This window comes from Pan paniscus, chromosome 9, assembly GCF_029289425.2.
Source record: "Pan paniscus chromosome 9, NHGRI_mPanPan1-v2.0_pri, whole genome shotgun sequence".
Lineage (NCBI taxonomy): Eukaryota > Metazoa > Chordata > Mammalia > Primates > Hominidae > Pan > Pan paniscus.
Window position 1 is genome coordinate 8,457,501 of NC_073258.2, and position 72,089 is coordinate 8,529,589.

The window sequence follows — 72,089 nt, forward strand, 5'->3', positions numbered from 1 at the left end:
ACTTTTCCAGGAATAAGCATAGGTTTAAGGAAAGTCTCTCAACCTCTTTCTTAAATAGGACACAGTCTTAATTCTATTATAAGCATCCTGGTAAATGTAAGAGCTCTAGTGACTTTTTCAGAAAATGTATCAAGGTTTATTTTTTCCAAGAGTATTGACTCAGGTAGCTCTCCTCCCCCACCACATACTAACAACAGCATCTCTTGACAGACCACAAGAATTCTGCATAAACTCAAAAGCTAAGCAGAAAATACATTGTTTCCAATCAAATACCAGGATCTTAACATAATCATAGCAGAATGTCGAGGCAGATTTCAAGTATATGTTTGAACGGTCCTAAACTAGGAACTGAATTTCTTTGGCTATTCAGGCTCTTTTTTGGTTTCATATGAATTTTAAAATAGTTTTTTCTAGTTCTGTAAAGAATGTCATTGGTAGTTTGACTGGAATAGCATTGAATCTGTAAATTGCTTTGGGCAGTATAGTGATTTTAATGATACTGATTCTTCCTATCCATGAGCACGGGATGTCTGTCCATTAGTTTGTATCTCCTCTGATTTCTTTGAGCAGTGTTTGGTAATTCTCACTGTAGAGATCTTTCACCTCCCTGAGTAGCTGTATTCCTTGGTATTTTTTTTGTGTGTGTGTGGCAGCTGTGAATGGGATTGCCTTTCTAATTTGAATCTCAGTTTGGCTGTTGTTGTTATGTAGGAATGCTAGTGATTTTTGTACATTAATTTTGTATCCTGCAACTTTACTAACATTTATCAGCTGGAGGAGGTTTTGGGCCTAGACTGTGGGGTTTTCTATATATAGAATCATGTCATCTGCAAACAGAGACAGTTTGACTTCATGTCTTCTTATTTGGATGGCCTTTATTTCTTTCTCTTGCCTGATTGCTCTGGCTAGGACTTCTAATACTATGTTGAACAGAAGTGGTGAGAGAAGGCATCCTTGCCTTGTGCCAGTTTTATAGGGGAATGCTTCCATCTTTTGCCCATTTTGGAGGTCAAAAGTTAAGAGAAATTTTTAGAATTTCTTTGAGTAAAGAAGACTCACAGAAATCCAGCCTGAGAAAAAGTTAGATGATGTGTATAGCAGTCCTTCTCAAGTCTGACAGCCTTAAAATAAACATCATTAAGTAGAAAAAGAGTGGCATGGAGAAAGGGAGAAGACAATAAAGAAAAGAAAAGTAATGGAAATTATGCCTAAGAAAATCCTTTGAGTGTGATCACTAGCACATTGAACTGACCTGATACAGATAGATCAAAAACCTATTAGGCCTTTGAGGGGGTTTATTGCCAAAGAAACATGAACTTGACTTTCAAAGAAAGTTTTTGCTTTAGAATTTAAAAAATGTATTGATCCTACACAAATTACAATTAGAAAGGAGAAACAAGTACTAGTGTTTTACAGAACTAAAGGATGATAATAGTCAACAATAATATATTGTATATTTTCAAATAGCTAGAAGAAAGAATATTGAATATACCCAACACAAAGTAATGATAAATGTTTGAGATGATGGATATGCTAATTACCCTGATCTGCTCACTACACGTTGTATGTAACTTCATAAATATGTATAATTATTATGTATCAATTTTAAAATGAATAATTAAATAAAAAATTATTTAAAGTACTGATACTAATATTTTATAAGTAGAAAGTAGGTTCAAATGCAGTGTCACTCCAAAAGAAGTCACATTGTTCGATGCCTGCTTCATTTAGGATAATGGGAACATTAATAAAGGCACAAACCCCCAAAGGCAGATGGCATTAAAAAAAACAATAAAAAGCAATGATCAGGACATTGAAAACAATGATCAGGAGAGTTCCTCCTAGAGAACGCAAACAATGTCTAGTCAAGAAACTTGTCCCCCTCTCAGTAAGTAAAAATATTGCAATATCTGCTCCTAAAGCATTCTCGCATTACTATTAAGTTACTGCTAACTGAATTCTACACTTCATTTCCAGTTGGAAATCATCTGCTCCGCCATTAATAGAGAGACAGAATATCACTGGTGAAAGAGAAATCACAATGGGATCTGATGGAGAAGGCCACACACATCTGTAGGTCTTGGATTTTTTGCTGCATAGAGTAATCAGATGAGAGCTTGGGTCGTCTCCCTTGGTAAGGAGGTAAGCATATTGTCTATGTAGGAAAAAGAGAAATGAAAATTTATGATCAAGGCTCTTTTGCAAGCAGCTGGATCTATGTGAGGAGTCTGGCCGATGAAATGATAGAGAAAGTGATGTGTCTCCTAGTTTGGGGCCCTAAAGCTTACAAGATCCTGCATATTCTTTCTCTTTCTGGCTTGCCACCCAGATTCAGAAGCACCAGTGAAGGTCTCTAAGAGCCCAGAACATGGAGGATCCACATAATAAAAAAAGCATGGGTCCCTAAATGTTGATGTGGAGCAAAGCCCTCATGCACTGGAATGAGATGTGGATGAGAAGTAAACTTTTATTGTGTTAGGCCACTGTGCTATCATTGTTACAGTAGCTAACTTTAATTGCATTGACAAATTCAATGCGTATGGGTTTTTAGTGTACTCTGCCTTTGATATCTATAATCTGGAGTATGAAAAACTTAGGAAACTACAAATCTATCCAGTGAAAGATTAAAAATATACCTCAATACCTAGACTCTGAAGAAGCAAAAATGGGTTTATGTAGCAAAATGCCTTACTTCTCAATTTTAACTCTGGTCCCTGTTGATTAAATGACTATGTATAATTTATCATTTTGCTCAGTTGCCTCATCTGCAAAAATGGGAATTATAATTCATGGGCTATTTTGACCATAATCTCTCTAAAACTTAGTTTTCCTGTATGTTCAGAGTGCTAATCACACATAAAGAACTCAATAACTAATTTTTGGTTGAATAGGTGCAGAAATGTTGTTATTATATACAGTACTCAGCCAAATGCTGATAATGTAATATGTTATGAAACACTAAGGATATTCACTATTCTTATGAATACCTGACTCATGTCAGTGATTTGGTATTGACTTTTAAATGTTGCTGAAGAAAAGAAAATCATGGTATAAATTGGTATGTCTCTTTTATTTGTTAAATTAATCACTCAAGTCCCTATGTGCCTTATGAGCAGGAAGTACAGGAGTTTTCTAAACAGACTTGTCACGTTCTCTTTCAAACACCTGAGATTGAGAACTGGCATTCAATACAGTACCGTTATTCCCACAAATAGCCACAAAGGGGCAATGTTGACTTGCCAACTGTGAAGAGTTTGCTTAACTTCAGACGTTGCTGTTTTAAGTTCTACAGTTGCAGTCTTGATGCCCTAAACTTGGTCTCTGATGTCTCAGAACTCTCCTGCCTAGAATATACACCAAAGCATAATAAAGTATCAGGATGGCTAGGCACTAAAAAGCTTTCTGTGATAAATGGAAAGTGTAGTATTGTTCCCTCAACAATACTTAGGTGTTTGTTTTGAGCTTTGGCTACCAACATAGGGTCCCTTCTTCTTCCACCTTAATTCCAGAGGACTTGCTATTCTTTCTTTCCACTGGCCTTGATTTAAGTCAGCTATGGTATTGAATAGCAATGTGCAATGATATCAGATCTTCCTGCTCAAGAGGCTGTGTTCCTCGCACAAATATGACTAACCTGCAAACCAGGGAGTGAGGGGAGTGACCTTTGGAAAGCTACTCCTGTCTCTCTTCTCATGTTCTGAATGCACCCTCTTCCAATGCAGTTGGAACATATTCAGGTTGTATCAGCAAAGCAAATCTTCATAGACTTTCTCAGTTTTAAAAAACTGACAAAACATTGGTACCCCATCCATTTAAAATGCCTTCAATTTATACTACTTCATTATATCCACTCAAGACAGTGCTTGAAAACCTTTACAGAGAGGACATGTTTTAACATTTTGCTATGAGAACTTCACAGCAGAGTTGGGTCTGCCCTTCAAGGTCTGATTCTTTGGTTATCTTGCTCCTTTATCATCTGTATGAGGATTTACTTCAAAGCCTATCTAGGACCCTTGAGACCAGTTATTTTACCACTTGCAGTGAGCTTGACAATTTTGTGAGAAATCTGTGGTCCTCTAAACCTCTATACTTAGAACCAGAGCAGACAGCCAACTTTTCAAGTATGTGGTTTATCCATTTGTTATGTTTAGGACTCTACTACTGGGGAACTAGAGATTAAAGATAGACATGATTTTTCAACTCTTCTTTTAGCCAATTCAATATCATAAGTAAGGAAATGTTTACTGAGCCCCTCAATATGCGAGAGCTGTGCTAGTTACTGTGAGGGGTGATCACTGTTGTCCCACTGCTGTCTTGGTCCCTCCATCCTTTACAAATCCCTACAACAAAGTTGGTAGTTTCTATCCCTATGTACAGCCAGTTTGAGTCAAGCATCTCATAATTGTGTTGGCCATTTGCATTGATCTACAGAAGCCTGGTTCGGGAATTAAGATCTGAGTTTTGGCCAAATAACATAGACTCCTCTTTGAGTTCATTCTGGGCTTGCTTCCGGGTGAAATCATGGCAGATGCAGGGAAAACACTCCTGGAAAGACCAATGGAGTTGACCAAATGCTTGAAAATATCACCTGATTACAGATGTATTATATTCCTATGAATTATATCCTATTAGATTCCTTTTTAAAAACTCACTTTTATAATCATGTATAGAAGGCTCTTATGAAAATTAAATATTATTATTCATAGACATTGGTATATTGCAAGTGCTCAAAACATATGAACTTTGATTTTCATTATAAGTATTATTTTAGAAAATCAGTGGTGAAGTTGGCCTTTATATCATCTAAGGGACAATAGGAAAACAGTGAGAGATAAAACTCTCTTAGCAACTGTGAAATGGAGAGAAGTTCTATTAGAGAATTCTGTGCTTAAAATATGACAAATACTGAGTTGAACCTGTGGCTCTGGCTTGAGACAATGAGAGCCAAGCCTGAAGGTACTAACAGCCCCTTCCTGTAAGCCAATGGGTATAATTTTTCTTTCCTACTGTTGTTGAGTGACTGGAAGAAACTCTCCTCCTAGAGCCCACACCAGCATTGGGTTGCAGTTACTTTATCTAATCCCCACAATGTGGGGCAGTTGATCTTACTCCTCTTACCAGCTTCATGTCAATTCCTTCATAGCTATGAATGCTGCCTCTAAACATGATGTCATGTTTCTCCACCCACCTGCACTAGGGGACTTGATTCTGACTCTAATTCCCTGGTAGGAACAATGCACTGCAGGGTGATGTTATAGGTGCTCCTCAGTAGTCACAAGCTTTCAGACCCACATAAGATTGGAGCTGCGCCAGTTACTAACACTTATCTCTCAGTCCCAAGCCTGCCGTCCATTCTGTACTCTGTCATGCTGGCACTGGGAGTCAAACCCTTCTTTGCCAGCTGTCTCTCTCTGAGTTTCTACCTACAGAGAGCAACAGAAACATTAGAAGGTTGAAACATGGAGAGGGACACTTGCTCTTTCTGTCTGTTCCTGTCTTGTCAGTATTCCTTAGCAGCAACTCTTTATCTTGGAAGTGGAATTGATTCTAGTCTCCAGATTGGTTGGTTGGTTGATTGGTTTTTGTTTTTGTTTAACTCCCAGCCTTATTGAACTCTCTCAAAAATACCAGCACCATCAAGGTAGTGTCCCATCCTGAAGGTTTTAGTCCCAGCTCTGAGGGCCACATCCTCTGAGGTCCTATGGCATAAGTACCAATTAGGGACAGCATCCTTCCTCAGATATCTGAGATCCAGTTCTATGGGCCACTTCCTAGCCTTTTAGGTTCTAATGACCCAACCTCTTTCCAAGTGGAGGTTTCTTCCCATAGATACTATTTATCTGTTACTTGAACCTCCTTTTTTTCGTCATTGTCTCCAATACCCACTTAAACAATTGTTTACATTAAATTATCTGTAAATAACCAGTGTAAGGTTTTTTTTCACCTAACTGGAACCATTATTATCCAGAAACCTGACACTATGACATATCTTTCCACATTCAACTACAGCACTTGGGCAGTCAACAGATCAAGTAAGACTTGATATTCAGTTCACTGAATGTGTAGCTTAAACATATAGGGAAAGTGGCCAACACAATGTCCAAGTCAGCTTTCCTGTTTCCTACTCTCTTAGGGTCCCCTCTACCTGTCTGCATCCATCCTCACTTTCAAGACTCTCTCTAAGGTGATGAGGCTGTATAGGATAGAATAGAAAGCTGACATTGCTTTATATTGTTATAAAGTTCTTTTCTTCTTGCCCAGCAGAAGTTTTGTCAAGCAAGACTCTGCCTTCTCTGAGAAGTCCCTTTGGTCTCAAAGAAGTAAGAATAGGCAGAAAATACCTGTCGACATCCAGAAAGACAAAATACAGGTCAAAGGAAAGCAAAGGCTGGTCTTGAGCTTCAATTGCAATTGATGAGGCATTTCAACTATGTAGAAAGAGCCTAGGTTTTATTCTTTTTGCTTCCCACATATGTGATCTTTGGTCATTTCCCTTCCTAAAAGCATCTCTTTTTCTACTATGTGAAATGAAAGTAACAATGCCTGCAGAGATGTGTTGAAGATTAAATTACTTAAATGTAACTGCCAAGGTTCAAAGCAGCCACTCAATAAATACGAGTTTCTTCCCCTTGCCTACCTCCACCTGAACTAGGCAAGGAAAGTAAAGGAAGGAATCTGGTTCAGTAATGAAGGGAGCCTCAGTGCATGCAATAAACACCCACTAACTGACATTTCTCTACTTCACTGCCTAGGTAAAATCACTGAAGAGGAAGAACAGGAGGTATTAGAAATGTTTTACATATTCACCTCCCTCTCTGCAGTAACTTCTGAATTCCCTGTTTTATCTCTTTGGTCCGAACCCCATACACAATAGGGTTCAATGCAGGAGGAATAAGGTGATGAAGGACGTTCAGCAGGATCAGGATGTCCATGGGGACCTTCTTTCTGGCCACATTTGTCAACACCACAACCAGCAGTATGGTGCTGAAGAAAAGAATGAGGATGAAGTGGGAGCCACATGTGCTCAGGGCCTTCACTGCCGCCCCCTCTGCTTTGAATCTAAGCACAGCTCTTAGAATGAAGGTGTAAGAGAGGAAGATGAGGAATAAATCTGAGCCCAGCAAGGTCCAACCAGCCACAAATTGGTAGATTCTGTTAAGGGTGAAATTATCACAGGAGAGCCTGGACACAGACAAGTTGGCACAGATGCAGTTCTCAATGACATTTTTCCCACAGTAATGGAGCAGGGAAGTGAGGATAGGAATGGGTGCAGTAAGAAGCGCATTCCGTACCACAATGAAGACACTAGCTTTGGCCACAAATTGATTAGTGATGATGGATGGGTACCGCAGTGGGTGGCAGATGGCCACATAACGGTCATAGGCCATGACCATAAACGTGCAGGACTCCATGGGAAGGAAACTGTTCATGATGAACATCTGGAGGAAGCAGGCAGGGAAGCTGATCGACCTAAGATCAAACCAGAAGATGGCCAGGACCTTGGGGATGACGGTGAGGCAGAGCACGATGTCCAGCAGGGAGAGGAGTCTGAGCAGGTAGTACAGGGGCTGGTGCAGAGAGGCCTCCAGCTGGATGGTGATCAGGAGGGTGGTGTTAGCTCCCATGGCCAGGAGGAAGAGAAGGCTGAGGGGCAGGGAGAGCCAGTGCTGCCAACTCTGGAAGTTGGGGAAGCAGATGAGGAGGAATTCAGAGACTGGGACAGTGGAGCTGTTGCTGGGTGACGCCATAGGCTGAATCATGAGCTGAGTAGGCTTCTCATGACTATGTGTATGAGCAGATACAAGAGGTTATTTTTATAAATTGCCTTGAAAAGTATCCCTTTCACTTACTCTTTAGGAAGCCAATGATAGGTAGCTCACTTTTGCCAAGTAAGGCAAATTTCAGCCAATATTCTAAAGGTAGAATTGTGATACTTGATAAATAATGGTGTGGTCTATGAAGAAAAATGAATGAATGAAAAACCTATGAAGTTTAAAAAAAAAGGGTAGTGACAGGCAGTAACCTCACTATATGTTAAAACATATTACAAACACGCAACAAATTAGGCCAGTATGTTACCAGTGTAAGAAAAGCAATGGTAGATGATAAGTTTTTTAATAAATCATTTTGGAGAAAAATAGCTTTAATTAGGTCTTTGCTTTCTACTATATACCAATATAATTTGAGATGGATATTTTTGTTACATCTCTTACCCAAACTCATGGTATACTAGAAGAAAATAGAATATAAATTTGATTAAGTCATCCCTTTGCTAAAACTTCAATCTATATGAATATAACTATTCATTTCCCACAACCTGAGCCTGAACATCCTAGTGCTCCTGGAATAAAACTAAAAAAAAAAAAAAAAGGAAAGAAGAGGCTGGTTTTACTATAAATTTGTGATCATTAACCTTAAATGTGCCTTCAATAAATATTGCACCCTACAAATCTTCCCTAATCAACTTTCTCCTCTAGAAAAAAATTATTTCCCAAATGTCTTCATTTTTTTCAAACCTGAAACTCTACTTCTTTCAGAAGGTGACATGAACTTCTACGTCATGGAGAAAGTAGAAAGTAATCAGTAAAATTTTCCTCAACTTTTCAAAATAAAATCTACAAATCTAAAATCATAGTGAGATACATATTACCCTAGTCAGAATGGCTATTATCAAAAATACAAAAAATAACAGATATTTGCAAGGATGCCAACATGTATAAGGGAACTTTTATATGCAATTGGTGGGAATGTAAATTAGTACAGCCTCAATGGAAAACAGTATGGAAATTCCTGAAAGAGATAAAAATAGAACTACCCTTAGATCCAAAAGTCCTACTACTAGGTATCTACCTAAAAGAAAAGAAAACGATATATCAAAAAGATAATTGTACTGGTATGTTTATCACAGCACTATACACAATAGCAAAGATATGGAATCAACCCAAGAGTTCAACAACAGATGATAGGATAAAGAAAATATGGCATACACACAATGGAATACTACTCAGCTATTAAGAAGAATGAAATCATGTCTTTTGCAGCGACGTAGATAGAACTGGAGGCCATTATCTTAAATGAAACAAGCCAGACACAAAAAGACAAATATTGCATGTTCTCACTCATAAGTATGTGTTCAAAATGTGTACATATAGATGTAGAGAGTGAAATGATTGACAATGGAGACTCAGAAGGGTGAGGCAGGTGAGAGGGGGTGGATAATGAGAAATTACTTAATGAGAATAATGTACATCACTCAGGTGATGGATACCCTAAAAGCCCTGACTTAACTACTATACAATCTATGCATGGAACAAAATTGCACTTTGATCCTATAAATTTATATAAAATTTTGTAAGACTTATAAATAATGTGTATATACGCTCATCCTTTTCTTGTTTCCTTTCATTAAAATAAATAATCTGTCCATCTTCAAGAATGGATCCCATCTCTCCCAGCTTTGAATTCTGGCTCTTTCTCTAACTCTCCCCTTCCCTTCATGCACAAACCTCTCACAAGCATTTACACTCACTGTCTCCATTCCCTCACCTTACATCCATTCCACAACTCACTTCAATTTGGCTTCCATCTCCATTAGTTCCACAAAATAGCTCTCAGAAATCACCTACAGCTTCCCTATTGTTAAATCTTGTTGAAACAGTTGATCAAATCCTCTTCCTTGAAACACTCTCTTTGGCCTAATTCATATATCACAGACTTCTAGTTTACCTTGTACCTCCTGGTCACTCCCTCTCATTTTCTCGAACACATCCATCATCCACTACCTTGATGTCAATTTAAAGCTTCAGACCTACATTTTCTTCGCTTTTCTTCTTTCCTCTCTGATATTCTTTTTCCCTTCCTCCACTTCTTTTATCTTGTCTATGTCATTGACAATTACCATCTCTATTACTAAATTACTGAATTATGTTTCTTATTTAGACCTCTCCAGAAGCCTACTTTATGTATCAACCTGGGTTTCCCAAAGATATTCAAAGCTCACCAAGTCCAAAATTTAAAAACCTGGTCTTTTGCCAGCATCTCAGTGACTGGTGTAAATATCTGTCAGTTTTAGAAGCCAGCGCCCAGAAAATGTCTTGAACATTTATTCTACCCATTGAAAATGATACAAAGTACATGATGAAACCACTAAGACATGTCGTTTTCCCTTTTAATTAGCCCTGGAATCCATCCACTTCTCCATATCCACTCTCACCATCCAAGTACTATTACCTCGAGTAAAAAGTAAATATTGCCTCCTAATGCAGTCTAGGTTTCTTTATAAACCATTCTCTACATTGAAATCAAAGAAATGTTTTTAAATATAAATATTACCAGTCATCTGATTAAAATATTTCAGTGGCTTCTCATTGCTAATATTATAAAAAGGAAATTTTTTACTTGAAATTCATGAGACCATAAGTTCATGAGGGAAGAAACCATGTGTGGTTTTTCTTTTATCATCACTATATATACAGGGTATAGATAGATTGCTAGGTACACATAGTTAACTGACTACATTATGGAAGGAAGGAAGGAAGGAAGGAAAAGGAAGGAGGAAGGGAGGGAGGGGAGGAAGGAAAGCAGGCAATGCCATATATTATCTACCTCCTTCCTCATTTTCCAGTTCCATCTAACACCCCATCTCCCTTGCTCCCTGAGCTTCAGCCACACCGTCCTTTCAGATCTTCGAACGTTACATGAGCTTTCTGATCCCACTTCTCTTGGAAGGCTGTGCATCTTATGCTTCTACACAACACTTACTTTCTCCTCATCCTTTACATCTCAATTCAAATACTCTCTTCTCTGAGAGGTTTGTTCTAACCCCCTTTACACAAGATCAAGTCCTCCTATTTTATGTTTCTGTAGTACTTTGAACCATCCTCATCATCTGTAGTTATACATTTGTATGATAAGTTGCTTACATACTCCTTCTTCCAGTGCCCAATTAGACATTTCATGCCATGAAAATAACATCAATTAGCACAGTGCTTGACATGAAATGGCTAAAAATATTTGTAGAGTGAGTTAATTAGGCATATGAGCAGAATAATAGGAAGGCACAAAGGAAAATTTCTGAACTAAACCCTAGAGGAAAAGAGAAGCTTTCCTAAAGCTGCTAACAACTTAGCTGAGTTTTATTTCAATAGATGTGGAGGATTTACATGCATTAAATCTGTGTAGTGTATTGAAGATATAAAAAATGGATTATGTGAAAGCATGGAGATGAGTCTGAGAATAACTTTGGAAGGAAATTCTATGCAATATTTAATCTGACTGGAGCCAAAAGGATGAGGAGTTGAAAGAAAGAGCCAAAAATGGAGTTGATAAAAGAAAAAGCCAGATCTTAAGTACGTTTTCTATGCTGAAGATTTTAGAACTAGTCATATGGATGAAAAGAAATGGAAAAAAATATTTCCATTAGAAGAGAGACATGACCAGATTTAGGGTACGTACAGAAAGATCATTCTGGACACATTATCATGCATGAACTTGGGTAAGGCAAGAGAGCAGAGATAGAAAGAATGGCGGCCGCAATAGCCAAGGTGAGAAGTGATGTGCAACTGAACAAAGGCTGAGGCACTGAGGATGGGAAGAAGGAGAATCTTCCAGAAGTCATATAGACAGAACTTATTGACAGATTTGTTTTAAAGGAGAAAATAGGTGAGAAGCCCAGAGTGACCCCCGGTTTACTAGCTTGAGTAAATAAGTTGCATCACCAAGATGTAAAATACAGCTAAATGAGTAAGATTAGCGTGTACTGGGATATGTCAAGAACGAGGTGTTTATAATCGCCACACATAGATTTGTTTTCGGCTGTTTCACACTGAAGAGTTTGAGAAAATTAGAAGGATCGTAGTTTAGGACATAAATTCAGAAAGCATTAGAACATAGCCTGTAGAGTTGGAATAGCACAAGGCTAAGATTGGAACCCTAGAAAATAGTAACATTGAAGGGGTGGAAAAAGAAAAGGGAGACATAAATGGAAGGGCTAGAAAGGTATAAAGAAAATCTTAAGAATAAGATGCCCCAGAAAAAACCAAGGGGAATATTTCAAGAAGGCTTTTACCAACTTGTTAGTCAAGTAGAAGTTCAATAACATAAGGACAGTGAATATTCATTAAATATTATAATAAGGGTGTGTCATTGGTAACCTGGCCAAGAGAGATTCATTTGACTGGTAGCAACAGAAACCAGAATGAAGGGAGCTGGAGAACTAGTAAGTGAGGAAGTGTAGATGGGGAAAGTTGACTGTGTAGCTAAAGTCCATTTCAAACTTATAATAGAAGAAAAAGCAAGGCGGAAATGAAAGATACTGCGGTATGTTTATATGTTCAGGGAAAGATTAAAGATTCAGAAGGAAAGTAAGATAATTGAGGTAGCTACTTCACTGAGGAAGCCACTTCTACTATTAATAAATTTTATCTGTAAACCTTAGCACGTTGTTTTTGTACCTCTCTATCTCCCTCCACTCTGCTGTGAAATAGAGGGCAGATAAAGGGTACTTTTCCATTTGTACATACTACACTCTCTAACACCCCATAGATTCTTAATAAAAGCCCACTGAAAAATATTTTGGCATTACTGGCCCTGGTGTTTAACGTAGATAGAAAATTTTATGGAGGAAGAATGAGAAAGGAGAATTAACCACAGTTTCAGTGGGCTGAGGGACAGCTCTGATCAGTGTTGTAAAGGGTAGCCACAGAGGGGTTGTCTGGTGGACTAGAGGGAAGCGGGGCATGGCACAGAATACATGATGGAACTCAGGGATCTATGCCACTGCTCACAGGTGCCCCCCAAGATTCACCCACTTGCTTGATGAAAAAGCCCTGAGCTAGGTTTCTGACTTAATGGGTCTTGTCCTTTTCCTAATATAAACATAAAATGACCCACTTGCTCCTAATGTTGGTAAGAATTGTTTTGAATTTCATCCTGTCAAAATCATTACCAATTTATCCAAACAGAAATCTCATCTTCCTACGTGAGTCTTCCCTCTGTTTGAACCTCATCCCCCAACATTCTATTTTACCATCCCTGATGTACATCCCCCTTAATGCTCTGTCCTTTTCTAGCATTGTTTGACATAATCTTCACATCTCTTCATGCTCCTCAGATGACATTTGTGGATCAATCCTCCTATCTGTTTCCAGTCATCACACATTAGCCGTTTGCTCATGAAGAGTCAAAGCTCTACTGCCTGAATGAGCCCAGGACACTTGCCTCCACCCATCCAGTGTTATCACCTAGGCTCTAACTCTGTTAAAGTCCATTTCTTCACTACTGAACATTGGAAAATGGGTGTGGACGAGTGAGAAAGTCTGGAACAGGAGGAAAAGAAAAGGGAACAGATTCCTAGATGTTCCAGCAAGTGGAAGTACATATATAAACATAAGTCAATAATGTGGTCCATAGAGTAAAAACTAATTTATTGTTTCTAAAACTGGATTGGCAATATTAACCAACATGAATCAAGTGTCTAGTATGTACCAGACATTCTTCTGAGTATTTGATGTGTATTAATTTAATGTCAGAAGTACAATGCCAAGAGCAAAGTAGTTGAGAATTTTTCTCAATCCTGTTCCAATTAGTACATCTGGAGTGGACTATCCAATACAGGGCACTATGCATTAAAAAGTTTTTTGGCAAACTGAGACACAGTCATATAGTTACAGGATGATAAGAGGCATTGCTCTCTACTGAAGGAGGAGGGTCATTTTTACATTGTATGTGCGTGGCCTCCAGAAAACAAGAATATCAATGATAACATTAACATTTATGAATGGCTATTAGGGGAAAAGGACAAAATAAGGACCACTGGAGAGAAATCACAGAAAAAATGATCTTGATTAAATATGAAGAATGTTCTAACAGTCTAAAGAAAGTTATATTTTTCTATTTTAAACTGCTCTTCTGAGACAGAGTTCAGGGAAATATTGACCAGCTTCTTCATCAATACTTTCTTTGAACCCATGATCCAGGTGACCAGTGACATACTTAACCCAGCATGCCTGGCTCTGCTCTATCTCTATACCCTTTATCCCATTGTGGGATCTATAGACCTTCTGTTCCTGGTCAGGCAAGATGAAGCCCAGTCTTTCACTTGCACTACATACCCTACCCAAGTAAGAAAATGAAACCCTCTTATCTGAAGGCAGAAGGAAGAAATACAATCTACGAGGCTGTTTACTGAAGTGTTCAGGATCAAAATGCATCGAGTTGCCACACTTCCCACCTCTCTGCCTATAAGGAAAGGATCCCTGCCTGCCTCGTATCCTCCCGGTCACTCTTCCTATCTAGGTCCAGTATAGCCTAGGCTCCCCTCCCTTGGCCCTGGGACTTACAGAGGATGCAAAAGAACGAGCTCTTAGTGTTGTAACTGCTGCAGGGGTGGCCATGCTAGGATTTTGGTGAATAAATCATGAGGGTTTTATGAACTCTTTACCCTCTCTTACCCGTCTTCTTAGACACAGTTGGGAAAACATGGCTTGGGAAGCAGAGACTTGGAGGAGGAGGAACTGTGTCCCTGGGGAAACCCGTCTTATTGTGCTCCAACAGGTAGGAAGTGGGGGTGTGAGGGATGAAGTGGTTTGAAACTAAGATAATAAATTCTCTAGAACCCAGAATCCAGGAATCTGGTATGTAAGTCTGACACACAGACATGGATGAAAATACAGAAGAAAGAGATTATAGAGCAACTCCTTTATAATAACTCCAATGTTTTGAGTGCTTTCTGAGTGACCTAAATTACTGAAGTTTTATGTATTTTTTTCTCATTCAATCATCTCCCTTAGATATGAAAAAGCAACTCTTCAGGTTAGAAACTATTATCCCCACTGTGTAGGGGAGAGACAGAGAAAGCCTTGCCCCAAATCACATAGCCAGCCACATTTAAACCTCCTCTACCTGATCCAATGTCTGTTTTCTAAATGACTCCTCTCTAGTCTCCACTTACACTGATGAATATGACTATACGTATTGCAATTCTAAACAAGATTTTAGAAAATCAAGTTCAGTAAACTATTAACTTTTCTAAACTAACAAATATATTTATCTCCTAACGAATGTGAAAAGAGTTGAATACAGACAAATCTACCAACCTTGTTTATTATATTGAGGTTGTGGATAAGCATAGGAATAAAGTCATTCAATTTGAATGCAAATTTGAATCCCAGCTCTGAAATTATGTACTAAGCTCTTCAAACTTTGACATTATATACAATGGTGATAAGACAAGCATGGCTCCTGCCTTCAACATGATTTTATTCTAATTATGTGATTTTTAAAAGAAAATAGGTATCTCTAAATGTATTTGCATAATTCCTAAGATATACTGTTCAGCAGAGATGCGAGAAGAACAGAGCATAGAAAGCCACACAAAATTATGTTGTAATGCTGCACAAATGAACTCATAAGTGTATGTATCCATAGATACAAATACATCCAATACATGTAAATATTTTTATACTCTATATATAAAAATACATAAGTATGTGTGTATATAGTCTCATATTCTTATGTAAAATCAAGTTGCTTCTGGAAGGAGACACAAGTAATTTGTAATAATTGGCCCTGGGAAGGACAAATGTGTGCTTGAAAGACAGAAATAGAATATTATATTAGAGATTGCTAACTGCTTACTCAATATTCCCTATTATTCCTTAGTAACAAACATCATGATTTTATTGGGGTTCCCACATATACTGCAAAAATATGACACTTCCCAGACTCCAGATGTTAATTGATGTCATGTGGTAGAGCCTCCAAGAAGACTCTTTGATGTGAACTAACTCAGCTGAGAAATGAAGATTATATGCCCCACGATCTTCTAAACATAGCAAAGCAGAAATAGATAAACTGGGGCATTGATGTCTTTGTGATGATCTGATTTTGGCTCTAGATGTCCACCCCTGAACTTCCTTTACATGAAGGAGAAGAAAATTCTAATTTGTTTAAGCCACTACTATTTGGGCTTTCTATTATGTGCAGTCAAAAATAATACTAACTGATACAGAGAATGAATTACTTTTAATAAATAACATTTTTAGCTTTTAAAATTTGAACCATGTGCATATATTATGTATTTCTAAATTAAGTTTTAGATTTTACTATTTTGATGATAGAAATAAAATATAAAACACATAAATTCAGAAACCTTTGGTAATTGTACAAAAGGAAATATATGAAATCCTGATGCGGTGATCATTTCAGGTCAAGTGAGTCAAAAAGGCCTTAGCACAGAGAGATATGGAAACAAGAGCAGAAGCAGGGCAATCAGGGAAGGCCTGTCATTTAATCCAGGCAAGAGATGGCCTGAAGCAGGTTGGTGGCAGAGGAAATGAAAGGGAGTAGACAAATTTGGGGAGAACAGTCAAGCAGATATACTGGTGAAGAAGAAACGAAGAAATTAATGTAGAAATCAAATATGATTCTTCCGATTCCATCTTGGGAAACTTGGTGGATATGGGCCCATTTACCTTAATGACATCACACAGTAAGATTTCTGAATAGTGTTGAATTTACATCTGAAGTTTGTGATGATATATTTAATGTGAAACCAATAACTTTATTAAGGGATTTTTTTCTGACAAGTTTCAAACTCTCACAGAGGAGACAGGTATTTGTATTCAAACAGAATTTGGGTGTTTTCAAATAATACAATGGAGGGAGCAAAAAAAAAAAGTTAGGCTATTTCCAGGAGAGTCAGGCTATTTCCAGGAGAGTCAGTCATGAAATGGTGGGCCATACAATCTAAGCTAAGCAAGAAATAACTTCAAGACAAGAGAAGGATGAGTTGGTAGTCTTGACATTCAGCAATTGCAATTTTGCTAGGGATCCCTGAAAAATTGAGTCTGAAGTTAGAAAGTGTACAGTGTTTCAAATCTAAATTTTAGAGGGAACTACCCACAAAACTGGGAGTGTAAACAAGAAAGGTTAAGTTTTGGGTACAGGCTGAACTAAGCGCACAAACATTTTCCAGTTTTATCAGCAATGGGACTCCCATTGCATTCTCATTTCATCCAATGACATTCTGATGAAAAATAAATGCATACCACAGAAATGAAAATTGACAAATGGGACCTAATTAAACTTAAGAGCTTCTGGAAAGCAAAACAAACTATAAACAGGGTAAACAGACAACCTACAGAATGGGAGAAAATATTTGCAAACTATGCATCAGACACAGGTCTAATATCCGGCATCTGTAAGGAACTTAAACAAATTAACAAGCAAAAAACAAAAACTCCATTAAAAAGTAGGCAAAGGACATGAATAGACACTATTCAAAAGAAAATGTGGCCAAAAAGCATGTGAAAAAAATGCTCAATATCACCAGTAATTAAAGAAATGCAAATAAAAACCACAATGAGATACCATCTCACACCCATCAGAATGGCTATTATTAAAAAGTCAAAAAATAACAAATGCTGGTAAAGTTGTGGAGAAAAAATGGAATGCTTATACACTACCAGTGGGAATGTAAATTAGTTCAGCCACTGTGGAAAGCAGTCTGGCAAATCCTCAAGGAACTTAAAGCAGAACTACCACTTGATTCAGCAATCCCATTACTGGGTATAGAGCCAAAGGAATATATATATAGTTTCACCATAAAGACACATGCATTTGTATGTTCATTGCAGCACTATTCACAAGAGCAAAGATATGGAATCAACCTAGATGAGCATAAGTGGTAGACTGGATAAAGGAAATATGGTACATACACACCATGGAATACTACGCAGCCATAAAAAAACAAGTTCCCATCTTTTGTAGCAAGATGGAAGGAGCTGGAGGTCATTATCCTGAGCAAACTAATGCAGGAACAGAAAACCAAACACCACATGTTCTCACTTATAAGCGGGAGCTAATTTGAGTACACGTGGACACAAATAAGGGAACCACAGACTCCAGGGCCTACTTGACAGCGGAGGTTGGCACGAGGGTGAAGATCACTGAGCTACCTATTGGGTATAATGCTTATTATCTGGTTAACAAAATGATCTGTACACCAAGCCCCTGTGACATGTAATTTACCTATATAACAAACCTGCACATGTACTCCTGAAACTAAAAGTTGAAAAAAAAAGAAAAAGAAAAGCATACAAATTAAGTAATTTATAATTATAGGAGGAACTACATACAGTACAATTACTTAATTTAAGGCAAATCTGAGGGGAGTTTGGAAGTGGTTTAAACTTCAGCAAATAATATGTTCAGAAACAATTTTAGATCTGTTTTAATGCTTAGCCTACAGTATATCCCACTGACTTTAGACAAATTATTTTGTTAGGTAATGATTTATTTAATGTCTTTGTTGTCTCATCTAATCCATCTATAGACATCAAAGCCTGGAAGATACCTGAACTAGAAAATGGGAAGAAAATTATTCTCCTGGTGGCTTTTGTAAATTCGTTTGTATTCGGTGTAATTGTCACCTGCTGCTGCGGTGGAATTCCCTGTCCCTTTCTGTTGTGCAGAAGGAATGGGCCCATCCGTAATAGATACGGAGAGGAAAACAAAGTGATGACAACTCAGTAGGCAAGCAGGGCAAGAGCTGTTTCTGCAGAGAGCTTAGTAGCACAGCCCTATTCACTTTTGCTGGGATGTATGCGTCTGGGACATAATAGGTCTGTGCAGAGATAGCACTGGAACAGACTGATAACCAAAACTGAAATTTCAAAAGGGAGGCTACAATCGAGCCCATAAAAAGTGAAAGGGCTGCTTTATAGTTCCCAGTTCTCCCATTCTTATTTTTTTCTGTTTTCCACAGGTTCCAAGCTAAAGAGTTTTAAATGTGTCCATGAATTCATTCAGTTCTTGCATTTGTTTACTTATAAATACTGATGCATTGTTTACTTATAAATACTGATGCATTTCTCTCATCAATCCAATACTCATCCTTTGAACTACCACTCTGAACAATACAGCACAATCAATAATAATTTTTAATTTTTTCTCTGATTACAAAATAATGTCAATATCCTAAAATGCAAATTATATAATATTGTATATCATTTAATAGCCAACAAAATCCCACCAATCTTCACTTAAATACTTTAAACATTATTTTAAAATAATGGAGACTGACAATAAGACTCCAGTCTCCTCCACAGCTGGCTGTGTGAATTACTCATTTCCTATTGCCATTGGCATTCCCCCGTCTTGATAAATCTGCTCTGTCTAGGCAGCGGGCAATGTGAACCCACTGGGTGGTTACAAATTTGGGGGCTTGTCTGGGATAGTCCTTGTGGCTACCTGCCCATGGTTCCATAGTCTCCCCTCTGGCAACAGATCTAGAGGCCAGCCCAAGCAGCCGCCTAGTTCTCCTGGACTAGAGGCTGACTCTGGTACCATCTCTGCCAGCAGGGCACTGCTGACCCAATGTGTATGGATTTAATTGCAGTGGAAAAATAGTACTGGGGAGATTTCCCATAACTGTAGCCCTATCACAGGTTGTCTGACTGTAGCCCCATGGTGGGGTGTCTGTAGCCCCATTGCAGTGTGTCTGGGTTGGTGAGTATCCTAGGTGCTGCCAGTGCCTCCTTCCTTCTCCTGGTTCTGTAGCGCCATGGTGGCGTATCTGTCTGTAGCCCCATGGTGGGGTGTCTGTAGCTCCGCTACTGGGTGTCTGTCTCGGTTTGGCTCTTTCAGGGATCTCGTTTTGTCTGTAGCCCCATTGCTGGATGTCTGTCTCAATTCAGAACCTGGGGGGTTTCGGTTGGCTCTCCCTAACTAGTAAAAAGAGTCTTGGTTTGGGAGACTTCTCCTTATTCAGGAAGGTTTTGGGGAGATTTCTTAAACAGAGAATAGCAGGATAGTTTGGAAGGGATACGCTTGGAGTTCTTGGTTAGGGATCTGATTTGGAAGGCCTTCTGTCCGTCTTGTCTTTGTATATGTGTATATATGTGGAGGGGACCTCAGAAGGACTTGCTGATGGAAGTTCAGCAGGCCTAACTCAGAAAACCCTCCTTATTGGTCTGGTCACATTTGTTGAGCCCTAAAGGAAGCTCAACAGGCCTGTCTCAGGGTGACTATTTGCTCTGTTCCTTGCCCAGAGACCACCCATTGTGAGTTACCATTCAGAGGTCATCCCTTCTCACTTGGAGTGGATCAAAGACAACAGGGACCAACAGGAGAAAGTTTGAGCTTTGCCAGGCTGATATTGGGTGCTGAATGAGGTGGCTAGTATCTGTTTTGTTATGTGTATTTTGCTGGAATTGAAAATGTTAATTCATTTCCCCACGTAGCCCATTGGGCAACATCTTGCAAAATTGAGAATATTTTCTCCATGGCTTCATCAAACAGAATTTTCTTTTGTAAAGTGGCTTGACCCTCACAGCTATGGCACAGATAGCAGGGTCATCAAAAGCTGCTCCATTCTTCTGGAAGCTGCAGAGAAAGGGAACCCGGAAACCTGGTATGCTGGCAAAAAGGGTAAGAAATTCTTACCAGCCAAGTTTCTCGTCTCATTCTCTCTCTCTGTGTGTGTGTGTGTGTGTGTGTGTGTGTGTGTGTGTCTCTATCTCTCTCTGATTCTCTCTATTCTCTCTCTCTGACTCTGTGTGTGTGTGTGTGTGTGTGTGTGTGTGTAAATGGTAAACGTCACTATTTGTCTTCTCTGCAAGAGTTTGATTGATAGAAAAAAGGATTTGTGAGACTAGTCTTAGGCTGTAGCAAATCTGATGCACGTTGTGCTAAGAATTTTTCTTTCTGTAATGGAGACAGGGGTATCACAGGATAGAATGTGGGTTTGAGATCCGTATAACCCTGCTTTCAAGCCAGGCCAGCAGGCTAATCAGCTACAAACTTTGTTGCGTGTCCCTGCAAGCAATACCAAATGAAATTTCGTCTTGTTTTGTGTCCTTAAGAGCTTAACCCTGGGACTGTGTGGGGATACTTTCTCTTGGTCTCCACCATCTAGAGGACAGGAATTTGGGGGTTCACATTATAGTTAGCCCTAAAAATTATCTTGAGCAGTTAAAAGCCTTTTCATGCTTGAAATTGGCTGCTCTAGGCTTCTGGAAAGAGCAATAGAAACTGCTCAATGCTGTGTAGCTCAGTAGCTGAGGCTTTATCTTTTGACAATTGTGGCAAGGGTTCAATTCTTGGCTTCCGGAAGCATTCCTTCCTGGTTTGTTATTTGTGTAACTTTGCCATTTATTGAGGGTTTTTTCGCCCATGGATAGCCTCTGATTTCCTGTCTTGAATTTTCCTTTTCCTGAACTACCCTTGGGGAGATTCTAAATCTTGTAAAAATAGAAACTACTTACCGTCTCTTTGAGATATCTTATGCATCCATAGTTAAGTTAACCTTAGTTAAAACTTATTAATTAATTTCATGTGGGAAATTACCTATGGCAGAATTCAAAAGTCAGAAATATTGGCTGTTCTAGCTAGAGTCTGGTAATAAAAGATTTAAAAGAATTTCTTTTTAGAAAAAAATAGCTCTACAGCTAAAATCAGCTTAATTAAAAACAGATATCCAAGTTAAATGTATTTAAGAGAGCTTTATCTTTTTCCTCTTCTGGAATCATGTTCTTCTGAAAGTTTTTTTCTTTTCAGTAGACTGAATTGTTTTTCTCCATTTTGTCTTCTTCCCACTCTTGATGCCCACATGAGAGAACCTAAGATAAATTCTAACAGCCTGGGACTCCTGGGGAAAAGCAGAGGAGGCACCACAGAAAAACCTAGGAAAAACCTCTGTTTTCGTCACAGAAGCCCAAGAATGGAAAGAGAATAGATCCCTCTCAAAATCTAAGACACTGTTCTGTTTTGCATTGTATTACCTGACAGTTTTGACTTTTGGGGGTATCAAAAATTACTTTGTGTTATGGGAGAGCTTTTAGCCTTGGTGTGTAATAACTAGGTAGGAAATATACTTTAAGGGATGGCTAATGGCAGTTATGGAGAGATGCTTGGCTCTTTACATGCCTGGATCAGAGAAGCTTGCCCTTGGCCACCTGGAAGATATGGAAACATACCCACCTCCTACTGAGAGGTGAGACTCTCAGGGGAATGGGCTGATTACACAATGGACTGATTGGCTTTGGGTTGCCTTGCAATGAAATGCATGGTGAAAACACTGCACAGTTTGAATTGTCATTATCCAGTTTTAGAGACAAGGTTACTCTAGCTTCATAAAATAAGTTGGTAAAAATTTTCCATCTTTTTCTATTATCTTGAAGAATGTATGCATGATAGAGATGATCTATTTCTTAAAATTTTAGAACTCACCTATAAACCCATAGTGTACTGAAGCTTTTGTTGGGAAAAGGTCTTTAATTAATATTTCAAATTTTTAATGGTTATTTATATATTTGAGTTTTATTATCTGAAGCTACTGGTGATTTTTAAATTTTTAGTTTTTCAAATTCATTGGCATAAAAGTTATTCAGAACATTATGCAGAATTTTGTTGTTTTCTTATATGTTTGACTCTGTTAGTTGTCTTTTCAACACCCATTTCCGTCTCACTATCATCCCCTCTCCATTTCTTCCTTGATAGAAGATATCTAATTTATTTCAGATATTTAGCCCTTCATGAAGTTCCCTCACATGCATATGCTAATCAGTACATTGCTGAACACTCAAGGGGGAATTTCTATAAATCTTTAGGATTCTCTTTCTATGGAGTTTTCTCTTCCTCAATACTCTGCCTTGTGAACTCTAGCTTCTTTGGACTCCCTTCCCCTTCTCCTCGACACAGAAAGATTGCCAGGCTGCAGCTGAGTTTGCCCTCTTTGACGTAGCATGGAATCTCTCCCTAACGAATTGGAACAATCACTTTCCAGTAAACAAGACTCACCTTTTTTGTTTCCTATCTCTTGGGGATCACTGTCCTCCATTGCCTGATGTCCAGTGCCTTCAGAAACATTATTTCACATATTTTGTTCAGTCTTTTAGTTATTTCAAGTGACAGGGTAATCTAGCTCCTGTTACTTCATATTGACCAGCTAAAGTCCCTCTTGAGTATATAAAATCATGCTATACCAGCATATCAAAGCACAATTTAACTCTTATCTCCTCACTGGGTTCATGGTTGGATTTGCGGCTGCATGAGCCTCATCCTTCTCCACAGTCAAGAGAGATCAGGCCAGGCACGGTGGCTCATGCCTGTAATCCCAGCACTTCAGAAGGCCGAGGTGGGTGGACCACCTGAGGTTGGGAGTTCTAGACCAGCCTGGTCAACATGGTGAGACCCCGTCTCTACTAAAAATACAAAAATTAGCCGGGCATGGTGGCGTATGCCTGTAATCTTAGCTACTCAGGATGCTGAGTCAGGAGAATCTCTTGAACCTCGGAGGCAGAGGTTGTGGTGGGCTGAGATCCAGCCATTGCATTCCAGCCTGGGCAACAAGAGCGAAACTCTGTCTAAAAAAATAAAATAAAATAGAGTTCTATTTCACAGCTGAAGCTTTCATATCTTAGAAGGACTATGCATCACAGTGAAAGAAAATATACGTCTGTAGGAACCTGAGGTCAGAATGATTTGGGGACTCCAAAATGTATCTAAAACATTTGATAAAAATAAATTTTAGCATAGGAAAAGGGCAGCAGCATCCAGAAATGGGAAATCAAGTGAAATGCAACTAATGCAGGACCTTCAGGATTAAGAATGGCATTTGAATGTTTTTAAGTAAAACGTCTACCCAAACTTTCTTTCTTGTGTGTGCAATCAGATGTGTGACCAGAATTAACGAGACTGTCTTAGGGAAGACCATGTAACTATAAACCTTTTCTCAGGAAGCTAAGCAAGCACAACCTCCAGGTCAAAATTCCATAGAGTGAAAGCAAGGGCCAGCAAGGGCAACTGTCTTCTCGCTGGACTCATGGTTGGATTTGTGGCTGCATAAGCCTCGTCCATCTCCACAGTTAGCAGAGATCTCTTCCCAGCTAAAGCTTTAGTTCATCTAATATTTGCAATTTTACATTCAAAAGATATTTCACAGAACAAAGAAGATCATATTTGATGGAAACAAGAGATTAAATTATAGTGGCCCTTACTTTCACCCTATGGAATTTTGCAAATAAGAATTATCTCTGACTTCGTTTGGTTCTGGAGAGCCCAATCTCTGTCTTAGCCCATAAAAAAGGGAAGCTTATACCAATATTTCTTGAATAACCAAGGAGTGAAGCTGACAAAACCCACAGAAGTGTCAGCATACAAACTTGAAAATGTAATCACCTTTCTCTTCCTTTCATCTACTCCACACATCCAATTGATAACCAAGCTCTGCTCATCTTTTAAATAAATTGCTTTAAAATACTTTATAACCACTTTTCCATTCCTTTCACAATTAAAGGAATCAAGCAACTCCCCTGCTTTCCACCACTCACCAAGATATTGTTATACTCTAATGCCAGATAGCATATATCTATTTATTCCATATTTGCAATTTGCAATTCAAAAGATATTTGATAGGACAAAAAAAATTATATTTGATGAAAACAAGGATTTAGTACCCTCTACATTTCTTTCATTATTTTTTCTTTATTTCTTTCTTTTTTTGAGATGGAGTCTTGCTCTGTCACCCAGGCTGAAGTGCAGTGGTGGGATCTCAGCTCATTGCAACATCCACCTCCTGGGTTCAAGTGATTCTCCTGCCTCAGCTTCCTGAGTAGTTGAGACTACAGGTGCACACCACCACACCCAGCTGATTTTTGTATTCTTGGTAGAGACAGGGTTTCACCATGTTGGCCAGTCTTGTCTTGAACTCCTACCTCGGCCTCCCAAAGTGCTGGGATTACAGGCATGATCCACCATGCCTGGCCTATGTTTCAAATGCTTTGAAGTTAATACTTTTGGGATCTACTCACCAGAACTGGTGTTTAAGGACCTCTTAATACAGTGGCCCTTGCTTTCAGCCTATGGAATTTTGCAAATAAGAATTATCTCTTACCTTTGGGTAAGGTTCTTAAATGAGCCTGAACCTCAGTTTTCTATTACCCATGTAAATAATGACAGCGTTGCCTACCATCTACAATAATATGTTGTTTCTTCACCCATTTTCACCAGATTATGACATCCAGAAGTTTAACAATATGCCATACATACATTCCCCACACTCCTGGTTCTTGAGCTCCAAAGCATATGGGGTGTGGTTTTGAGTACACAGAATGCCCCCAAATCACCACAGTCAGTTTGACCACTTCCCACACTGCTGGTCTTCTCATTCCTACCTCTGCCAGCTGGATCCTTAGTGTCCTGGTCTTGTCATAAAGAATTTCAAGGTTTGTGAGCCTTCCACTGGGCATAAACTAGTACTATGATTAATATCTTTTGGTGACAGAAGCCTGGGCAGTCAGAAAAAGATTGGCAACATCTCTGGGTTCTGTTCCTCTGTTTGGTTCTTTTTGACTCTGAAGGTGGAGGGTGATTAGAGAAGACCTATTGACAGCAACAAATTCATAAAAATGATGGAGAGATCCTGGCCTACAGAGCAGAACCAGGGCTTCAATGGTGTCTGAGGAATTGATGCCCCACCACACATCAGATGTGACCTTTGTCAGTATTTCTCCCTAAACTTGTGTTTTCTAATATATAAAGTGGAATAATAATCCTACCCTGCAGAATTTTTGCGAGGATGAGATTGTTCAAATATGTAAATATCTAAACACAAAGTTAAATCTCTAAGAATGTTAGTTACATGAGCTAGGCAAATGAATTTATGTCAGGTACTAAGGAGCCCTCACTAATTCCTGATACTGGAGAGAGAGAAATGGGTAGGAAATACTCAGTATTTAAGCATTAGTTTATTTTCTGGAATCACAGCTTCTGAAATAGAAACAGCAATAGGTGCTTCTATGGAGAGTCCCTTCCGTGTTTTCAAAGGCCCCTCTGCAGCAACTTCTAAAATTCCTTCTTTAACTCTTTAGTTTGAAATCCACATATGATAGGGTTTAATGCAGGAGGACTAAAGGGATGAAGGACATTAAACAGGATCAGGATGTCCATGGGGACCTTCTTTCTGGCCACATTTGTCAACACCACAACCAGCAGGTGCTGAAGAAGAGGATGAGGATAAAGTGGGAGCCACATGTGCTCAGAGCCTTCACTGCCACCCCCTCCACCTTGAATCTAAGCACAGCTCTTAGAATGAAGGTGTAGGAGAGGAAGATGAGGATGAAATCCGAGCCCAGGAAGGTCCAACCAGCCACAAATTGGTAGAGTCTGTTAAGGGTGAAATTATCACAGGAGAGCCTGGACACAGACAGGTTGGCACAGATGCAGTTCTCAATCACATTTTTCCTACAGTAATGGAGCTGGGCAGAGAGAATAGGAACAGGTGAAAGCAGCAAAGCATTCTGCACCACAATGAAGACACTAGCTTTGGCCACAAATTGATTAGTGATGATGGACAGGTACTGCAGTGGGTGGCAGATGGCCACATAATGATCATAGTCCTTGACCATGAATGTGCAGGACTCCATGGGGAGGAAACTGTTCATGATGAACATCTGAAGGAAGCAGGCAGGGAAGCCGATTGACCTAAGATCAAACCAGAAGATGGCCAGGACCTTGGGGATGACGGTGAGGCAGAGCACGATGTCCAGCAGGGAGAGGAGGCTGGGCAGGTAGTACAGGGGCAGGTGCAGAGAGGCCTCCAGGTGGATGGTGATGGGGGGGTGTGGGTGTTGGTCCCCATGGCCAGGAGGAAAGGAGGCTGAGGGGCAGGGACAGCAAGTGCTGCCAACTCTGAAAGTTGGGGAAGCAGATGAGAAGGAATTCAGAGACTGGGACAGTGGAGTCATTGCTGGGTAATGTCATGAAATAAATTCTCAGTTGAGAAAATTTCACCTGGATTTTTGTATGATAAGACACATGAATTAGGTCAATGGAAAACAAAGTTGTCAAAATATTTGCTAACACTTTCTCATCCAGAAAATTGATGAGATACTGATAGAAGATATAGATGAGAAATGGAAAAATGTATGATATACTCCCAATCCTATTATAAAGTAGAAGAAAATTAAGTTAAACACTGATTAAATATAAAAGAGAATCACTCAAACCTCTGTCATTCTGACTTCCTGTACTGCTGACACAACTCATCCTGGACATACTTAATCCAAGCCTGCACAAGTGCAATTCATTGTTTCTATAGAAAGTTAGGCTCAAAGACAGGCTCTTCTCATTAAAATGTGTAACTGCCAACCTCAAATGAGTACTTAATATACATATTACATATTCATCACAATAATCTTCTCTGGTTAATTCATTCCTCAACCCATTTCAAGCAACTTTTCAAATTTTCAAAGTTCTTTTGAAACACAAAATCTCCTCCTCTCTCAGATAACTCTCTAACCACTTCATAAAGACAGCAGAAACATCAGATGCAAGTCCTCTACTTCCCAAGATAGATTCATAAACCCATCAACATCTACATCCTTGATCTCTTCATTACATCAGTAGAATCAAGGATCTATCCCTCCTCCAAATAGCTATCCTTGACCTCACATTTGGATGCTATCTACCTTGACCTTAGGAACCTTGACTTACGAATCATCCTGCCCATTCCCTATGTGTTAAACTTCTCCTAAATCCTTCCCATAAATATTCAAAATTTCCAAGTCTTTCATATCCTAATTATTTTCTTTATCTGTCCCCCATCTCCATTTAGTATAAAAACCATGATTTTATTTTGGGGGGAAATATACTAAATCTCTTTCTTCTTCTTTCACACCCAAACTTAAGGGTCCAAAAGAGGCAAAGGACATCTAAAAGGGGACAAGTGACTGTTGGCTTCAGTAGTCCAATTGAGAAGTGATCAGTGAGTGAATAAATGGCTCTGAGATGGCTCTGAAGATGAGGGAAAGGGGCATATCTTAGAGGTATAAATATGACAGACAGCAATTAGACTACTTGTATAGAAGAGGGTAGGATTCTAAAACTGCACTGTCCAATCTGACTTAAATGACTAAGTAAATTTCACAAGACAAAAAAATAGGCTTTGAAAAGATTTGATGTATGTTGCAGAGGTAGAAATTATAGAACCAATTTTGATATGTTCAGCTTATTGGGTCTATAAACTATCACAATATATATGACATTTAATGTTGTAGAAAGTAGTTTGATTTCATGTGAAAGCTCAAAGATAGAGAATTGGAAATCATCAGCACATCATGTATAATTCAAACTATAGAACTGAATAAATTACTTAAGGGAAAAATGTAAATTTAAAATAAAACATGATAATGAAATTCTATGAAACACCTACCCTTAATCTTAGGACCAGAAGAGGTAAAGAGATTGCAAGGAAACTGAAAAGGAATGAACAGAGACATAATTGAAAATCCAATGGAGTGGACAGACATGCTCACATAAAGAATTTCAGCAATGTGAGAAAGAGATTATCCATTGCATTTGGCAATTAGGTAATCATTGGTGATCCTAGCAAACAGTTTCATGTGAAGAGAGAAATAGATGCGGGAGGACAATGAGACAGCAGGCCTGGAGTGAACAAACACAGGGAGGACTGATCACCTTGTCAGAGATTCTTCACTTCAGCAAACAGCTTCACACGAAGGGAAAACTGAATGCACAGGTAGAAGTGCCTATGTTAAAAAGAGGATTGTGTTGATTTTTTTTAAATAAAAGAAATTTGAATATGTTTAAGGGGCTAAAGACTGTAGAAAGAAAAATATAAATGATAAAAAGAAAGATAATTAAAGGACCAGCCCTTGGGGAAACAACTACTGTTACTACTTCATACAGTATAAAACACGTCACTGGCCTTTCTCCTCATCTCTTTCCCCAGTCCACTATAAAATCACTGAAGTACATGTGATATATTTTCCATCTTTTTATCCCATGCTGTGTTTACAGTACCTAGCACTCAATAATTTTTTTTTTTTTTTTTGAGACAAAGTCTCACTCTGTCACCCAGGCTAGAGTGCAGTGACATGATCTTGGCTCACTGCAACCTCTGCTCCTTGGGTTCAAGCAATTCTCCTGCCTCAGCCTCCCGAGTAGCTGGGATTACAGGTGCATGCCACCACACCCGGCTAATTTTTGTATTTTTAGTACAGATAGGGTTTTACCACGTTGGCAAGGCTGGTCTTGAACTCCTGACCTCAAGTGATCTGCTCGTCTCAGCCCCCCAAACTGCTGGGGATTAGAGGAGTAAGCCACCACGCCCAGCCAACAAATTCTTAATAAATGCTAGTGAGATAAATATTTTAAGTTTACAGTTTTGAGTTTTCCAAGTCTGTCATATCTTAATTATTTTCTTTATCTATCCCACATCCCCATTTAGTATAAAGACCATGATTTTATTTTTTGGGGGAAATATACTAAATATATCTCTTCTTCCTCTTTCACACCCAAACTTAAGGGACCAAAAGCGGCAAAGGACATCTAAAAGGGGACAAGTGACTGTTGGCTTGATTCAAAAAAGATTCAAATAATTCAAAAAAGAAAAAATTAATGCGAAAACATTAACCAAAGTAACCAAGGGAACTGGTGGAGGAATTGAGGCAAACCACAAGAAAGAACTCAAAATATAAATAAGAGCTGAGCAAGCTGTGAGCCAGAGGTGGGGACAGCAATGGCACAAATTTCCTGTGGAAGCTTGAGGATCTTAAACAAGTCATTCCATTTAAGGGCCCTGTGGCCCCAAAAGCCCAAATCTTTGGGGTGGAAGGGATATCCTTGATTCAGTCCTCTGACCTACTGGCGATTTTTTCTTTATACACACAGCACCACCAAACTACCTTCTTTATGAAAAAGAATACCTTAGAGATCTTGCAATCCTTCACTGCAGACAATATCCCCTCACCCTACAATATCCTTATTTCTCACCCTCTGCTCATTCTTTTTTCTTTAGTCCACTATCTCTGAAAGATTCTTTCCTTGACATGTTTTTTTCCAGTTTTTTATGTGTAGTCCCCATCTATGATTGTGCTTTACAATTCTCAGACTCTGATCCATCCTCTTCAAGTCCTCATTCCTTCCTCACATAGTGGGAAATTATTCCAGTTAAGCTCATCCTCTGCTACATAGATTTTATTAAGAAGATCATGCATAATATAAAGGATAAGAGAAGGGATACAAAAAGAAATAGGAGCAGAGAAAAAGTGGTCAGATACCTGGATGTATTGTCAGGTGGCAGTATAGATAAGAATATGAGTCAAATTTTGATGTTGTGTTAATGAGAAATATTAGAAAGGAATACTGTACTAACAGAAGTAACAGTCATCAGAGGAAAATAACTTCTATTTCATGTTGCCCTTGTTCAACCATGCTTAGAATATTGTGTCCAATTCAATGCACCCTGATTTAAGGACCAATTTAAAACTGTACCACCTGGAAAAAGTGCCTAGGATAAAGAAGACATTAAAAACTCATTATGAGAAACATTTCACTAAAGTGTAGATGTTTTAACTAAGCGACACCTTCCCAATATATGACTGACCTTTAAGGGGAAGAGGAGAAAACTAGGGCAATTAGGAGAAAATCACAGGGAAGTCTGTTCCTGCTGGCTATAAATTATGTCTAATAATCAGAGGAAGCTTTCTCTCCCATTAACACTGGAACATGGTGGGAGAAGGCAATGAGTACATTTCCTCACCAGCTCTTGCGCTGAGCCTCAAGGACCTGGGTGCCCTGTGTCATGTTAAACTCAAAATGCTACCCTAGAACCATTCTTTCCCTCTCAAATCCCTAGAATGCTTTTCTGGGCACACTTGCATAAAGTTCTCAGCCACAGAACACATGGGATCCCTTGTACGCAATACTAATGGGATTGCTGAGAGTATAAAAGGGCCTTCCAGGAGGAATACAGGATTTTAAATATTAGTGCATCCAGCACCACAGTTCCTAGACTTTTTTCTTTTTTCATGGGAGCCAGTATAAGCATGAGGAGAAAATTTTCTCTTCTGAGTCCTCTGGTGACCCAGTATCTACTGGCCCAATGCAGTGATGCTCCCCTCCCTTAGCCCTGGAACTCACAGAGGATGCAACAGATTGGGTCCTGCTTGAGGAGTCAGCGGACTGCATCCAGTAACCAGAGCTGAGACTGCTTCAGAATCTAAAGGATTTTATGATGGACAGTCAGTTCGTCACACTGTCCCACCCTCTTCAACAAGCTAGCTCAAAGCAGTAGTTTGGGAGACTGGGACTCAGCAGCTGATGAGCTGGCTCCCTTGCAGGGACCCTCCTCTTAGCTTATATTAAGGGGCTACTGAGTGCCTGTGGTTGAGATGCAGGGAACAGGACTTTAGCTTGTTGAAATTCCAATCTGTATCTATCTGCTTGACTACACAGACCATTCTCTTAAACATTTCCGTATTCTACTTTCAACATCTTGAAATATTATATTGATAGATTTCCTTATATTAAATCTTTTCAGATTTTGTTTGTTTGTTTGTTTGTTTGTTGAGACGGAATCTCCCTCTGTCGCCCAGGCTGGAGAGCAATGGTGCGATCTCTGCTCACTGCAACCTCTGCTTCCTGGGTTCAAATGATTTTCCTCCTTCAGCCTCCTGAGTAGCTGGGATTACAGGTGCCCACCGCTGCGCCTGGCTAATTTTTGTATTGTTAGTAGAGATGGGGTTTTGCCATTTTGGCCAGGCTGGTTTCAAACTCCTGACCTCAGGTGATCTGCCTGCCTCAGCCTTGCAAAGTGCTGGGATTACAGGCATGAGCCACTGCACCCAGCCAGAATTTTTAATATACCTATACAATTCCCTTCTTTTTACAGAATCCTGAACTCAATTCTGCTATTTGATCTCTGCATGAATTTTGGTAGCTAACTTACTATACATAAATCTCAGTCATTCAATAAATACCTATTCATTATTGTCAACTATATGTCCAGAACAAGATTAGTCACAGGAATAAAAGGTGACTAAATTAGTTACAGTCCCTGCCCTCATCAAAATTTTATTACAGTAATTGCATTACATTATGGTATCAGTAGTTTCTCACTGTTCATAAAACAAAACCAACTTTCCTACTAGGGACTACTCAAAACTACACATGAACTAGACTGTAAGCTTCATCAGGATTAGATCCATCTCAATTTTGTTCCCCATTAACATGGTGTCTAGTACAATGTTTACAATGCAGTAGAATCAAGACACTTCTACCTAATTAATTATTCAAGATCATACATCTGTCTCCCTCTTACCTCTCCAGTGTATTCAGAACCACTTTTTCAGTGAATGATTATTTCTACCATAGTCATTGCTTAATGCCTTTTCAGGGTTTGTGATTTTGAAGTTAAACTGAAGCCAATCGCTTCATTATGTGATTTTTTTCTTAACTTTAATTCCTAGGTCTAACCTTAGAAAAGGCAAACAGTTGGGTTTAACCCCGTGTGCTGTTTATTTATTACTTGACTACAAATCCATTTTCTTCTCTTATCTGCTCCATGCTTGAGGAGGCTGATCTCTGTGGCCTGCTTCAGCTGGGCTTTCTAACATGACTCCCTGGCTTCCAGTTCAAACAATAGGGGCCACCTGAAAGGGATCGAGATATGGAAAGAGAAAGAGGGACCCCTTTGTTTTTATGCAGTTCTGTCAGCGGCTGTGTTTCTCTATAGCCAGAAATTCTACTGGGAAGCATCTCTTACACAGCTCCAGGGCTCCCTAGGTTTAAGGAATGTTGCTGCCTGTCCTTGCCCTTTAGGTCTGGAGGTGCTTCCTGTTCTTGCTAGCTCCTAGATGTTTCTTGTTGGTTTCCTCGACCCTCCCATCACCTCTACAAATTATCCCTTTATTAAGCTCCTTTTCGTGAAATCCTTTTCTTGTATTCCCTCTTTCCTGCTTAGATCATAAATGATACAGTAATTGGTAACAGAAGGGGACTCAATACCAAACCCTCCAAATGGGATGCTAGGACTGGGTTATTTACATATTTGGTGATATGTGGAAAACCTACTTGCCAGAGCAAACTGAAACATTAAAATGCAGCATGGAGTGGCATCTTGATAATGCAAATTATCAACAGTGTGCATAGGAGGCAGGCTAGTGGAGGGCAAGGATCTATGGTGAGAAAGACTGTAGGCTGTCTGGATTAAAATCCCAGCACCATCACTTCCTAGCTGCGTTACTTTGGACAGATCACTTTCCCTCTCTGGGTCTCAGTTTCCGTATTTAACATGAAGATAATAATAGTGACCTATCTTGTAGATTGTTTGTGAAGATTAAGAGTCAATATATATATAAATAGCACTTTCAACAGTGCTGGTCTCATAGGAAGCACTATATGACATAGCTATTATCAATTGCACGATTTTATATGTAACTCATGTTAATTCCTTTGTGTCTTCATCTTTTCTTTTGGGTAGAGACTCCTCACACATGCTTCAGACTTTTCTCCAGTTTGGAACTAACTAAAAAATATAAAGTTCTACCTCTGATGCTTATGTCTTCCTCTAATATGTGGGGTTTTTTCTCATTATGCTGTCATCAGCATAGAGAGAGCTCAGAATGGTTTTTTCAGATAACATTTGCTGGAAATAAGATTCAAAGCCTGGAGCCTGAGGAAGCTAGGAGTCCATATCAGAGGGCCCTTTACGGCCAGGACCTGAGAAAGAAGACATTCTTAGTGGGTAAAAATAGAGGAATTACAGAAAATGAATATGATAGGGATACCTGTTGTCTTGGATTTGGCGCTAGATTAGAGAATAAGAGAGAGGCAGGGAAGGAAGGAGGGAGGGGAAACAAGGTAAAGGGAAGGAAATGATAAGGGAAGGGGAGAGGAGAGAAGAGGAGAAAAGGAAAGAGGGGAGGAGGGGAGGAGACACCACCCCTTGAGAATTCCTAATCACAAGTCTGCATTTATGGTGTTTGATGGCTGGGATTCACATAACATGTGTGTCCTCATAGCTCATAAGTAAAGTACTGTTTTTACTGGTTTAAAGTTCCTTGTAACATTTCTTTTACTATCATTTTAATGTCTAGTAAGATCTGTAGTAGTAACTCCTTTTTAAATCGTCATTTTGATTCTTGGTGTTTCTTTCTTTTTTCTTGATAGGTCTTACTAGGGCTTTATCAACTTTATTAATCTTTCCCAAAAACCAAATTAAACATTTGTTGATTTTATCTATTGTTTCTGTTTTCTATTTTATTTATTCTGCTCTTCTCTTTATTAATTCCCTACTCTTGTTTACCTTGGGTTTAATTTGTTGTTTCTTTTCTAAATTATTAAGTTGTCAACTTAGGTAATTAATTTTAAATCTTTATTCTTTTCTAACATAAGCATTTAAATTTATAAATGTCCTTCTATTTTCTCTTTAGCTGCATCCTGCAACTTTTGCTATATGTCATTATCAATCAGTTTGAAATATTTTCTAACTTTCCCTCTGATTTATTATTTGATCCATGGATTATTTATGTATATTTTGTTTAGTTTCCAAATGTTTAGGGCTTTTCATGCCATCCTGTTGTTATTGTTGTTCAATTTAATTCTGCATTGGTAAGACAATATATTCTGTAACATTTCACTCCTTTGGAATTTATTGAGATATGATTTATGAGCAAACACACACAAAAATGCCCCACCCCCTCCTTGTGGCTTTCCAAGTCCCCATGTAACATTGTCAACAGGCTCTAAGTTCCCTCACCCAAAGGATGAGAAAGAGCCCACATTCTGCCAGTTAGGGAAGAATCTCATTTCCTCCACTTTACACTTCCACGGAGGGAGGCTTTTCTTCTCACCACAAGGGGAAACATGGGATTGAATACTTCTCTTTCCTCTCCTCTTCTCCCTTCCTTTGCTTGCTTTTCCATATGGAAAGAAGGATCACTAATACAATTGAAGAGACTGTTGGGAGCAATGGCTGCAATGGTATGAAACATGCTCTACCTGTTTCACTGCCTGCCTCATGGATATGTAAGGATGGCAGTGGACTCTTTTGCTTTATACTCGAATACCATAACCTCACCTGCAAAAAAGCCCATGATTTGCCTTCTAGGGAGAGAAACCTAGAAGATAGCCATGCTCTGTTTTGCATTTTATGTTCTGCTAGGGGTTCTGTCTATGGGGTCCTATAGTCCTCCGTGCAGATGGCTGGCAAATTATACTTGGAGCCTAATTTTCCAGGTCAAATCTCCTCATGGATAGGGGAAGGGAGTAGGAAGAAATCTCAAGATCTAGAATTAAGGGAAGGGAATTGAGGGTCTCTTGTTTGTCCCCTGGTCCCACTTGTATTTTCCAACCATGAATAACCAGACAATCCTGGATATGGAAGTTACTGGGTTCTAATTGTTATGATTTTGACCCCTATTTAATTCCTTGTGGACATTCGCTACTGCTAAGAGTGTGAATGGGCTAGCGAGAAATCTGCACTTTTAATCTCTGACAGCACTACTGAGCTTCTTCCTCTCAAAAACGTACCCTGTCTCCTCCAGGTGGAGAAGGATCTAATTCTAGAATGGGAGATCTGTTCCCCTAGTCCTACATAGAAAATGACACTAAAATTATTAAAAGGAAAAACTGAGCACTCACTGCAGAGGTATCAATTTTGTGTATTCATTGACTATAATATTTCTTATCACAAATAATTATTGAGGGTGTATATTGTGTTGAAAAATGACAGGCACTTGGTAATGAGAAGTACATGGAAGACTAAAGAATCCTGCCTCCCTGAAGCCTACAATCTAGCATGAAAGATATACACAGCACAAGTAATATCACAAATTTTGCTAGAATTGTAATCATTCCAATTCAAGACATTGGATTGCAAACATTGTTTACTTCCTCTCTCTCTCCCAGTGTACCCATTAAATTGCTAAATAAATATAAAAATGAAAATAATGCAATAACAATATAGAATATGAGCAAATATACTTGGATTGCATCATATACTTTGAGAAATTTTTGGAATTCATAAATCAGACTAAATTGGATTCATAGAAAAACTGGGAACCAAAAACCTGCAAACCAATGTGTAGTTATGTATATGTGGAGGGTAGGAACTATATGGGAAGAGGAATTGGAAAAGTTAAAGCTTGATGCAGGGCTGGGAAATGTTCTCATTAAGAGATTCAGGGTGCAAACCTCATCATTACACAATATATCCCTGTACCAAACCTGCATATGTAACCCCTGAATCTATTTTTAAAATCTAAAAATTTTAAGAGATCCCAAGGGATACTCCAAGTTTAAAATCAATAAAATGATAACAGTAATTGAAAGCAATTAATTAGTGCATTGATTAATTTATTGTTATTCTACTTCCAGCAATTGGATCAGTTTAGTATGAAACCTGGCTCCCTATAAAATGAAAGAGGCAACTTTGTATCTTCAAACCCTATAACTGCAGTGGGGCAGATGTAATCAGAGGCAATTACAAGGTAACTTTGGTTCTCCAAGTTACAAATACAGAAAAGGTATGGAGAGGCAGCTCCACAGGTCAGCAAACTATACCAGATTATCTCTGATTGCAGATATAAAAGCTTCTCTACTTCAGCAAAAGATGAGGGAATGCAGCTCATCTTTCATTTTCCTCTTGACAGCCTGAGGGGAATTCTGTCTGTTAGCAAATCCGTGTACAATGACCTACAAAGTCCTACAATTGGGGCACAAGAGCGGTGACCTTCACAGGCTCTGAGAAAACTCACAGCGAGGACCCAACCATTTAATTCTCATCTACAAACAAATAAGAGTAAAAATCTACAAATAATTGAGAAAAAACGAGTATCGTGAAGAAAGGACCAGGCTGAACAAGCGGAGAAACTCATCCCTTAAAGAAAAGAGTAAATGGAAGAAAAAAGTCATTTATAATATGCATAATAATATTTTAGAAATGTCCTAATTTATGCATTTTGATGTGGCAGAAAAGTAAAGGAATCTAAGTCATCCTAAAAGACATGAAAAGGTTAATCTAAAGGGTTAACACTAGCATTTAGCTGAATGGCTGTACCATGTAAATGTGCTGCCAGCACAAACTTAGAGGTTTGGAAGACACTCTAAACCTAAAACCAAGCAGAGGGTGGGACTTCCCATTGCCATTCCAGAGAATGTTGCATAGTCTATCACTGGGCAATGGCAGGAAAGATGACACATCCAGAGCTGTTATCCATTTCTACTGTCCTCAAGTCTCTCTGACACAGGAGTAGGAAAATGTTGGAATCAGGAGCAAAAGAAAGAATGGAAAAACTATTCACAAATTCAGGTATCCAGATACATCCCAATAAGCTGTGAAGCCAGGTGCCTCTGGATATTCTTTGCTGTGATATAAGTGACACTAGAAGGACTGCTCGCTGTGAAAATTACCCCATCCATATAATCTGCACCAGCCATGAGTTCCTGGCTATGTCCTTGGCAGGTACCTCTGAAGGAAACAGTGAGAATATATTCAGATCAATCCTTTTGTGTAAACACCCTGAGCACTCGCTGGCGGATCTTCTGGGTCTTCACCCCATAGACAAGAGGATTGAGTGCAGGTGGCACAAGGAGATACACCATGGCCAGAAGAACATGGACGTGATGGGGTACATGATGACCAAAGTGGTGAGTGAGGAAGGAGAACATTCCCGGGATATAGAAGACCAGGATGACACAAACATGAGAGCCACATGTGCTAAAGGCCTTAAGTCGGGCCTCATTTCCTGGTACCTTCAGCACTGCCTGGAGAATGTGGGCATAGGAAACACCAATGGCCAGGACATCCAGCCCAACCACAAGCAAGGCCACAGTCAGCCCATAAGCTCGATTGACTGTGGTTTCTGAGCAGGCAACTTTCACAACAGCCATATGTTCACAATAGGCATGGCCTATGACGGTGGCTTGGCAGAAGATAAGTTTTCACAACAGAATGAGGAAGGGGATGAGGAGTAGTAATCCCCTCACCAGCACCACCATTCCGATGCGCCCTATGACCCCTGGATGCAGGATCGTGGAATGGTGCAAGGGGTGACAAATGGCTACATAGCAATCCAGAGCCATGGCCACAGGTACCCCTGACTCCATGGAGGAGAATGCATGGGTGAAGAACATCTGGATCAGGCAGACGATGTACCCAATCTCTTGGGCACGAACCAGGAGCACTGCAAGGGCTTTGGGTGCAGTGGAGGAGGCCAGAACCAGGTCGATGGCAGCTAGCATGGACAGGAAGAGGTACATAGGTTGGTGCAAGGATGGGTCCATCCAGATGATGAAGAGAATGGTAACACTGCCCACTAGAGCAAGGAGGTAAAGGATGCCCAGGGGCAGTGCGATCCAGTGCTGGCTTTCCTCTAAACCCGGAATTCCTACCAGGAAAAAAGAAGGCTGGGGTAGCCTCCAGCTGGAATTGCTAAGCGCCATTATCAATAACTTGAGGAGGAAAGAGAAAAAAGAATCAAAATTCATGATTTCTGCATTTCTGGTACATTATCACATAGTCCAGATCACATTGTCTACCATCTTCATGAGAAGAATAAAGTGACTAAAACTGCAACCAAATGGAATAAAGTTAGATACAAGAAAGAAAATCTTTGGTGGAGATAAATTTTTTTACAGGTGAGACATCCACATGTCTGAATTAGAATAGGTCTAGTTTTTTTAGAGATAAGAGTAAACATACACTGTTTTGGGAGAGATGCATAAGCTTTAACCATTCAGTTGCTTATGTTTTGAAGCTGCCAACTTCAAAGGGTTCTCTTTATTAGCCTCTTGGCGTTACTGAACACAGTAAATTAAACTGTTGTTTTTGAAATTAGCCTCCCTCAGTTTCCGTGACGTGGCACTCTAGAGTTGTTTCTCCTATAGCCTCAGTCCCACCATTTTCTCCATCTCATTATGTTGTTGATTCCAGGGATCCATCCTCTCCTCTTTTCCCTATTCAGTACATTATCTCTGAATTGACCTCATCCACTTTCATGGTTTTATCTATCTACTTTTATTTCTTTCAAATCTATGTTTCTAAGTCAAATATCTTTCTGAAACACAAATCATTCTTTCCATTTGCTTCCTGAATAGCTATACTATAGCCTCAACATATTCAAAACTAAATTAATTCATCTATCCTTCTTAAATCTGTCCTACCTACTTTTGGCAATATTTTTATGAATTACATTACTATCCATCTACCAAACCCAATCTAGAAACTCGGAAACTATCTTTACTTATTCTTATCTCTCATCCCTTTTCCGCATTCGCCAATTCCTGTTAACTGCATTTTTAACACATAGCTGTTATATCCACTCCTGTTTTCAACCCCCGATGTCAAAAATCCAACTTCTCTCACCTGTACTGTTTCATTACATCTCTCTGCCTTTGCTGTAAACATCTTCCCAATTCACTCTCAACCTTAAAGTCAGGTTTTTCCTAAAATGCAGATGTCGTTATGTCATGCCTATGGCTAAAATCCTTCAGTGAATCTATTGCATGGAATAAAATCATACTCTTAAGACTGCATTAAAGGTTTTCAAGGGTTATCTATTGTGTATTACTTTGGTCTTACACTTAACATATTTCTACATGTATGTTTTACTAAACCATTCCAACATTCTTGGAGTTATATGACTAAACTATCCTATTTTACATATGCCTTTTGTGTAGTCTTTCTTCCACTTCCTTTATCTGAATTGGTCTTCCTCACTCTTGAAAATTTAGAGTCTACTCTCTTCTGCTGCTCAAAAGGACTCACTGGCTGTGTTAGGTCAAGAGTGATTATGTCACGAGCACTGTATGTTATGATCCTTCTTTGTTCATCCATAACTTTCTTGCTTATCTCCATCATAGAAATCCTGTCAGCATCTTAATGGCTTGTTTTAAAGAACTGTATCTCATTACATTTCATGATTATAAGCTAGCATGGATGCTTCACAATGCAGTGTGATAAATACAAGCTTTGTGGGCAAAGTTTGTTAAAATTCTGTCCATTTCATATTCTAGGAATAAAATCTTGCTAGGCTTCTAAAACTCTCTAAGTCTTAATTTCCTTATTTCATATTAGAATAAATAATATTAATCTTAAATACTACAAATTTTAACTAATGTATGTAAAGTCTTGATATATAGGTTACTTTATAAAGTATAGTCTATAAATTATAGTTCTTTTTTAATGTTACTAATAAAAGATGGCTATGAGCTCTTAGTCATCTTTTATTAAGTTGGTACAAAAGTAATTGTGATTTTTGCCGTTGAAAGTAATGGCAAATATTAATAGCAATATTATTAATGTTTAAAAAGATAACTATAATTATCTTTCCTTTCTTCTTTGTCTTCATGACTCTGCTTCTCTGTTTCAAACTTTTGATATGTTTACCTCTCATCATGATGTTATAGCAATTCAGTGTCTCTGACACCCCACATTAACATGAACTATTGAATAAACAGCTGTCTGTTTAACCTTCTCCATGGGATTCACCCCTCAAGTATTAAAATAAGAAACTTGCAACTGGTTACATTTGTGTCTGTATGTTTATCTTAAAAGGCAGATGTAGTCTGAAACAATTATATTTTTCTTTGTTGGGGTGGTGGTTCATGTACATGTACATGTGAAGATTTTTAAAAGTCAAGAATGACTCAGTTCTTGTGGATTATGCATCTATAGATCACTCAGTGTGTCTTTTTTACGAATCAATAATGTTTGGGAACTATCATATTGCCCCCAAACTCTCAATATAACAACTATAAGTTCTGAAATTCTAGGTGGGCATATGTCTCCCAGCCTTTGTCTTTCTTCAAGAGTCAACTTAAAATAATGATGACATTTTTATTGAGACTTCCAGGGGAATCTCATACTCTTGCAAAAAAAAAAAATCACCTTTCAGTGCTTAATATTGCACATACTGAGGAAGTTAATTCTCTTTCTTAGCTACTCCCCTTCTGTTACAACCATCAGCTCATTTCTCATTTTATAGCTGAGAAGTTGAAGAACAGGTATGTGTTTGTGGAAGGCACCCGTGGCTTTAATAGAAGCAGTGTGCATAAAGCAGTGAGACTGAAACCGTACTACAGAAGGTGAAGCAGAGGGGCAGAGACACGAGCCTGAATATAATCTGCTTCTTTTTTATGCTACATGGCTTGTGAGACTAGAGCGAAAGCCTACATCTGCTTATTAAGCACTAATTATTAAAGTAAATAGGAGATCCCTCTGTGATTCTTAGAAGAAAAGCAGAAGGGACTTTATTCCCAAGAACCTAAAAGTGAAGCTCTATTTAGTTCTCTAACCAGAAAGCAGGGGACAATTAGCGAAGAGCTGATGCTGTTGAACTAGTACTTATTCATCTACATTCAATCTAAGCAACCTATCTTCTGTGAAGTTGTGCTTGAATTCTGTAAGACAGCATAATGTGTCTCCTTTTCTTTCCTTTTGTGATGTCTTTACCACTTTGTCATTGCATTGATGACCTTGCACTTTAAAAAGCAGGGACTATGCCTTGCTTATTGCAATAAGCAATAAGCAGCAGCCCCAGGGCAAGCTCCAGAAGCACCTAGAATCCAGTCGGTAATCAGTAATGTTGGTTGAATAAATATCCATATGATTAGATTAAATAATAAATAAATAAGTGTATGAGTGTCTTAAAAGGCTGAAGATTATGAAAATTTGATCAGGCAGAGACTGAATTTAAGTAAAGGAATAATGTAGCAGACACTGGGTTGCCATCTGAGGGGATTACTGATTGAGTGTTGACAGTCCTCACCTTAAGTGATGCTCTGGGTGCTTCATGGCAGAAAGATCCCTGCTGATTCATCACTATCTTGCATGCAAAGAAGTGATAAAGAAATCCTAGATGTGTCAGGAATAAGGGGATTCCTGTGGTCACTGGTAGTCACTTCTGCTCCTAGCAGGCAGGGAGGCCTCTATGGGATGTGACTTGTCTCTCTCTTTAATCTCCTTCTCAGCAGTGATCTGGACTCTATGATAGTCGGGAGGAAAGGAGGCAAGAACCTAGGCAGAAAAAGAGCAGTGGAGGGCACAGAAATAGTGGGTCCATGATAATGACCTAATAAGAGAGGAAGATACAGAAATCAAGCACTAAGAGGCAGAGCTTCACTGCACAAATTGGAGACACATAGATAATCAATAAAGTAAGCCTGGCAAAGGGCACTGTCCTACTGGTCTCTGGATTGTCTTTGAGGATGTGCCCTTTAAAGTCTTGGGTCAACCTGGAGGGAGACTCAGCAACACAAAGAGAACTAGGAAAGGGAGAAAATTCCCAGACTCAGGAAGGTTCTGTTATAGCCCTCCCTGCTCATCTCCAGGAACACCCTGAGTCCTCTGTTCAACCTCCACAATGGTCTTCTGCCTTAGCTTATGTGTAACAATGATGAAGAGGATTTTCTGTTCAGAAGGGCTGCACAGCAGTCTCTGAATGCCAAAGAGGACATCAAATGCATCCCTCGAGGTCTGTACAGCTAAAGTTTCCCAAAGATATGAAACATGAGTACTAGCTTTGGCAACACATGGGTAAACTGTATCTACATGCATGATATTTGATGGTGAGGATGCCACCTAGGACCATGCTAAATGGTCCTGTGAATGCCTCAGGCTGATCATGAAGGCTTAAAGAGATTGGTAGGCACCTGTAGGCACACAAGTTAACTTGCAGCAATGAGCCCTCCCCTAATCTCTCTCCGTCTGTATTCTTTCTTATCTTTCTTTTTTCCCCACTGTCACAGAGTCCAGGCCACTGTTAAGAAGGAGATTAAGGATAGAGAAATAGGTCACATTTCACAGAAGAGCCTCCCTGCCCACTAGCATCTAAATGGTAGAAACTAGGAGAGGCTTCATTTTGAGAACTCAGGCCCGGAGAGAGCAACTACTCTAACTCAGGGGGAAATAAAGACTACGAAGAAGTGTCAGACCAGAGGTATTGGGAAACTCAGAGTCACACTAGCCAAGCCAAAAAATAACCCCTGTCACAGGGAAAATGAGAAGGGCAGGAGTCAGCTGGCTGTAGTCTTCCCCCACCATGAGCCCCAAAACTGACCTCATTTTTCACACCTGAATTTCTGTGCACCAGGGGTCGCTGGTTCTGTCATCGTCACCCTGAAAGGAAGGTCATTCTTGATACCTTAACAAGGCAGTGATGGTGACTGTGAGCAAGGCACTGGGCAGGCAGGATGTTATTACCAACTGGCAGGTCCCAGAGCTCTCACAGACACACCTGGGCAAAGCCAAAAGTAGCCCCTAGATTGACTAGACGAACACAGAGCTAAAGTTACAGCCCACAGGGATGGGTGATTGGACAGAGAGGCCAAGCAGGGAGAGTGACTCCTGCACCTAACCAGGTGGCCCATATCTGTTCAGCGTTGTTCATTACCCCTAAGCCTGTACATCCTGTTGGTGATAGGAAACCTTGTGCAGTGAGCTGGGAAATTTCACATTGCTCTGTGAGCTCAGACTTCTCATTCTCACAGAACAATCTTAGACCCCAGGAAATGCTTTAGTGAATGCTGTGGCTCAATGTGCTTATTCCTCCAGGTGCAGGTAGTGTTGGCTTCTGGAAGGTGATAACTAAGTCACTCTCCTTTGGCTAAAGAGAGCAGTCTCGCCTAAGGTTACTTTTCCTTCCCCAAGCAGCTCATAGCCAATGACTGGTGATACAAGAATACAAAGTCCTGGCCCCCTTTCTTCATCTTAAACAACACTGAGGAGTCATTCTAACTCATGAGGTCCTATTTAATTAGCTAAGTCACCTGAGACAACTCAATAATAGTTTAATTTCTTCTTCGGCCCCATTTCACTCCTCTCACTCCATGACAGTCATTGTTACCATATATATGTCACAATAAACTTCCTGCATGCAAATCTCTGCTCCAGAGTCTGTTTCTGGGGAAGCCAACCTAAGACAAATGCTGCCAGCCTCAGGTGAGTTGAGCACTTTGCTTCTCCTCTATAGGATAGTGACAAACCCAAGGGCCTCAAACCCATTGCCATGGTACATGTGGGATAAATAGGGCTCCTCCAACAGTCCCTCCAAGGAAGTTCCCAGTGAGATGGGCTGAGGCTTCCTTTATCATATTTTCCCATCATAAATAGACCCTTCTGTTAGTTCCATCTCTGACTGAAGCAGCTTCCCACCCTACCCAGTGGCCATATTCTCCTTGGGAACAATGCCTCAAGTGCACAGTCCTTCCATTCATCCAGTCAACAAGTATCTCATTCACAGCTTGTGGGGAGCCCTATTTATTCATTTATTCAATAAATATTAAATATATATTAATTCCATGTACTCTACTAGATTTTGGAAAAAACAAACGATATGATAAAATGGTTCTCATGGGTCTTGGGATGATATATGTTAAGTATATGATCATAGAATTAATTACAGTTATAAGTGTTATATATTAAAACTATAATGTTTTAAAAGCATATAATAGAAGGACCTCCCCAGTATGGGGACTTCAGGAAAGCCCTCCCTAATTTAAGTTAGTGACCAGAAGACTTGGTTAAAGTGAAGGGCAATATGGAGATAGGGTGTGTGCACAAAACATGAGCAGAAGAAAAAGGACTCTGGTAATTTCAAAGACCTGAAAGAATTTTTAAAATTAGAGATTGTAGTACTCAGGACTGAGCCTGGAGTGCAAGCAGGAACCCGAGCATACTGGGTCTTTTGGGCCATGTTAAAGGGCCATGGAAATCATGAAGGATTTTAAGCAGAGGATTGAGATATGATCAACATCTCATTAACAAAATGACATCTTAGGAAAATGGAGAGGCCAAGGCTAAGCATAGATGGCAGGAGATCTTTGGGGAAGAAAATTCAGTGATCTCTACAGAGGTTTAAGGATGTGTCATGAGAATGGGTAGATGAGGTAGGTATCTTTGGGAATAAAGAAATTGAGAATATGAAAAGCCAGAGTGTTCAATGGATTATCCACATAAATACTGATGTCTCCCACCAGGGTCATGGGTGGCAAAATAAAAACAGAGAAGATGTGGACCATGTCATCATTTAATGAAGGCGAGTAGAGGAGACATAACAGTAACGAGGAGTGGTAGAGGATGATATGAGTGAGTGACATGAACCTCAAAGAAGCACCAGTCTTTGCTTATTTGTTTGTTTGTTTGCTTTTACAGGAAAGAACTGAAAATTGTATTTGAGAACAAAGACACTAAACTTACCACCATGCCAAAGGTAGAAGAGATATGAGAAACTAAATGATCCCCACTTAGTAGGAATCATAATATTGCATCAGACATAAAATGGGAATAATTATAGCACCTGTTTTATTTGCATTTTGTGACCATTAAATGAAAGAGTGTATCTGCAAAGTTTTTACTTCAAGGACTCAAGGTACCATGTAGTAAGAGCTGAACACACAGGAGCTGCCTTTGTTATCAAGATTTCTCACTAATACAGCATATTCAAGATAGAATTCTTCAGAGCTAGTTTGCCCAGAGCACTTAGAGACCTCTAAGCCCTTATAGCAGTGATTCTGTCTTATAATAGTAACTATGCCCTCCAATGCCCCTGCACAGCATCCAAAATACCGCCATTTGAAATTACAACTTCTGCAAAGACTATTGAGGTTAAGGTGATGTTTGGAGTGATGATGGTAGTAAAGAAAATAGTGTTAGTAGTTATTGTTACAGCAATGTTTTTTCATTTCTTTAACAAAAATATATTGAATGTCCACTGTCATAAAAATATTTGTAGTCATTTATTCAAAAGCACATACTATGTTAATATGACTAATGAAGAAATACGCTAGTGACCATTAAAATAGTGAGACTTATTTATTAACACATGCTTATTGATAGCATATTATATGGCAGGAACTATTTTAAGAATACAGCAGAAATCACTATCTAGTAGGAATGCAGACAGAGATTATTTATCCAACGAAAATATATATAATTATAAATTATAATGAATAATAAAAGAAACACACAGTATTCTGAGATCAGAAAACAAATGATTTAACGTAATTAAAAGAATCTTTTCTAAGGAGATGAGGTTTGAACTGAGGTGAAAGATGAGTAGAAACAGCAAGAATAAGGACAGGGAAAAGCATTTGTATTAGGAGGAGCCTGGACAACCTGCCTGGAGGGAGCATAAATATTTGACGAAATAAAGAAGAGTATTTATGTATATTAGGAATACATAACACTCAAATAATACTAATATATTTCAAGGATATGCAAATACATAAGCGCATAACACAAACACATTAAAATGAATGCCAGTGGTAGGAACTGGGAAGGAAATGAACAAGACATTAAGAAATAAAGACAGAAAATAAACAAACAGAACAAGAATCAGAACAATAATCATTGCATGCAATAAGCATACAAGTATGATTAACTCAAAGTCTTGCAGCTGAGACTAAAAATGAAGAAACGAAACTACAGGTATCATAGAGGGCCATTCATCTCAAAAACAGAATGAAAAAATACTGGAAATAGAGAAAAAAACCTTAATCTGCAATTCCAGTCAGATGGAACATCAATATTTTAAAGTATTTCTTTCATAAATTTGAACTCAAAATTATCTCCATAGTTTGCCACGCTTCTTTCTCTGAAGCTAAGTAGGTGGTAGAGAGGCCATTCTCTTCCCATGGACTGGCTGTGAGTGAGAGCTGTGGTGGTGTGAGGTGCCCCATTTTTTTCATATGTCCAGCTCATCTCTTTCTGATCTCCTAAAACACTTGAATTCAGATTCATCATATTACCTGATGCATTTATCTTATCAACACAAATAAAACATAAACTTTCAGAAGAAAAAATATCAAAAAGATTTCCTGCTTATTGATCAATTGAGATACCCCAGCCCTTCTAATAGTTTTCCTTCCCAATGTATAAATACCATAGACCTCAGAAGAGATTTCCTAACTTCCAAACACCTAGGATAACTTTCCCTGCTTTCTTTTTACTCTCTGCACAAGATAAATGACCTGGGCTATGGGGCTTCCACCCAGTGAGAGAGGGCCACCCTGGACCCTGAAGTCCAGCTGGTGATAACTATACTCAGGTAAGCTCAATCTGCTTGCGGCTTAGAATCATCAACAGCCGCTCCTAGATCTGCTTGGTCTTCATGCCATAGACAATGGGATCCAGTGCTGGGGGAAAGAGCAAGTAGAGATTGGCAAGGATGACCTTGGCAGCAGAAGCTGTGGGTGCTCCAAAGCGCTGCATGACCACAGAAAGAAAGCCCGGTCCATAGAAGAAGAGGATGACACAGACATGGGCTGTACATGTGCTGCCTGCTTTCGCACGTTCCTCAGGTGAAGGAAAATGCATTACAGTCCTCACAATCTGCCCATAAGAATAGGCAATAAAGACCACATCCCCCCCACCAAGAAAGATTGCCACCACAAAGGCATAGAGGTTGTCCACAGTGGTGGCCTCACAGGCAAGCTTCACCACTGCCATATGCTCACAGAAGGTATAGGCAATCATGTGTGAGCCATGGTAGTGCAGCCTATGGGCCAAGCTTGGAAAGGAGATGGTCAATCCCACCCCTCACAACACCACCAGGCCTCCAATCTTGGCAACAACAACAGATGGAAGGATGGTTGCATAACGCAGTGGGTTACAGATGGCCACAGAGCAGTCCAGGGCCATGGCCACTAGCACCCCTGACTCCATGGCAGAGAATGCATGGATGAAGAACATCTGGGAAAGACAGGAATGGGAGCTGATGGCTGTAGCACCAAACCAGAAAATGGCCAGCATCTTAGGCAGTGTGGAGAGAGAGAGGACCAAGTCGACAAAGGAGAGCATGGCAAGAAAAAGAAACATGGGCTGGTGAAGGCTGCATTCTGTCCGGATGAGAAAAAGCAGGACACCATTCCCAGTCAATGACAGGAAAAACATAAAGCAAAAGGGAAGTGAGATCCAAATGTGGGTGGCAGTCAATCCTGGGATGCCAGCCAGGAAGAAAGTATGTGGGAAGAGAACAGAATTATTGGAAAAAAACCATGGTTATCATCTCACATGGAAGAACAAAGTGACATTGCAGAGAAAGGCAGGCTGGTGAAATTCAGTGATGTAGCAGTTGGGAGCTCAGGACATATGCTCTCACTGACACCATCACCACCACATCACTCTCCTCTACAGTTCTCAGAAAAGAGTAGAAAATAATTTTCAGTTTAGTCAATATTTCTGCAAGGTCTTCAAACACAAAAGAGGCAAGTTAGTGGGAAATGCATTGGGTGAGATTTTTCCAGTGGCAAATAAATGCATTGGACAGGAAGTTCAGAAACCAGTTTCTAGTATTAGATATTCTACAATATGTGTGACCTGGGGAAATTCACACAAACAGATTTAAGTAGATGCCCAGGGCTTGTTGTTGAATAAAAATTATCCCATTAAGTTCATATCTCCAAGTTTTGAATTCAGGTGCTTGATATAATCAATGCTGACCTCATATAGTTCTCCAGTCTTATCCCACTAAGCCTCATTTAAAATTGCCAAAAATTCTAACATCTGAAAAAATCCCTTAATTTAGAGACATTCCACTCTTCCCAGCTTCATTTGACTGTAAAGTTTACAGAATAACATATGGTCCCTGATAATTCCAACACTGATCAGGCTCTTCCTTGGATATTCCTGTCCACTTCACTTGCTCCTCTACCAGATATCTCAATGGTTGTCTGCTTTACCATCTCCTGTATTTTCTGCTCCTTCAAGTTGGTGTTGTATAGGGATAGACACAAAGTTCAGAGCTGTGGTGACCTGGATAAACAAAAGCTCTGGTAATAACAATAATGTGAAAGCCGAAAAATTCTATACCACCGCCACCTTACTGAGATCATGAGAGACCTTGGCAGATGTGCCCTCCAGTTCTTCTTTTCAGGTTATTACATTAAGAGTACACAACATTGTTCATCATTATTCATGTCCCTAGCATACACTACGTTCAACATATTCATTTTATTTATTAGAAAACTGAGGTCTGTAAAAACTACATTTCCCAGGGCTATAGCTCTCTGTAGTGACAGAATCAGACCACAGCTCAAATCCACTGACCTCCAAGCTAGGAAGCCATCCTCCTATCTCCATGTCAGCAGTGGCTATTGCAGAGCCAGGGAAGAAACTCCAGGGCCCCATGGCCAAAGGTAGGAAGTACAGAGTGATCAAATAATAGGGCAAACAAGGAATGATTTAGGGATCATGTGAATCCCCCAATATCCCCAATACCTCAAGTACCACAATCCTCTCAGGTGAGAGACAAACACAGGACTCACATATACCTGGGTCTAGGGCCTGGTAGGGCTTTGGAATGTGAGACAAGTGATTCACATTCTAGGCATAAAAGGTGCAGCCTTAATAACAGCAAGAAGACGTCTCTAAGTGTGAGAGAAAGGAGCAGAAGTCAGCCTGGAACATAGTCTAAATAAGAAGAAACAGTACAGATTTAAAACGGCCAAAGTTTTGCTTTTCTCTCCAAGAGAACATATAGTTATTGCCCATACCTTCCACCACAGCTGCTGAGGAGACTGCAATGACAACAGACGGTGAGAGGGCTGGGAAGATGGGAAATCAACGTGGACCTATAGTTCTTGTGTCATAGAATAAACTCTACAATAGAAGTCAAGATCCTGGTTTGAGGTACTATTTCTGCCATATATCTGCATGTGACTTTCAGCAAAGCATCTAACCATTTTCAAGCCTTAGTTTCTTCACATGTGAAAGGAGTAAACTAAAATCTGCCTCATAGGATCATTGTGATAACTGAAGGAAATATAATATGTGGAAATACTTTGTCAAATGCTGAAAATATTATTATTATTATATTCACTGAATTATAAGCAATAAATGGTGCACAGGGAGCACTTTAGTTAAGAACAAGAGAAATTTTTGAAATTCAGAAACAATGGATTTGATTTGGCAAAGGTGATCAGATAGATGCATCCCATGGGTGGATAACGTGTAGTAGTTAACTGGAGCAACCCAGTCAAAAACACTATATCCTCCCTCATGTTTCTCCCTTCATTCTTCCAAATTTTCATGCGCGTCCATGTGAAGAGACCACCAAACAGGCTTTGTGTAGCAACATGGATGTTTATTTCACCTGGGTGCAGGCGGGCTGAGTCCGAAAAGAGAGTCAGCGAAGGGAGATAAGGGTGGGGCCATTTTATAGGATTTGGGTAGGTAAAGGAAAATTACAGTCAAAGGGGGTTTGTTCTCTGGCGGGCAGGAGTGGGGGGTCACAAGGTGCTCAGTAGGGGAGCTTTTTGAGCCAGGATGAGCCAGGAAAAGGACTTTCACAAGGTAATGTCATCAGTTAAGGCAAGGACTGGCCATTTACACTTCTTTTGTGGTGGAATGTCATCAGTTAAGGTGGGGCAGGGCATATTCACTTCTTTTGTGATTCTTCAGTTACTTCAGGCCACCTAGGCATATATGTGCAAGTCACAGGGGATGCGATGGCTTGGCTTGGGCTCAGAGGCCTGACATTCCTGCCTTCTTATATTAATAAGAAAAATAAAACAAAATAGTGTTGAAGTGTTGGGGCGGCAAAACTTTTTGGGGGGGTGGTATGGAGAGAGAATGGGTGATGTTTCTCAGGGCTGCTTCAAGCGGGATTAGGGGTGGCGTGGGAACCTAGAGTGGGAGAGATTAAGCTGAAGGGAGGTCTTGTGGTAAGGGGTGATATTGTGGGGATGTTAGAAGAAACATTTGTCGTATAGAATGATTGGTGATGGCCTGGATACGGTTTTCGATGAATTGAGAAACTAAATGGATAACAGAAGGAGAAAAACAGGTATAAAAGGTCTAAGAATTGGGACGACTCAGGATATCTGATTAGAGAGTGCCTAAGGAGATTCAGCATAGTCCTGCCAGCAAAGATTATTTATTTACTTCAAGAGTTAACAGTGGCAGTTTGGGGATAGCACCAGGAGATATCAGCTGTGATGGCTTGGAAAAACAGTGTAAACCGGCAGTGTAAACAAGAGCAGAGCATGTATGAGTAGTTGAAAATGGTGAATAGGAGTATGACTAGACAGAAGATAGTAGGGATGGCAAGTTTTTTGGGGTGCAGTCCAAGTTGGTCTGGTGTCTGGAATGAGACTGGGGTCTAATAAAAAGGAGCGTCTATACAGGAGCTTAAATGGGCTGTACCCTGTAGCATTCCAAGGACAGGCCTGAATTCTGAGAAGGCAAAGTGGTAAAAGTATTGTCCAGTCCTTTTTAAGTTGGTGGCTGAGCTTGGTGAGGTGTGTTTTTAAAAGACCTTTAGTCCATTCTACTTTTCTTGAGGACGGAGGACCGTAAGGGATATAAAGGTTTCACTGAATACTAAGAGCCTGAAAAACTGCTTGGCTGATTTGACTGATAAAGGCTCATCTGTTATCAGACTGTATTGAGGTGGGAAGGCTAAACTGAGGAATTATGTCTGACAGAACGGAAGAAATGACTGCAGTGGCCTTCTCAGACCCTGTAGGAAAGGCCTCTACCTATCCAGTGAAAGTATCTACCTAGACTGAGAGGTATTTTAGTTATCTGACTCAGGGCATGTTGAGTAAAGCTAATTTGCCAGTCCTGGGTGGGGCAAATCCTCCAGCTTGATGTGTAGGGAAGGGAGTGGGCCTGAATAATCCCTGAGAAGTAGTAGAATAGCAGATGGAACACTGAGAAGTTATTTCCTTGAGGATAGATTTCCACGATGGAAAGGAAATGAGAGGTTCTAAGAGGTGGGCTAGTGGCTTGTACCATAGCATAATCTGCCTTTGCTGGTGTGTGGCGATTAGGCCTGGTGGAACCGCCATCAATAAATCAAGTGTGATCACGGTGAGGAACAGGAAAGAAGGAAATTTGGGGAAATGGGGTGAATGTCAGGTGGATCAGAGAGATACAGTCATGGGGGTCAGGTGTGGTATCAGGAATAATGTGGGAGGCCGGATTGAAGTCCGGGCCAGGAACAATGGTAATTGTGGGACTTAAAGAGTAAGTACAGCAAAAGAAACTACCATCAGAGTGAACAGGCAACCTACAAAATGGGAGAAAATTTTCGCAACCTACTCATCTGACAAAGGGCTAATATCCAGAATCTACAATGAACTCAAATAAATTTACAAGAAAAAAACAAACAACCCCATCAAAAAGGGGGCGAAGGACACGAACAGACACTTCTCAAAAGAAGACATTTATGCAGCCAAAAAACACATGAGAAAATGCTCATCATCACTGGCCATCAGAGAAATGCAAATCAAAACCACAATTAGATACCATCTCACACCAGTTAGAATGGCAATCATTAAAAAGTCAGGAAACAACAGGTGCTGGAGAGGATGTGGAGAAATAGGAACACTTTTACACTGTTGGTGGGACTGTAAACTAGTTCAACCATTGTGGAAGTCAGTGTGGAGATTCCTCAGGGATCTAGAACTGGAAATACCATTTGATCCAGCCATCCCATTACTGGGTATATACCCAAAGGATTATAAATCATGCTGCTCTAAAGACACATGCACACGTATGTTTATTGCGGCATTATTCACAATAGCAAAGACTTGGAACCAACCCAAATGTCCAACAATGATAGACTGGATTAAGAAAATGTGGCACATATACACCATGGAATACTATGCAGCCATAAAAAATGATGAGTTCATGTCCTTTGTAGGGACATGGATGAAATTGGAAATCATCATTCTCAGTAAACTATTGCAAGAACAAAAAACCAAACACCGCATATTCTCACTCATAGGTGGGAACTGAACAATGAGATCACATGGACACAGGAAGGGGAATATCACACTCTGGGGACTGTTGTGGGGTGGGGGGAGGGGGGAGGGATAGCATCGGGAGATATGCCTAATGCTAGATGACGAGTTAGTGGGTGCAGCGCACCAGCATGGCACATGTATACATAGGTAACTAACCTGCACAATGTGCACATGTACCCTAAAACTTAAAGTATAATAAAAAAATATATATATATTTTAAAAAAAGCAGAAGTAAGTAGTAATGTTGTATGGAAGTAGAAAATATTTCACTGGAAGGGGCTCATTTGTACCCTTCTGCTCCCCCTGCTCTCCCGTTTTTGCCTGCCATAAAGTGTGATCAATGGAAATCCAATAAATATCTTGAACCATAAAGAAAAAAAAAAAAAAAAAGAGTAAGTACAGCTGAAGGAGCCAGGGAGCAGAAAGTATATGCGTCAGGTATGAGGAAGAAAATAGATTTTGGAAGTTATGAGAAATGTAGAGAGTGAGTTGAGCATAGTTTGTGATTTTTAGGGCCTCTAACAGTATTAAAGCAGTGGCAACCACTGCACACAGACATGAGGGCTAGGCTAAAACAGTAAGGTCAACTTGTTTGGACAGAAAGGCTACACAGTGTGGTCCTGGCTCTTGTGTAATTATTCTGACACACTAACCATGCCTAGGAAGGAAAGGAGTTGTTCTTTTGTAAGGGATTGAGGTTTGGGAGATTAATCGGACACGATCAGCAGGGAAAGCACGTACATTTTTATGAGAATTATGCCGAGTTAGGTAACAGATGAGGATGAAATTTGGGCTTGACTGAAGTAATGGGGGCTGTCTATGAAGCCTTGCGGCAGTACAGCCCAGGTAATTTGCTGAGCCTAATGGGTGTCAGGGTCAGTCTAAGTGAAAGCAAAGAGAGGCTGGGACGAGGGGTGCAGGGGAATAGTGAAAAAAGCATCTTTAAGATCAAGCACGCAATAGTGAGTTGTGGAGGAAGGTATTGAGGACAAAAGAGTGTACGAGTTGGGCACCACAGGGTGGATAGGCAAAACAATTTGGTTGATAAGGCGCAGATCCTGAACTAACTTGAAAGGCTTGTCTGGTTTTAGGACAGGTAAAATGGGGGAATTGTAAGGAGATTTTATAGGCTTTAAAAGGCCATGCTGTAGCAGATGAGTGATAACAGGCTTTAATCTTTTTAAAGCATGCTGTGGGATGGGATATGGGCGTTGAGTGGGGTAAGGGTGATTAGGTTTCAATGAGATGGTAAGGGGTGCATGATCGGTCGCCAAGGAGGGAGTAGATGTATTTTATACTTGTGGGTTAAGGTGGGGGGATACAAGAGGAGGACGCAAAGGAGGCTTTGGATTGGGAAGAAGGGCAGCAACGAGATATAGCTGTAGTCCGGGAATAGTCAAGGAAGCAGGTAATTTAGTTAAAGTGTCTCAGCCTAATAAGGGAACTGGGCAGGTGGGGATAACTAAAAAGGAGTGCTTAAAAGAGTATTGTCTAAGTTGGCACCAGAGTTGGGGAGTTTTAAGAATTTTAGAAGCCTGGCCGTCAATACCCACAACAGTTATGGAGGCAAGGGAAACAGGCCCTTGAAAAGAAGGTAATGTGGAGTGAGTAGCCTCCGTATTGATTAAGAAGGGGGCGGGCTTACCTTCCACTGTGAGAGTTACCTGAAGCTCGGCGTCCGTGATGGTCTGGGGCCTTCCGAGGCAATCAGGCAGTGTCAGTCTTCAGCTGCAAAGCCGAGAAGATCTGGGAAGGAGTCTGTCAGAGAGCCTTGGGCAAGAGTTCCAGGGGCTCTGGGAGGGGCTGCCAGGTGAGTTGAACAGTCTGATTTTCAGTGGGGTCCTACACAGATGGGACATGGCTTAGGAGGAATCCTGGGCTGCGGGCATTCCTTGGCCCAGTGGCCAGATTTCCGGCACATGTAGCAAGCTCCTGGGGGAGGAGGTTCTGGAGGAACGCCTGGCCGCTGTGGTTCAGGTGTTTGGAAGTTCTTGTGTGCTGGAGATGTGGCTGGGGTTTGTCTTACAGTGGAGGCAAGGAATTGCAACTTTTTTCTATTATTGTACACCTTGAAGGCGAGGTTAATTAAATCCTGTTGTGGGGTTTGAGGGCCGGAATTTAATTTTTGGAGTTTTATTTAATGTCGGGAGCAGATTGGGTAATAAAATGTATTTTGAGAATAAGACGGCCTTTTGACCTTTTAGGGTCCAGGGCTGTAAAGTGTCTCAGGGTTGCTGCCAAACAAGTCATGAACTGGGCTGGATTTTTATATTTGATGAAAAAGAGCCTAAACGCTATCTGATTTGGGATAAAGAAAAAGGAGCATTAACCTTGACTATGCCTTTAGCTCCAGCCACCTTTTTAAGAGTAAATTGCTGGGCAGGTGGGGGAGGGCTAGTCACAGAATGAAACTGTAAGCCGGACCAGATGTGAGGAGGGGAAGTGATAAAAAGATTATAGGGTGGAGGAGCAGAGGCTGAGGAAGAATTGGGACCTAGCTCGGCCTGGCGAGGAGCAGCCTGGGGAGGAAGGGAGAGGTCAGATGGGTCTGTAGAAAATGAAGATTAGAAAGACTCAGCGATGCTTGGGGTTGGTACTGAGGGGACAGGCGGGAGGGAAAGAAGGAAGATTTGGGACGAGTTGCACTGGGCACAGAGACTAGGAAGGGACTGATGTGTAAAAGAATGCCTGGATGTCAGGCACCTCAGACCGTTTGCCTATTTTACGACAAGAATTATTTAGATCTTGCAGGATGGAAAAATTCAAAATGCCATTTTCTGGCTATTTGGAACTACTGTCGAGTTTGTATTGGGGTCAAGCAGCATTGCAGAAGAAAATAAGGCATTTAGGTTTTAGGTCAGGTGTGAGTTGAAGAGGTTTTAAGTTTTTGAGAACACAGGCCAAGGGAGTAGAAGGAGGAATGGAGAGTGGAAGGTTGCCCATAGTGAAGGAAGCAAGCCTAGAGAAAAGAGAGAGTAGAGAAATGGAGGGAAGGGATTCGGGGGTTCTTACCTTCCAGAAAAGTGGGAAAAGGGGTTGGGGCACAGAGATAAGAGGTCAGGGTGTGGAAATAAGGGATGGGGCACAGAAATAAGGGGCTGGGGCATGGAAATAAGGGGTCAGGGCATGGAAATAAGGGGTCGGGGCACAGAAATAAGGGATTGGGGCACAGAGATAAGAGGTCAGGTTATGATAAGGGATTGGGGCGCAGAGATAAGAGGTTGGGGCATGGAAATAAGGGATTGGGGCACAGAGATAAAAGGTTGGGGTGCAGAGATAAGAGGTTGGGGTGCAGAAATAAGGGATTGGGGTGCATAGATAAGAGGTTGGGGTGCAGAAATAAGGGATTGGGGCACAGAGATAAGAGGGTGGGGGTGGAAATAAGGGATTGGGGGTTCTTGCCCTGTAGAAAAGCGGGACTTGCCACTAAGGGTGAAGGAGAAGGGGTTGAGGGGTACTTGCCCCTCTCCCGGAAAAGCGGGACTTGCCGCTAAGGGTGAAGGAGAAGGAGTTGAGGGGTACTTGCCCCTCTCCCAGAAAAGGGGGACTTGCCACTAAGGGTGAAGGAGAAGGGGTTGAGGGGTACTTGCCCCTCTCCCAGAAAAGCAGAGAAGGGGTAGAGACAAGGAGAGAAGGGGTTGGGGTACTTGCCCCTTCCCCAGAAAAGTGGGACTTGCCACTAAGGGTGAAGGACCAAGGCAGGCGTCACTGCATGGTCTGACACCCTTGAAACGTGGGTGTATAATCAGAGAGGCATCCCTGCAGTGATTAAACACCAAGGGAAGGCTGTCTTCCCAGTCCATGACCGGCGCCGGAGTTTTGGGTCCACAGATAAAACGTGTCTCCTTTGTCTCTCCCAGAAAATGAAAGGAATTGAAATTAAGAGAAGGGAGAGATTGAAGAGTGGAAAGGAGAAAGTGGTTGAGGGACAGTGAGAGAGGTTGGAGAAGAGAGTAAGAAGAGGCCGCTTACCTGATTTAAAATTGGTGAGATGTTCCTTGGGCTGGTCGGTCTGAGGACCTGAGGTCATAGGTGGATCTTTCTCACAGAGCAAAGAACAGGAGGATAGGGGATTGATCTCCCAAGGGAGGTCCTCCGATCCGAGTCACAGCACCAAATTTCATGAGCGTCTGTGTGAAGAGACCACCAAACAGGCTTTGTGTGAGCAACATGGCTGTTTATTTCACCTGGGTGCAGGCGGGCTGAGTTCGAAAAGAGAGTCAGCAAAGGGAGATAAGGGTGGGGCCGTTTTATAGGATTTGGGTAGGTAAAGGAAAAAGGGGGTTTGTTCTCTGGCAGGCAGGAGTGGGGGTCGCAAGGTGCTCAGTGGGGGAGCTTTTTGAGCCAGGATGAGCCAGGAAAAGGACTTTCACAAGGTAATGTCATCAGTTAGGGCAAGGACCGGCCATTTACACTTCTTTTGTGGTGGAATGTCATCAGTTAAGGTGGCGCAGGGCATATTCACTTCTTTTGTGATTCTTCAGTTACTTCAGGCCATCTGGGCATATATGTGCAAGTCACAGGGGATGCGATGGCTTGGCTTGGGCTCAGAGGCCTGACACAAATAATACATTCTTTCTCTCAGCAACCCCAGTGTGTGGTGTTGGGAGGAGGATGGGGAGTGTCAAGAAATATGATCCTGATCACTTCAGCATCTGCTTCAAATTATCCCCAAAGCAGCCCATCCTTAAGCCTCTGTCTTCAGAAAACTAATAGATAATTACACCTGATTGCTGTGGGAAGTCAGGGGCCCCGAACAGAGGGACCTGCTGAAGCCATGACAGAAGAACAGAAATTGTGAAGATTTCATGGACATTTGTTAGTTCTCCAAGTTAATACTTGTATAATTTCTTATGCCTGTCTTTACTGCAATCTTTGAACATAAATTATGAAGATTTCATGGACATTTATCACTTCCCCAATCAATACTCTTATAATTTCCTATGCCTGTCTTTAATCTCTTAATGCTGTCATGTTCATAAGCTGAGGATGTATGTCACTTCAGGACCCTGTGATGATTGCATTAATTGCACAAATTGCTCATAAAGCATGTATGTTTAAACAATATGAAATCTGGGCACCTTGAGAACAGGATAACAGCGATTTTCAGGGAACAAGGGAGATAATCTTAAAGTCTGGTTGCCTGTGGGCTGGGCAGGACACAGCCATATTTCTCTTATTACTGAAAACGGGTAAGAGAAATATGGCTGAATTCTTTCCCCAGTAAGGAATATTAATAATTAACAGCTCTGGGAAAAGAATGCATTCCCGGGGGGGCCTCTAATATGGCTGCCCTAGGAATGTCTGCCCTATGCAGTTGCAGATAAGGGATGAAACATGCCCTGGCTTCCTGCAGGATCCCTAGGCTTGCTAGGATTAGGAAATTCCAGCCTGACGAATTCTAGTCAGACCAGTTCTTTGCTCTTGAACCCTGTTAAGATGTTTATCAATGACAATGCATGCACAGTGCGACAGGGAACCTCATCAGTAATGCTAATTTCACCTTTGCCTTGTGACCTTGCCCTGCTCATTTGCCTTGTGATATTTTGTTGCCCTTGAAGCATGTGATCTCTGTGACCCCCACCCTATTCATACACTCCCTCCCCTTTGAAAATTGCTAATAAAAACTTGCTGGTTTTGCAGCTCAGGGGGCATCATGGAACCTGCCCACATGTGATGTCTCCCCTGGATACCCAGCTTTAAAATTTCTCTCTTGTACTCTTTCCGTTTATTTCTCAGACCAGCCGACACTTAGGGAAATAGAAAAGAACCTATGTGAAATAATGATGAATTATCGGGGGCAGGCTCCCCCGATATCTGGCACCCACGTGGTTTTTCTTTTTCCCAAGTGCATGTGGGAACCCGATTCCTTTTGGTAGGTGCGGAGAAACATCATCGGTTTGGTCCACATAAACGCTTGTTTGACTCCCTGATGACTGGTGAGTAGTCTGTGTATGGTCTGGGTTAACTATGGGTCACACGGAGTATAAAAATTATACTTATCTCTTCTATATTACACTCTGGTTAAAACAGAAAAGGGTTCAAGTGCCCATGGAAAATATGGTCACTCTATTCAGGGCAGTGGGAAAATACTGCCCTTGGTTTCCTGAAAAAGGAACCTTAGATGTAGACCTGTTAAAACAGGGAAGGGTTCGAGTAACCATGGAAAATATGGTCACTGTATTCAGGGCCGTGGAAAAATACTGTCCTTGGTTTCCTGAAAAAGGAACCGTATATGTAAAAGTATGGGATCGTGTTGGTTCAACATTCTGGGAACTGGTCTCGACAGGGAATTATGTTCCCATCACTGTTTGGGGTGATTGGGCCTTGGTACGTGCCGTTCTGATACCTCCTCAACTTTCCTCTCCCACATGGCCTTTGTTATCTGCTCAGTCTCTCACTTCGCCTACTCCTCCTCCAACTGTTGAAAGTTCAATGTCTAACTCCAGTGACTTTGGCTTAATGTCACCCCCTGATGACCTTATTTCTTTTCACAAACAGCCAGTACTTGCAGCTCCCACGGCCCGACTCACACAGCCCAGGACCACATATATGCTAATTCTTCCCTTTACAAACCTTTGCAGCATTTGCCTTCGGGCATCACCTAATGGCTCCGGGACCAAACTACCATTTACCTGTAATTCTCCAGGCCTTCCCCCATCCACTGCAGCCCTCCTGTCATTTCAGTTCCTCAACTGGTCTGCATTGTTATGTACCTCTCAATCTTACCTTTTTGAAAGAATTTAAAGATGCTTGTACTCAGTACATCCCTACTTCTCCTTATGTTAAAATGGTATTGCAAACTTTGTACTGAGGTCATTTTGCTTCCTTTAGACTGGGACCTTTTAGCAAAAGCTGTTCTAACCACATCTTAGCCTGGTGGGCAGAGAAGGCCCGTCTCCAGGCTCAGCTAAATCGGACTAATGGCATTCTAATTACTCAGGCTCAGCTCACAGGCTCCAGTAGTTTCTCTCATACTTATGCCCAATTAGGCTTTGATGCTCTTACCACAAAACAAGTAACAAAGGTGTGTATGAGAGCTTAGGATAAATTATGCACCCTGGGCCAAACTCCTGCTTCTTTTACTAGGGTTAAACAAGGTCACACTGAATTAGAGATTTACTGGCACAACAGGGGGCTGAAATTAATATTCCACATAACTGTTATGGTGCTCCCAGTCAGCATATGATGGAAAACATGGGGTTTGTTCCTGGACTAGTCTCGGTCCAAAACATGAAGTGATTACTAAACCTCTCCCAGTTACTGTAAAAGAAAACAGGGCGGGTTTAGGTTATCCTTTCTAGTGGTGGCCGCTGCCACACCTCCTGGTCCTACCCCTTTACAATGGAAATCTGACACACCCATTTGGATTCAGCAGTGGCCGCTCTCTAAAGAAAAACTGGAAGCTTTAACTCAATTAGTTTCTGAACAGTTACAACTTGGAGGTAAGTAAAACAGAATGTCTGGATCTACGTTGATACTGAGGGAGAGGGATGGTATCAGGGACAACAGACAGAATAGTTTCCCCTTCCCAACTATAATCTCCCCAACTATCCCCTCAGGACCCAGAAAATGTCCTTCATTATATCCTTGTGCTTCAAGAAAAGTTTGACCCAGTAAGCTCAGCTCCTCTCCCTCCATCAGAGAAGTAGGTAAAGGGAGGCAGTGGGCCCAGGAATCAGGAGCTCAGGACTTAGGTGCTTTCATAAACGTTTCCCTGTGATTCACCTCATAGGCTTCAAAGAGGAGCAGCCTTCCAAATAGCTTACTGATCACCCAGGACTAGAATGATGTTTGCCTGCTTTGAAGTGAAAAATTCGCACATACTCCATCCCATCTTTGCCTGTTTCACACAATACCAAAGGTCCAGATAAGCTCCTGACAATGTACACAGCATTCCCTGTATTTCTGATTTTCCCTAGTGATATCAAGAGCATGTAATTATACCCCAGACTGCCTATCAAATTGTCCAGATCTGGGGAGGCTAGGGATAAGTTAATATGTGGATGTCACCTGTATTTATTTCTCTTCCTTGGGCCTACCCTTAGCCATTACTTACCAAAGAGCTGCATTGATTGACCTACAGGGCGATGAGAAGTTAAGCTACTAGTCAAGCGTGAAGAAAGGGGTATTTAATGGGCACTTTTTCAAGCATTATCTGTAGGGATACAAGGCAAAGTTCCCATCACCTAGACACCAATGAGTACTTTTGCCTCCTCTTCAAACAAAGCTCTAACAAGATCTCTTTCTCTTATTGGGGCCCCAGGGAATAGCCCCAGCAGGGAATATTTTGAACAGCATACTCCAGGGTGCCTTGCCAAGGCCCTGCACTGAGGAGGAAGGAAAGGCTTCCTGTCATGGGGACCGGTGAGGTAGGAGGCAGGATTCAACTCCAGAGGGTGAGCTCAGACACCAGACTAAATTGAGGAGTAGCTGAAACAGGGATAGGGCAGAAGCAGCTTTCCATAAAACATGCCCACTAATTTGCCATGTTGGTTTACCATTGCCAGGACACCTTGGAGTTACTGCCCCTTTCCATGGCAATGACCCAACTACCCAGAAGTTACTACACTTTCCCTAAAAATTTCTGCATATGCTGCTCCTTAATCTACATGCAATTAAAATTAGACATAGGGAGGGTGCGGTGGCTCACGCCTGTAATCCCAGCACTTCGGGAGACCAAGGCAGGCAGATCACCTGAGGTCAGGAGTTTGAGACCAGCCTGACCAACATGGCAAAACCCCTTCTCTACTAAAAATACAAAAATTAGACTGGTGTATGGGCACATGCCTGTAGTCCCAGTTACTCAGGAAGGCTGAGGCAGGAGAATTGCTTTAACCCAGGAGGTAGAGTTTGTGGTGAGCTGAGATCACACCACTGAACTCCAGCCTGGGCGGCAGAGTGAGACTCCATCTCAAAAAAAAAAAAAAAATAGCTGTAAATATGACTGCAAAGCTGCCCTGAGCTGCTACTCTCAGCACACTGCCTGTGGGGTATCCCTGCTCTGCCAGAACAGTCACAGAGCTGTGGCACTTCCAGAGCTGTAATACTGCCAAAGCTGTAACACTGCCACTTCAATAAAGCCGTTTTCTTCTACTCTACCACCAACTTGCCCTTGAATTTTTTCCTGGGTGAAGCCTCACAGGCTAAGCTCCACTTTGGGGCTCACCTGCCCTGTGTCAGTGGGACCACCCAGCTTGATGGCCCAGAAAAATCTGATATAGGGAAATTCAGTAAGAAGGCAAGGAGATGAGGAGGGGCACCCCCAGAACCAGCACAGAACATTCCCTAGAAAACTCCCACTGATATAGGTGGGACCATGAGTGGAAGAGTGAATTAATAAGTGAGAGCCTTTACAAGAAGGAAGAACCTGACCAGAGAATAAGTTTGGAGAAAACAGCAAATGTTTCCTATACCTGGAATTGAAATGGTAGGTAAAAGGCTAGGCCAAGTCCTATAGGTATTGCTAGTCATACGCTTTCTAATCTTAGTGAAATTACTCAACGACTTTTGCTCATCTTAACTGTCTCCCTACATTTGACTTTCCTCTCATCCACAAAAATCCCTCCTGAAAATAGAGCTAGATTAATCTGTTGGAAAGTATCCAAGAGCATAAAGGATTTAGACATTACAACATTACAATGGTAAGGAGGAGTTAGAGAACTGAGTGTGTTCAGCTTACATAGGAGAAGACTTCTAGTCATATGCATGATCTTTCATGGATTGTTCAAATCCAGGAAGAAACTCCTGGTGAGGGACAAATAATTTATTTTACGAAGCCAAAGGAAACGCAAGAAAAAAATGCATACCAAACCCTATGAAAATACCAGCGACATCATAGCATAGAAAAAACAATCTTAAAGTTTGTATGGAACCAAAAGAGACCCTGAATAGCCAAAGCCATCCAAAGCAAAAAGAGCAAAACTGAAGAAATCACATTACCTGAGTTCAAATTATACTACAGGGCTATAGTAACCAAAACAGCATGTTACTGGCATAAAAACAGACATATAGACCAATGAAACAGAATAGAGAACCTAGAAACGAATCCACACACCTACAGTGAATCCATTTTTGACAAAGGTGCCAAGAACATACACTGGGGAAAAGCTAGTCTCTTCAATAAATGGTGCTGGGAAAACTGGATATACATATGGAAAAGAATGAAACTAGACCCTTATTGCTCACCATATACAAAAATCAAATCAAAATGGATTAAAGACTTAAATCTAAGACTGCAAACTATGAAATTACTACAAGAAAACAATGAGGAAAATCTCCAGGACATTGATCTGGGCAAAGATTTCTTGAGCAATGCCCCACAAGCACAGGCAACCAAAGTAAACATGGACAAATGGGATCAAATCAAGTTAAAAAGCTTCTGCACAGCAAAGGAGACAATCAACAAAGTGAAGGGACAATCCACAAAATGGGAGAAAATATTTGCAAACTACCAGTCTGATATATAAGGAGGTCAAACAACTCTATAGGAAAAACAATATAATAATCTGATCAAAGAAAGGACAAAAGATTTGAATAGACATTTATCAAAAGAAGACCTACAAATGGCAAACCGGCATATGAAAAGGTACTCAACGTCAATGATCATCAGAGAAATGCATATCAAAACTACAATGAGATATCATCTTACCCCAGTTAAAATGGCTTGTATTTAAAAGATAGGCAATAACAAATGCTGGCCAGGATGTGGAGAAAAGGGAGCCCTCATAGACTGTTGGTGCAAGCACTATGTAGAACAGTTTGGCGATTCCTCAAAAAAACTAAAAATTGAGCTATTATATGATTCCGAAATCACACTGCTGGGTGTATACCCAAAAGAAAGGAAATCAGGATATCAAAGAGATGTCTGCACTCCTAATGTTTGTTGCAGCACTGTTTACAATAGCTAAGATTTGGAAGCAACATAAGTGCCCATCAGCAGAGGAATAGATAAAGAATATGTAGTACATATACACAATGGAGTACTACTCATCCCTAAAGAAAGAATGAGATCCAGTCATAGGCAACAACATAGATGGAACTGGAGATTATTGTGTTAGGTGAAATAAGCCAGCAACAGAAAGACAAACATCACATATTCACACTTATTTGTGGGATCTAAAAATAAAAACAATTGAACCTATGGTCACAGAGAATACAAGGATGGTTACCAGAGGCTGGAAAGAGTAATGTGGGGTTGGGGGGAAGGTGGCAATGGTTAATGGGTACAAAAGAATAGAAAGAATAAATAAGACATACTGTTTAATAGCACAACAGGGTGACTATAGCCTATAATAATTATATATTTAAAAATAAAGAATGTAATCAGATTGTTTGTAACTCAAAGGATAAATGCTTGAGAGAATGGAGCCCCTATTCTCCTTGATGTGCTTATTTCATATTGCATGTCCCTATCAAAACATCTCATGTACCCCATAAATATATATACCTACTATGTACCCACAAAAAAATTTTAAAATAATTGAATTTTTTTAAAACAGAAAAAGTTTTAAAAAATAACAAATGCATAAAACTATATAGAGTTCAGGATGCAGCCAGGTCTACGTGTCTTCAGAATAATAATCCTTTATCCGAAAGACAGAGGTCAACACAAGCTGTATTGGAAGGGAACAGCACAGGGTTCATTGGGAATGGTCAGTATCCTGAATCAGGCCATCCATTTAGGAGGGCCACATTCTAAGGGTACTAACTCAGTTTCAAAGGGAATTAGAAGATATAGCAGGTGTCATTTCATGTAGAAGCAAGATTGTGGACCCTAACATGTTTTCTGGCAGATAAACCAACCTTGGTAAGAGTGAATTTAGGATAAACGATACTATGATAACTCTGAGATGGCAGGAGACAGGTATTATGAAATAGCAAAATATCAACCCAGAAACCCAATGGAGAAGGAAAGAGTAGGCACGACAAGGAACAAAAGCAACAAAAAGATCAGTCCAAGAGGCACAGAGGAGATGAACAGATAACTCAAACAGGAATTGGGACCCAGGAAATAAAGAAAAGTCTTAGAACAGGGACATAGATTAGTGTGAATGAAGACCACGTGACTGAAACTCATAACCTTCTCCTAAAGTCAAACATTGCATAAAACATCAAGAGATGAGGACAAGGCTGAAGTTTCAAACACAGTCAAGAGTCCTGAGATCAATAATATAGATCAGAAAAATATTTTCTGAGTTCCCCTTAAAGTTCTGGAAAGAAATATAGAGATTTTAAAAAGGGTCAGGTAGAAGATACTCATCAAACTAAGACAAATACTACCAAGGGGCAAAGCAGAGGTATGAGCAAAGATCTGTGGCCACACCTTGGAGAGATGGAAACACCTTGGAGAAAAATCATCTAATTAAGTCTATGGGGACCATGAAAAGCTTCTCAAATGAGGCAACATTAGAGAGAAAAGTTGAAGGATACCAATAGGATGTTCCAGAATCACTCACTAGTATTAAAAGGAACATTAAAACTTATAAAGTAAGGAATTATTGATGAACATCTAAGAGATCCATGTTGAAAATTTGCATGTCAACCTCTGTGAGATTACATAAATTTTCATGGATTATATCCTCAAATATATTTCCAAATTGCTTACTCTCTCTCCATCTCTCTCAAGAATGCCAATGAGTAGTAAGTTTGGTCTGCTTATATAATCCCATATTTTTCAGAGGTTTTGTTCATTATTTGAAATTCTTTTTTCTATATTTCTGTCTGAGTTTATTCAAAGGACCAGTATTCAGGTTTTGAGGTTCTTTTTTCAGCTCTGTCTATTCTGCTCTTAATACTTCAAATTGTATCATAAAATTCTTTTAGTGAATTTTTCAGCTCTAGAAGTTCAGTTTGGTTCTTTCTTAAAACAGCTATTTCATCTTTCAGCTCTTGGATCATTTTACTGGATTCCTTGGATTGTGTTTCAACTTTCTCTTTGATCTCAATAAGCTTCCTTGCCATCCAGATTCTGAATTTTGTGTCTGTTATTTCAGTTATTTCAGTCTAGTTAAGAACCAGGGCTGAGGAGCTAGTGGGCTCGTTTGAAGGTAAGGGGTCACTCTGGCTTTTTGAATTGCCAGAGCTCTTGAGCTGATTCTTTCTCACCTGGGGAGGTAGTATTCCTTTAACTGTGGTGTTAGTTGACTGTACTCAGTTTGGTTCATTTCTAGATGCTATCAGAGGACCAAGGGTCTGTATAGGAACTTTATGTATAGATGAATTCTCGAGCTTGGTTTCACAAAGGGTATATATTAGCAGAATAATTTTTAGCGTTGTATTTGGGCTGTGATCCAGTAGATGGTGTGATCCAGTAGATGGTGTTTAAGAGTAATAGCCAGTAGATAGGCTTTTAGCCCCACTAGGCTCTTTAGTATTTCCTCACATTTACAGGTGCGCTTTGTGGTGGGGGTAGGGGAAGACATGACTCCTTAATCAAGGGTGCCTTAGGGCAGCCCCCTCTGATCACTGGTGCCATGCCCGTGTTTCATAAGTGTTCCAGACCTCAGAGCTTCCTCAAGCAGAAGCTGTGACAGGGAGATATGTCACACTCTTTCCGTACTAGCCCTGCAGAATGAGGCATGCCTCGCTCCCACACTGGCCCACAGACCCACACATCTCACCTGTCTCAGTGCCCTGAGAGTGGCACTCCTTCCCATGCTTGAGTGCCGGCCACAGATCTCAGCTCTGCATTCTTGAGCTGTAACCACCAACCATGGGATACCTAGACAGCCCACGGGGTTGGGTTATAGCTGCGCTGGGGGATCCAACATGCACCCAGATGTCTGAGAAAATACTCAGGGAGAGGAAAGCACCCAGGCTGGGCAATGGAGGTTTCACTGTGCACATGCTCCTGCAGAGCAACCAGGCAGGGGCCTTGGAAGAGGCTGGCAGGCAAGAGGGCCTGCTCATCAGAGGTGCCCCAGTTCCATAGAGAGCAGGAAGCTGGACCTGCTCTCTCCTGGTTCAACTCTCAGCTGGGGCTACAGCCTCTTGGATGTAGATGAGAAGCCCTAGGGGATGGGGGCCTATGGCAACACTCTGCCAGAGGTGCCCCATGCATGAAACCACCTGGCCTCTATGCCAGCTGAATCCCTGTCTCTGCCTACTCCCCAGACAGATCCCCCTGGCAGCTCACAGGTATGTGGGGGACATGGGGTGCCCTCTAGATAGGATCCCAGAGGACCATGGTGAGAGTGGGCTGTTCCTCAGTCCCCTCACTCACCCCTTCCCCAGGAGCTGTTTGGGGCTGGGAACTAGCACTGGTATTCAGGTGCCCCACGCAGGGTTTCCAGCTTCCTCTCTCTTCAGCTTCAGTGACAGTGTCAACTCTCAATCCACCCTCGGTGTTTTCTCTCTGAAGATCTGCCCAAATTATGTTGGGTTACTAGATGATTTGATCTCTCTCAGTGGGAGCAGTGCTTCCTAACTGTATCTAGTCAACCATCTTGTTCCCCTCCTCTACTCAATTTTTTGTAAACCTAAAATAATTCCTGGCTTCTGGGGTGTGCCAGCCCCTTCCCTACAAATCTCCCAGTACCTGCAGGCCACAGGCAACACAGCTTTTGGTGGAGCCATCTGGGACCTCACTGAACTGAGGAGACAGGGGAGCAAAGACGGAACACTGACCTCACTCGGACAGAGTCCTGATTTCTTTTTTTTCTTTTTCTTTTTCTTTTTTTCTTACTAAAGTCTCAAAGTAGTTCAGTGAAAAAGGATAAACTCTTCAATAAGCGGTGCTGAAACAATGCAATATCTATATGAAAAAACAACTTGAACCCTTACCTTATATTACACAAAAATTAACTTGAAATAGATCTTAAACTTAATGTAAAAACTAGAGCTATAAACATTTTAGGGAAAAGAGGATAAAAATGTTTGCAGAAATTTGGCAAAGATTTCTTCAATAGAACACAAAAAGCATGAACCATAAAATAAAAATTGATAAATTAGAGTTCACTAAAATGTTTTAATTCCGATCACCAAAAGAGACCATAAAGAGAATAAAAAGGCAAGCTACAGACTAGGTAAAAATATTTGGACTACATATTTCTGAGAAAAGACTTGATCCAGATTATATAAAGAACTATTGCAAAGCAATATGAAAAGCAACCAACTAAAAATGGTAAAAACGATTGAACAGAGACTTCTCAAAGGAAGATATCTGAATGACAAATGATCCCAAAAAGCATGTAAAATGATGTTCAATATCATTAGTCATCAAATAAATGCAGATTAAAACTGCAATTATGTACAGCAAAAGACAAATTAGAATAGTTAAAATTGACGACACTGACAATACCAAGTGCTGATGAGGATGCAAAGCAACTGGAGATTTCATACATTGCTGGTGAGAATGTAAAATGCTACAACCACTTTGGAAAGCAACTTGCAGACTTACTTAATAAAACTAAACATACACTTACTATAGAACCCAGCATCTTCATGTTTAGGTATTTACCCAAATAAATTAAAAAATTTAATTGCAAAATTATCCAGTTTTTTTCATCCTTTCCTTTATGTTTGGCTCATTTTTTAATTATTATTATACTTTAAGTTTTAGGGTACATGTGCACAATGTGCAGGTTTGTTACATATGTATACGTGTGCCATGTTGGTGTGCTCCACCCATTAACTCATCATTTAGCATTAGGTATATCTCCTAATGCTATCCCTCCCCCCTCCCCCCACCCCACAACAGTCCCCGGAGTGTGATGTTCCCCTTCCTGTGTCCATGTGTTCTCATTGTTCAATTCCCGCCTATGAGTGAGAACATGCGGTGTTTGGTTTTTTGTCCTTGCGACAGTTTGCTGAGAATGATGGTTTCCAGTTCCATCCATGTCCCTACAAAGGACATGAACTCTTCATTTTTTATGGCTGCATAGTATTCCATGGTGTATATGTGCCACATTTTCTTAATCCAGTCTATCGTTATTGGACATTTGGGTTGGTTCCAAGTCTTTGCTATTGTGAATAGTGCCGCAATAAACATACGTGTGCATGTGTCTTTAGAGCAGCATGATTTATAATCCTTTGGGTATATACCCAGTAATGGGATGGCTGGGTCAAATGGTATTTCTAGTTCTAGATCCCTGAGGAATCGCCACACTGACTTCCACAATGTTTGAACTAGTTTACAGTCCCACCAACAGTGTAAAAGTGTTCCTATTTCTCCACATCCTCTCCAGCACCTGTTTTTCCTGACTTTTTAATGATCACCATTCTAACTGGTGTGAGATGGTATCTCACTGTGGTTTTGATTTCCATTTCTCTGATGGCCAGTGATGATGACTGGATCCCTTCCTTACACCTTATACAAAAATTAATTCAAGATGGATTAAAGACTTACATGTTAGACCTAAAACCATAAAAACCCTACAAGAAAACCTAGGCAATACCATTCAGGACATAGGCATGGGCAAGGACTTCATGTCTAAAACACCAAAAGCAATGGCAACAAAAGCCAAAATTGACAAATGGGATCTCATTAAACTAAAGAGCTTCTGCACAGCAAAAGAAACTACCATCAGAGTGAACAGGCAACCTACAAAATGGGAGAAAATTTTCGCAACCTACTCATCTGACAAAGGGCTAATATCCAGAATCTATAATGAATTCAAACAAATTTACAAGAAAAAAACCAAACAACCCCATCAAAAAGTGGGCAAAGGAAGGACATGAACAGACACTTCTCAAAAGAAGACATTTATACAGCCAAAAAACACAGGAAAAAATGTTTAGCTCATTTTTATGCCCTATTTAAGAAAATATTCTCTGCCTCAAAGTAAAGAACAATTTCAAAGTCATGAACATATTTCATTATACTATCATTAGGAAGCTTTACTGTTTTTAACTTTTCATGTTTGGTCTCAAAATGACTGTATATATATGTGTATATATGAGGGATCAAGATTCATTTTTCTCTATGGATAGCCTGTTGACCTAGCACATTTTACAGGAAAGACTATCCTTTCCCCCACAGCTTATGACAAAGTTTTATCTTTGTCAGAAGTCAAGCGTTTATATATATGTAGGTTTATCTTTGTACTCCCTAATATTTTTCATTAATCTTTATTAGGTTGGTGCAAACATAATTGCAGTTTTTGCACTGTTGAAATTTGCCATTTGATATTGGAATACATTCTTAAATAAATGTGGTTATGTTATACAACATTTTAATGCACACTTCTCACTTTATGTTTATTTGCTAATGAGTTATTGCTTGCTGTTTATTTCATATTTACTTTAGAGTATGGAAATGATGTTAGACAAAATACAAATTTGAGCAATTTTCTTATTTGAATACAAAATGAGTTGTAAAGCAGCAGAGACAACTTGCAACATCAACATATTTGGCCCAGGAATAGCTAATGAACATACAGTGCAGTGGTGGTTCAAGTTTTGCAAAAGAGATAAAAGGCTTGAAGATGAGGTGTGTAGTGGCTGACCATCAGAAGTTAACAACAACCAATTGAGAGCAATCATCAAAACTGATCCTCTTACAACTACACGAGAAATTGCCAAAGAACTCAATGTTGATCATTCTAGTTGCTTGGCATTTGAAGCAAATTGGAAAGGTGAAAAAGTCTGATAAGTGGGTCCCTCATGAGCTGAGCAAAAATCAGAAAAATCATTGTTTTGAAGGGTTGTCTTCTCTTATTCTATTCAACAACAATGAACAATTTCTCAATCAGATTTTGACACGTGATGAAAAGTGAATTTTATATGACAACCAGTCAATGACCAGTTCAGTGGTTGGACTGAGAAGGAGCTCCAAAGCACTTCTCAAAGCCAAACTTGCACCAAAAAAGGGTCATAGTCACTGTTTGGTGGTCTGCTGCAGGTCTGATCCACTACAGCTTTCTGAATCCTGGCGAAACCATTGCTTCTGAGAAGTATGCTCAGTAAATCAATGAGATGCACTGAAAACTGAAACGCTTACAGCCCGTGTTGGTCAGCAGGAAGGCCCAATTTTTCTCCATGACGGTGCCCAACCGCATGTCACACAACCAATGCTACAAAAGTTGAACAAATTGGGATATGAAGTTTTGCCTCATCCACCATATTCACCTGACCTCTCACAAACCAGTTATCACTTCTTCAAGCATCTCAACAACTTTTTGCAAGGAAAACGCTTCCACAACCAAGAGAATGCAAAAAAAGCTTTCTAAGAGTTTGTTGAATCCGAAAGCATGGATGTTTATGCTATTGGAATAAACAAACTTATTTCTCATTGACAAAAATGTGTTGATTGTAATGGTTCCTATTTTAGTTAATAAATATGTGTTTGAGCCTAGTTATAATGATTTAAAATTTATGATCCAAAACAGCAATTACTTTTGCACCAACCTAAATTTTTTTTAACTTTTATTTTAGGTTTGGGGTGCATGTGCAGGTTTGTTATATAGGTAAACTCATGTCACAGGGGTTTGTTATACAGCTTATTTTATCACCCAGGTACTAAACCTAGTACCCAATAGTTATTTTTTTTCTGATCCCTTCCCTCCTCCTACCCTCCACCCTCAAGTAGATCTCAGTGTCTGTTGTTCCTCTCTTTTTGTCCGTATTTTTCATGATTAAGTTCCCACTTTTCAATAAGAACATGCAGTATTTGGTTTTCTGTTCCTGCATTCATTTGCTAAGGATAACGGCCTTCAGCTCTATCCATGTTTCTACAAAGGACATTATCTCATTCTTTTTATGGCTGCATAGTATTTCATGGTATGTATGTACCACATTTTCTTTATTCAATCTGCCATAGATGGACATTTAGGTTTATTCCATGTCTTTGCTATTATGAGTAGTGCTGCAATGAATGTACGTGTGCCTTGGTCTTTATGACAGAACAATTTATATTCTGTTAGTATATACCCAGTAATGGGATTCCTGCATCAAATGGTAGTTCTGTTTTTAGCTCTCTGAGAAATGGCCACAATGGTTGAACTAATTTACACTCCCACCAGCAGTGTATAAGCATTCCCTTTTCTCTGCAACCTCACCAGCATCTGTTATTTTTTGACTTTTTAATCATAGCCATTTTGACTGTTACAAGATGGTATCTCATTGCAGTTTTTATTTGAACTTCTCTAATTATCAGTGATATTGAGTTTTTAAATATGCTTCTTGGCCACATCTATGTCTTTTTAAAAATGCCTGTTCATGTTCTTTGCCCACTTTTTAATGGTTTTTTATTTTCATTCTTATAGATGCTAGATATTAGCACTTATGAGATTCATAGTTTGCAAATATTTTCTCCCATTCTGTAGATTGTCTGTTTCCTCTGTTGATAGTTTCTTTTACTGTAGAGAAGCTCTTTAATTTAAGAGCTTACATCCCACTTGTCATTTTTTGCTTTTCTTGCAATTGCTTTTGGTGTCTTGGTCACGAAATCTTTGCCTTTTCCTATTTCCAGAATGGTTGTCTTCCAGGTAAGTTGTCTTTCAGGATTTTTATAGTTTGGGGTTTTACATTTAAGTCTTTAATCCATCTTGAGTTGATTTTTGTATATTGTGTGAGGAAGGGGTCCAGTTTCA

At 40.3% G+C, this 72,089-nt stretch overlaps 2 protein-coding genes and 2 pseudogenes across 2 annotated transcripts; all 4 read right to left on the bottom strand.

Moving 5' to 3' along the window:
- Positions 1–6,803: 6,803 nt before the first annotated feature.
- Positions 6,804–8,898, bottom strand: LOC100989831 (olfactory receptor 56A1). The gene has a single exon (XM_003819060.4). It carries the CDS (start codon positions 7,758–7,760, stop codon positions 6,804–6,806), a length of 957 nt encoding a protein of 318 aa, XP_003819108.1. The 5' UTR covers positions 7,761–8,898.
- Positions 8,899–25,845: 16,947 nt separating this feature from the next.
- LOC100985669 (olfactory receptor 56A1-like) lies at positions 25,846–26,763 on the bottom strand (annotated as a pseudogene).
- Positions 26,764–37,305: 10,542 nt separating this feature from the next.
- LOC100990157 (putative olfactory receptor 52L2) lies at positions 37,306–38,295 on the bottom strand. The gene is given in 1 exon segment (XM_008972441.2): positions 37,306–38,295. A coding segment is annotated over 1 exon segment (990 nt).
- Positions 38,296–46,897: 8,602 nt separating this feature from the next.
- On the bottom strand, positions 46,898–47,794 carry LOC100986011 (olfactory receptor 52K1-like; annotated as a pseudogene).
- Between the last annotated feature and the right edge of the window lie 24,295 nt (positions 47,795–72,089).

Bases quoted from the DNA above. Each gene is read 5' to 3' on its own strand.
- LOC100989831 (XM_003819060.4), bottom strand. From the start codon at position 7,760: ATGATTCAGCCTATGGCGTCACCCAGCAACAGCTCCACTGTCCCAGTC.